A 72089-nucleotide genomic window follows, 5' to 3' on the forward strand; every position below is an offset into this window, starting at 1 on the left:
ACTATTATTATTATGAACATAAGAATTATTATTATTAAAAATTATAATCATTATTATTATCATCATTTTTTTTATTACTAGTATTATCATTATTATTATTTTTACAACAAATAAATATTTTGAATATAAAGTTAAACTTATAATAAACATATGTTTTTATATAAACATTCATATTTAACAAATGATGTATTTTTAAATATAATATTAATCATATATAAATATTAATATAACTATATAAATATTAGTCATTTTTAAAGATACATACAAATTGAATATATATAATATATAATTTAAGATATATTAAATTTGTTCGATTATAAATATATGTGTTAATATATATAAATGATATAGGTTCGTGAATCCGAGGCCAACCCTGCATTGTTCAGTTGTTAATGTCGTTATATGTATTTTTACTACAAAATACATCATGGTGAGTTTCATTTACCTTTTTACCCTTTATATTTTTGGGACTGAGAATACATGCGCTTTTATAAATGTTTGACGAAATAGACACAAGTAATTGAAACTACATTCTATGGTTGAATTATCGAAATCGAATATGCCCCTTTTTATTAAAGTCTGGTAATCTAAGAATTAGGGAACAGACACCCTAATTGACGCGAATCCTAAAGATAGATCTATTGGGCCTAACAAACCCCATCCAAAGTACCGAATGCTTTAGTACTTCGAAATTTATATCATGTCCGAAGGAGGATCCCGGAATGATAGGGGATATTCTTATATGCATATTGTTAATGTCGGTTACCAGGCGTTCACCATATGAATGATTATTTTTGTCTCTATGCATGGGACGTATATTTATGAGAACTGGAAATGAAATTCTTGTGGTCTATTAAAATGATGGAAATAAATGATTATGATAAACTAATGAACTCACCAACCTTTTGGTTGACACTTTAAAGCATGTTTATTCTCAGGTGTTAAAGAAATCTTCCGCTGTGCATTTGCTCATTTTAAAGATATTACTTGGAGTCTTTCATAGCATATTTCGAAGAACGTTGCATTCGAGTCATTGAGTTCATCAAAGATTATTATTAAATCAATTTATAGTTGGATAGTGGATATTATGAAATGGTATGTATGCCTGTCAATTTTCGATGTAAAGAAAGATCGTCTTTTAAAAACGAATGCAATGTTTGTAAAATGTATCATATAGAGGTCAAATACCTCACAATGTAATCAACTATTGTGAATCGTTTATAATGTATATGAACGGGTCCTTTCAGTTGGTATCAGAGCGGTGGTCGTAGCGAACCAGGTCTGCATTAGTGTGTCTAACTGATAAGTCGTTAGGATGCTTTAGTGAGTCTGGACTTCGACCGTGTCTGCATGTCCAAAGTTTTGCTTATCATTTTGTGTCGAAAATCATCTGCTTATCCTCCTTAGGAAATTACCTACTCATTATTCTTAGTCTAGACACGTTTTACTGCATTGACTGCATGAATAGTGTATAGACAAAAAATTCAGATCTAAGCATATCTGACAATTCATATCTTAGCGTATCTGACAATTCATATCTTGGCGTATCTGTTACTGTAGACCTTGCCTGATATCTCTCGTAAATTTCTCCTCAATTTAAGGGATCCTGGTACTATATATATCTATGTAAATTATGCATTGAGAATACCATCCAACTATCAATTACTATCACTAAACTCTTCATATCAAAAATCTTTCCTGAGATCGCGTAAGATGGCCTCTACGAATCGACCAAATTCCTCTGACACCGAAGACAGCGTGACAGGAGCACATCAATCAATCAACTATCGTGATTACTGGAGAAAATGGGGGTGGGTTCGTGACATACTCACCCTATGGAGAAGGGAAGAAGGTACTCCATATCATGAATCGAATCTACCACCTAACCTTGGAGTACTCGACTCGCTCACTGGCGAACCTGTTCGCAACACCGTTTATACCCTTTTTGCCAGAATTTTTCGTCTTGAGACTACCATTAATGGAACTAGAAACGATATCCAATCTCTACCTCACATTGATAACCAACTAGGGTTAGTAGAAGAAGTTAAAGAACTCCGAGCTCGAGTGTTAACTTTAGAGAGCACGGTACAAAGTTTGCAAACACCAGCAGTATCACCAACACCAGTCACGTCACCAACCTTAGCACCAACAACACTAGTACCACCAACAACAACATCCGCATCACCAGCTTCGACATCTCATTCTATACCTCAAGTATAATCATCGTTCTACGTATCGTTCTATCTATTTTATTTTCGTTCGACATGGCGATTATGTAATCTCTAATGTTTTAGAAATTACATATTCTTGTTCTAATGATAAATCAAATGAGATCAATATCACATTAACTCATTAAATTCATGATTACATCTGAAGAAAATATATACGTATATATGTTTTCATAAAGATTGTAATTAAAAATTCTTTTGTACAAACTATTAATGGTGAAAATATTTTAACGGGTAGGTAATACCCGAGGAGTATTTAGATTTCACATTAATAAGTTACACTGTACATTCTTCGGAATTGATTCAACGATCATTTACTATCCTATTTACAACCACCGATTTACGTATCCGTTCACCAAAGAATAACTATTTTCATTCAAATTCAATTTCATATTTGGATTTTGATCTATCAGAATCCAACAAGTGGCATAATGAAGAAATAATGGACACAATAAAAATTGATTAGAAACAGACTAATTGACAATATGAAATTTTGTTAAGAAACCACGCTAACAAAATCCTAGCTAACTGTTCCTAGCTAACTGTTAATTCCATATTACATTTTATTTATCACAATTTATTTTATCGCAATTTTAATTCTCGCAATTTTATTTATCGTTATTTAATTTCTGTTATTTACCTTACGCATTTTATTTATCGTCATTTAATTTCTGTATTTATTTTACGCACTTTAAATATCGGGACACGTATACAAAGTGTTGACATATCATATCGACACATATATATATATATATTATTTGGAATCACCATAGACACTCTATATGCAGTAATGATCGAGTTCTCTATACAGAGTTGAGGTTGATTCTATAATAATATATATACTTTGAGTTGTGATCGAGTCTGAGACATGTACACGGGTCACTATACGTATTAATTAATTCGAATATTATATATTAAATTATATATGAATTATTGGACTGTCAACTATGGACTAATAACATTGGACAATTAAAATGAATTAAAATATTGATTATAATATATGAAACTAAATAATTCTTCAAGTTTGCCACTTGATTTCATCTTAAATTCCATTTGTATCTTAATGATTACAATCTGCGTTCAAACCTTTCGTGATTCTTGAAAACACCTCAATCAAGAGGATGAACCAACCACACTTCATCCATAGAAGAAAAGATTAATGTATATAAGTATGCACCTGAAAAATCACGGAACCTGAGTAAACGTTTAAAACATAGCTGTGCTAATTCCTTCGGCATTGTTATTACCGAAAATAACTTTGCGATCTCTTTTCAAAGTAGCCAATTTTGTCACAGCTCCAGCAAATCAACTTCGACTTTTCATTCGAAGTAGCCTTACTATAAATCCTGATTACCCTTTTGATATCGGAGAATTCTTTTATATTCTACCATATTACCAGCAGACATACCTGTAATCTCATTGCTCCTTGGTTTAAATCCCTCAGGCAAATCACTACATTTATCTATTGAAGTCTCATCACATTCTCATCCACATCTGGTAACGAGAATTGCCATACCAATTACCGAGAATCAGCAAATCTGTATTGTGAGCCTCGCAACGCTTCCACATCAACAGTTATATGTAAACATATAACATTCATCTCTTAGAATTATGACCTTTCATCCGAAATCCTGAAAAGCACTCAGTCTACGAATCGATACTCTGAATGTTGGAAAAGCTCAGAAATGTTGGAAATGGAACACGGATAAAGTTAACCATGAAGGAGACCAATGACAAATACAAGAACCATACCTTATATTCAAAGAATCCAGATAATTCTGAATCCGTTGAAATCTTTAGAGAATATCTTGCTCCAAAGTCATGTTAAAATCTTGTGGAAAATCTTTCTCCATCAACCATCGAACTTAGAAATTTCAAAATATCATCATCAATATCTTCGATATTTCTGAGGATATTTTCATAAATATTCTCGTCCAAAATTATATACCTCTTCGTTCTTCCTGGGTATCATTATATTCAATAGAAAATTTAGTACCGAAAAGCAGATTATGCGAAACTATGAAGAAAGCCGTGGACAAATCACAAAGAATAAGTTTGACTTCAAAGAATCTAAATGATTCAATGTCTGCTAAAGTCTTTAGTGAATATCTTGCTCCTTACTCTAAACCCTTGCAGACAATAGTTTCTATCATTCTCTGATCTTAGATATTCCGAGATATTATCGTATCTTTCATTATAAATATCCCCCAGATTTCTGGAGATATTTTTATAACTATCCTTATCTGAAATCATTAATCTTTTCATGTTATCAGTATTACATCGTATAGAAACTGCTAGTTTCTATATTCTGTAAACTTTTGAGCTTAAAATATGAATGTTATTGAAGTAATGTTGGGAATTGATGCATGAGTTAGTATAATATAATGACACTTGATCAACGTGATTATATTACAGTAAGTCATGCTGAGTTCTAATGGGACATGATGGTTCACAGTAGATCATACCACCATCATGTGTCATGTTACATAACTCTTTCATTCTAATTAACTTCTGAACATATCAAGAAATTATATTCTTGATAACTCTATTCTCAATGATTCTGGTAAATTGACGAATCAAATCGTGCTATTACGTTCTTTCTTGATTATAACATTAAATTCATTCGAAACTCCATACTTACAAATTCTAGACCATTACTCGTTTTACTAGAGATCGAAAGGAGATTAAAAATACGAAGAGCTCTGAAACATAAAGGAAGATATAAAACTCGACAACAACACTGAAATTACAATAATTAAAAATTAAAAACATCACGGCAATTAAAAGATTACAATCAAACTACTCGTCGTCGTCAATTGTCATCTGCAAAGTAGCGTTCACCTGTCATTTCACCATCCGTGAGGTACTCTGGAGACATTGGTATTTCTCTTTATACTTCAACTGCTGCTTCAGCTGATTCATCGAGGTAACGATAACCCAACGTCTCTTCATCTTCAAGAATCGCATAAAAATAAATGCGTTTACCGCGATCTTCAATGGTATCTTTTATAAAGTACCATTGATCATCAGTACACAGAAAACTTGCCCTACAATCCGCATCATAATCGTCTTTATAAAAGAACACAGACGTGAATTCACACGGAACTTTTTCCTTTAGAAAGGAGAGCAAGTCTTGTAAACCAACATCACGAATGTCGATATCATCAAATGAAATACTGTCGCCCCACTTATATTCCTTCATTTGATTACGGAAATCAGCTCCGTAATGAACAATGAATGAAACAATCATTGGGGGAAGTGTTAACATTTTGCAGTTTGGGAGTGTTTGATTTTAATTTTGAGAAAGGTGGAAATATAAAAGAAATATATGTTTGAGTGTATAAAATGAAGTATATGGTTGGTGTTTATATAGTGTAAAGGTGACCGTTGGGATAGCCGTTGGAATTTTTTTTTATGTTACTAACGGCTAAAAATTTGGGCAAGTTTTTGGGCGAAGTTGGACGATGCCCGTTGGGACCTCTCTCATGATAGTTTCATTCGTGCTCTTCGAATAATCGAATTATTTTACCTGTATTAATCTGTAATAATGAAAACTCTATTTACCAGCTCATATTCGTCAAGAAAACATATTTATTGTTAGCCATGACGACCTCACTCAAATTTCGGGACGAAATTTCTTTAACGGGTAGGTACTGTGATGACCCGGGAATTTTTGACCAAATTTAAACTTCAATCTTTATATATTTCCGACACAATAAGCAAAATCTGTAAGGTTGAGTCTCGAAAGTTTACAAATCTATATTCATGTCATCTATTGACCTTCGACTACTCTCGACGAATCACGAACCATTAATTGTAAATAGATACATACATATATATTTAAATATATAAATATATATATATATAATAATTTAAAAATATGGAATTTTTCTATGTACTTTTATCCACCATTAATTAACAAACGGAGAATGAAATTTAATCCGTGAATTAAATATTAGTCACACGTTTTAATTTTAAATTATATTATAATTATTATTATATTAATATTATTAACTTTACAACATATATATCTGTCGTATATGATTTTGGAATATCAATTTACAACACCAGTATCTTTATTACTTTCATCCACCAACTAATAATAGTCACAAGATGTTAAATTATCTTTACCTTTGTTGAAATTCATATTGTACTACTATATCTAATATATATATATATAATTATAGGTATCATGCATCGAATGAAATTCTACTACTGCTCCCTTTGTCTCATTAACATTAACATATCATTTATATTAATATGCTTATTCAATCAACAAACCAATCAACAAACCAACTGGCTTTACTATTACACATTTGGATATTCCTATTTTTGATTACCAATCACCCATCACCTAATATGCATACATATAATTGCATAAGACTTAAACATAAACCATAACTTAACACCTAAACCATTTTCAACTTTAGGAGCTCCATCGGCTATCATCACCACCATCATAAAACCACCAATCGACTCCACTAACAATCACCTACTTCGGCCACCCGTCACCTTTGAATCGCCACGCCTCTAGCACCATAGCTCACCACTTAGCCATCGCCCTACTCTCTCTCCTCCCTCTCTCTTCCAAAATTTCTTTCATCAAGAACCAACACCTTCTATCATTAACTACTGTCTTATTATTCGATATGTAATCACTCGAAACTACTGCTAATTCTCTTTGACATACCACTGTTCGAATTCTTATATAGTAAAAACAAAATCATCACAAGCTGTTACAAATTATTTCTACTAGTGTTATAGTTTAATTGTTGCTGTTATTAGACGAGGCACACAAGCAAGCCAAGGAATTTGTTCTGTTTAAGATCACCTCAAACCACCTAAACCATTACAAGATCATCACCACTTAACAACCAAACAATCGCCATCTTCTTTCTCTTCTTCACGGACGTGAAACCAAACCCAAATGATTTCCAATTTTGTTGTTGTTTGGAGACCGAGAAGCACCACCAAACAAGCAATCACCTTGCTTCATCACCTCACACGCCACCTTGCACCACCGCCGGTTGCCACCATAACAACCGTGAACCACCACGACCCAAAATCATCTCTCTCTCATCCCCTCTCTCTCTCTCTCTTCCATTTTGGCTCACCATAACCGCCACCATGATGATCAAAACAGTCACCTTTCACCACCTTCAATAAGAGAACACCACTGCGAGCCACCACTATAATTCATTTCGGTTATGCTCAATCAAACCGTCACCTTAATACTATCACAAACCCATCACCTCTCTTTCATTTCGTGATTCTTGCTAAAACCCATTTGGCCGACACTTGGATCATTTCAAAATAAGGGATGTTCCACTTTTATATTTGTTAATGATGAATGGTTTCTTGTTGTGGCCGACCAAGAGTAAACAAATGATCCACTTGATGTTATTAATTTATGCATTTCATCGTTTACCATTCCCAGCCGACACTCCCCAACGTTTTTTTTTTTTTTTTTTATATACCGAGCTGGATTAGTATGCATGATTGGGCCGTATACCTATTGCCTTGTTGGGCTTCTACCTGGGCCGGGATCTAACTCATAAATTAGCTGTAAGATAAAGACGTGAAAGAAATTGGTGATATTATGATGATGAAGTTACATGTTTATGATGATCTTAATGATATTACAATTATGATTATGATGTTATACTATGATCATGATAATGACGAAATGTAAGGTGAGATGATCGTGATGAAAATGATTATATGGATACCGAGTGATGATAAGATGATGATAGTATGATAATAGTGGTGTTGGTAACAAAACCGTGAAGAAACGGGTTAAGTTAATTCGGTTTTAAATATATTCAGAAAAACGCAAATGGATGGGTGGTTATGTGATGTTTGTGTTAACGAGAGGTCGCGGGTTCGAGCCCCGTCGTGCGCAATTCTTTTTAGAAAAGTTTTCAAAAGGGTATACACACTTATATTCTCATTTTCAATATTATTATTATTATTACTATTATTATTATGAACATAAGAATTATTATTATTAAAAATTATAATCATTATTATTATCATCATTATTTTTATTACTAGTATTATCATTATTATTATTTTTACAACAAATAAATATTTTGAATATAAAGTTAAACTTATAATAAACATATGTTTTTATATAAACATTCATATTTAACAAATGATGTATTTTTAAATATAATATTAATCATATATAAATATTAATATAACTATATAAATATTAGTCATTTTTAAAGATACATACAAATTGAATATATATAATATATAATTTAAGATATATTAAATTTGTTCGATTATAAATATATGTGTTAATATATATAAATGATATAGGTTCGTGAATCCGAGGCCAACCCTGCATTGTTCAGTTGTTAATGTCGTTATATGTATTTTTACTACAAAATACATCATGGTGAGTTTCATTTACCTTTTTACAATTTATATTTTTAGGACTGAGAATACATGCGCTTTTATAAATGTTTGACGAAATAGACACAAGTAATTGAAACTACATTCTATGGTTGAATTATCGAAATTGAATATGCCCCTTTTTATTAAAGTCTGGTAATCTAAGAATTAGGGAACAGACACCCTAATTGACGCGAATCCTAAAGATAGATCTATTGGGCCTAACAAACCCCATCCAAAGTACCGGATGCTTTAGTACTTCGAAATTTATATCATGTCCGAAGGAGGATCCCGGAATGATAGGGGATATTCTTATATGCATATTGTTAATGTCGGTTACCAGGTGTTCACCATATGAATGATTATTTTTGTCTCTATGCATGGGACGTATATTTATGAGAACTGGAAATGAAATTCTTGTGGTCTATTAAAATGATGGAAATAAATGATTATGATAAACTAATGAACTCACCAACCTTTTGGTTGACACTTTAAAGCATGTTTATTCTCAGGTGTTAAAGAAATCTTCCGTTGTGCATTTGCTCATTTTAAAGATATTACTTGGAGTCTTTCATAGCATATTTCGAAGAACGTTGCATTCGAGTCATTGAGTTCATCAAAGATTATTATTAAATCAATTTATAGTTGGATAGTGGATATTATGAAATGGTATGCATGCCTGTCAATTTTCGATGTAAAGAAAGATTGTCTTTTAAAAACGAATGCAATGTTTGTAAAATGTATCATATAGAGGTCAAATACCTCGCAATGTAATCAACTATTGTGAATCGTTTATAATGTATATGAACGGGTCCTTTCAGATCAGCCACTCGTGGGAGAAGGTATTGTTTTAAATTTATATTTAGCGGGGCCTAAATCTTACTACTCCTTATAAGTAAGGGAAGTATGACCTAGAGTCGTATTTTTGAGATATCATTAGAATCGAACCTATATTTAAGCCTAAGATAGTTAGGGAGTAGTGGTTATTTAATTTGGGATTTTCTAATTTATAAGATAGATAAATTAAATGCGATAAAATTCGTAATTCAGATAAGGTTATAGTAAGTGCATACTATGACTTCATCAGTTATTCTGCCGAGATTATGGAATGCTGGCTCATGAATAGGCAGAGGCCTTGTATTCATTACACTGGTCCTAAACGCTCCTGTCATAAGACATGTCACTGGGTACTGCGTTAGGCTTGAAGATTCTGAATAGACAGCAACGTCCCTTACCCCCAACGCCCGTGCAGTCTGTCTACAGGCATACACGTTCAGACGGCTCATCCAATTGAGCGACTTGGTTGGGTGACGTATTAACATTCCAAAATGGTCTAAACTTTCTTAAGCATAATAGAATACATAGTTTACCATATCCGAGAGATGTGATGTGTTTCAATGCTTTCGTTAATGATTGGTTTTGAAAGATAGTTAGGCCCTTAAAAAGAGTTCAACCATAAAGAATACCATGGCCAAGTCAAGCTGACTTCCATGAACACGTTCGGTTATCCTAACGGTCTACTCCTTTATGTGTCTAAACAAACAGTTCCTTAATTAACTAAGAATCCCTCAAGCGGGGTGCAATGCTTGAGACCGCGTTATGGTGCAGTGTATTGGTCAACACTAACCGGGTTTCATGGCCTTACTTAGCAGAGGTACAGCTTACAACAACCGATGTGCTTCAGCGTGCACGTACGAAGTTTATATGCTTGGTGACTACACTAGTATGGTCTAGGACCGACAATGTACTAAGGGTCTAGTTAGATGTTTCACTACGAAAGAGTCCTTAGTCGGAATCCAAAGCTTGATAGACTTACTACAACCGGTGTGCCTCACTCGATCTTACGTTGTATCCGATAGAGTTCTCTTACCAAGGGTTGACACAAATAGTGTACTCTGAATTGGGGTTCGCGACTTCCCAATAACAGAGCCTATAACTACATTCTATTATTTGGAAAAGCGATTGAGTTTAAAGCATAATCAGAAAGCATTTCGATAGAATACACAAACCATAATATTATTTCGGCATTATAACTGCTTACATCATAGCATACACTAAAGATAACTACTCGCTAATCATGGCAACAATATTATAAAACATTATATAAGATAAAGGATAGAAGTACCAGTAGATTAAACGAGTTCTGAATACAAAAGTGACAACTTCAAGACTCCAGACCGCTCCTAATACAATCTTCAGCGTTCTTCTCTGGGTACTAGGTTTCCCGCACGAAGTCGAAGGCCTTGAGAGTATGACTAATATTGTATAAGAGAGAGAAAGAAGTGAATTGAAGTGTGTGTTGGAATGAATGACAAAGACCCTTTAATTAGCAAAGTTTTTGCCTGCAAACGGCTGGCAAGCCGTATGGTAACCCGTTTGGTGAGCCGTATTTGGCAAGCTGTTTGTTTGGCAGCCCATTTCTTGGGGCCGTTTGCTGGACCGTTTGGCAGGTCGTACCCTATACTGGCAAGCCGTATGGCAGGCCGTTTTTGGTGCTGGTCAGCCTTGATTCACTGGATCGTAACTTGATTTCTTGTCTTTCACCGTTTTTGCTCTAGAATCTTTGTTTTTGCTCCGATTCTCTTGATTCTTTTTGCACCGCCTTCGAAATTACTTGTTCTTCAATTCTAACCGACGAAGTGGGTATTTTGCCGACAAAGTTCAAATCTTTCTTGTTTTTGGGCCTTAATACCGGGGTGAAAATGTGACTTTTTAGCCGATATCATATATACATGTAGTATTTTAATATATATTCATACACTTTTGAAAGACTTCAAGACACTTATCAAAGTACTTCTACTTAACAAAAATGCTTACAATTACATTCTCGTTCATTTTCATCAACAATTCTACTCGTATGAATCCGTATTCGTACTCGTACAATACACAGCTTCTATATGTATTTACTATTGGTATATACACTCCAATGATTAGCTCTTAGCAGCCCTTGTGAGTCACCAAGACATGTGAGAACCATCATTTGGTAACTAGTATGAATGATTACACTAAAAATTAAACTAATGTGAGCATATATTCAACTCAAAGTTCACGTGAACTTACACCTTCACAAAAACATTTCCATCTCAACTTTTATGCATCAAATTACTCTCTCTCAATTACTCTCTTAGTGTTCTAAGTGTTCTTCATCATCTTCATCAAAATCTAGCTCAAAAATCTATACATAGATCAACTTACAAAACAACTACTCAAGAACATATCAAGAACATTTTCAAGGTTACTAGCTTACTTCCAATCTTGCAATTTCATTTCAAGTGATCCAATCTTAAGAAATCTTTGTTATTTACAGTAGGTTATCTTTCTAAATCAAGGTAATACTCATATTCAAACTTTGATTCAATTTCTACAACTATAATAATCTTAATTCAAGTGATAATCTTACTTGAACTTGTTTTCGTGTCATGATTATACTTCAAAAACTTTCAAGCCATCCAAGATCCTTTGAAGCTAGATCAATTTTTGTCACTTCCAGTAGGTTTACCTACTAAAATTGAGGTAGTAATGATGTTCATAACATCATTCAATTCATATATATATAACTATCTTATTCGAAGATTTAAACTTGTAATCACTAGAACATAGTTTAGTTAATTCTAAACTTGTTCGCAAACAAAGTTAATCCTTCTAACTTGACTTTTAAAATCAACTAAACACATGTTCTATATCTATATGATATGCTAACTTAATGATTTAAAACCTGGAAACATGATGAACACCGTAAAACCGGACATACGCCGTCGTAGTAAAACCGCGGGCTGTTTTGGGTTTGATAACTAAAAACTATGATAAACTTTGATTTAAAATTTATTCTTATGGGAAAATGATTTTTCTTATTAACATGAAACTATATCCAAAAATCATGGTTAAACTCAAAGTGGAAGTATGTTTTTCAAAATAGTCATCAAGACGTCGTTCTTTCGACTGAAATGACTACCTCTTACAATATTGACTTGCAACCTATATTTCCGACTATAAACTTGTGATGACCTGGATTTTTTTGACTACTTGATTATATTATTTACATGATTTAATAATTTCGACTTGATAAGCAATGAATTTTAATAAGTCTTGAACCTCCGGAAAGAATTTTACATAAGCAGTTGACCACCCTTTTATTCTTACGATTCACGAACGTCATAACTTGTATTAATTATATATATATGTGTGTGTATGTATATATATATATATATATATATATATATATATATATATATCTAACTTGAAAATATGATAATTAAATATCTCATTAAGTATATTAACAAAGTATTATATATATATATATATATATATATATATATATATATATATATATATATATATATATATATATTTTCATACTACTAACTTAAAGAGTTTTTGAACAATATATATGTTACTATTTAAACGACGTACTTAACTTATGTGAAAATGTATTTACATATAAAGTATTACGAGTGTAAATACATCCTTACAAAGATTAAATACAATTTATAATATACCAATACATATAAAGGATGGCTATACTCGTATTTTCGTTCAATTTCCTCAAGAATTCTACTCGCATTCATACGGTATTTTTACCCGTATTATACACAGCTTCTAGAAGTATTTACTATTGGTATATACCAATAGAAATCTGCAATTATTTGTGTAATATGTCATCCATGACCTAATCAATTTGATATGTCATCCATGACTTAATACATTTTAGCTTATCTTAGATATTTTTACTAAAAACCAAATTTTCAAACCTATAAATAAGCACCATTTCTAACTCATTTTTACACATTCATTTTCCAAATTTTACTTCCAATTTTCACACACACTTGCAAGAACTCTCTCAAATTTTATTCTACTACTTCTTTCCAGAAACTTTACATTCTAAACTTGAGGTAAAAACTCTACTTCTACTCTTGTTTAATTCATATGTTTATAGCTATCTATATAAGAGTTTATAAACTAGAACATAGTTTAGTTGATTCTAAACTTGTTTGAAGAACTAATCTAATCTTTCTAACTCAACTATAATAACACTTATTTATATGTATTATGATGTTATATTAAGTTAATATAAGAACTTATAACTTGTACATATGAAGAACACCTTGAAACTTAACATATATCGTTTAATCTCCATTCGGCAAAAAGCGGGCTGTTTTGGGTTGGGTATTAAAAACCTATCTTAGACTTTGCGTTCGAGGCTAAGACTTTGGAAATATGTTAATATATGTAAATAAGACTTCCATTATTTTTTTCATGATTTTATACAAAGTGGAAGTATTTTATCAAAAATCATATATTGGGTGGGTGCCGGGATTCTTCTAAATCTGTCCACGGGCACAAAAAGAGGGTAAAACTCTAAATATTAATACAAGGGCTGAACTTTTCGAATTGTTTTTGAAAAATTAACTTCTTAAGGAATCCATAGAAATTTGATTCACTTTAAACGGAGTTGTAATGAATATTTGACGAGCAAAACAAAATCTGCTAAAATTAACGTTGTATGGACGAAATTTATATTGTAAAAAATATATTAACCATATCCTTGCTAACTTTTCCTATATCCTATATATATTTGGACATGTTATCATTAGTATAACAAAATATTATAATCTTAGTTAATTCCGAGATTGTATATATATATATAATAATCTTGGTACATTCCATGACAAGAAGTATACAATACGTTTTGATAAATCCTAAGACAATAAGTATACAATACGTTATGATAAATTCTAAGACAATATGTCTCTGGGTTGATGCAAAGACAATACGTATACAATACATCGTGGGGTAATTCTAAGATTATATATATACCGATTATTGGATTGTTGGACATTTCGGACTATTTTGGACTACTAACATAAAAATGTTAAAAATTAATTCTATGAACTTGTTTTATTTTATTCACATGTCGTATTATTATCTGAATCATTATTATTGTTATAGGTTCATGAATCCAAGGACGACGGCCATATTTTTAATAAGCTGAAAACTTATTATTAATATACTTTTACTACCGTGAGTATATAGTCCCATTTTTAAACTCTAAAAATATTTTGGGATGAGAATACATGCATTTTATGTTTTACGTCATTGACACAAGTACTTAAAGTATATTCTACGTTGAGTTGTACCACCTTGCATATCTTCTCTAATAGCTTGGTAACTAATATTTACATGTTGTAAGAACATGTAAGCGCGAATCCTATTGATAGATCTATCGGGTTTGACAACCCCAACTGGGCTAGTCACTCTAGTATCGTAAACGGTTGCATAGTACTTCGTTTTTACTACACTTGGTACAGTGTAGGGAGATTTCATAATAAAGGGAATATGCTACATTAATTGTTAAGTATGGTTACCAAAGCGCTCAACAACTTATAGAATATCTTTATTGAAATGTTTGTAAAGATGAAATCTTGTGGTCTATATTTATATCGATGCTAGCTTTAAACCTATATATCTCACTAACCTTTGTGTTGACTGTTTAAGCATGTTTATTCTCAGATCCTTAAGAAAGTCTTCCGCTGTTGCATTAACTGAGAAAGCTGTGCATGGAGTCTCATGCTTTTGTTTAAATGAACTGTTGCATTCAATAAAACCTTTGTCATGTATTATATTCGACCGTTATGTCACGTGTGTAGTATTTGGAAACCGATGTATCATGGGGATTATTTCTTGAATAATCGCCCACTTGTTTAAAACATGCATTATGTATAATAATGGTGTGCTTTTCATGAAACGAATGCAATATTTTCTAAAATGTATCATATAGAGGTCAAATACCTCGCTATAGGACCAATGAATAACGTACTGCTTTTATAGTAATATGGACGGGTCGTTTCAGTTGGCATCAGAGCAGAGGTCTTAGCGAACTAGAAATTGCATTAGTGTGTCTGACTGGTATTTGTTAGGATGCATTAGTGAGTCTGGACTTTGACCGAACTTGTTTTTGAAAACCATTACTTATCTTTTTTGGTCGGAAATTAAATATTATAACATGTAAATATTATGTGGTATATTACTAACGTGGTAGATAATGTGTGATAGATGTCTACTTTTAGCACCAATCTCATTATCACATTCAGCGACTCCGAAGTTGAATCTCCAGCAAAAGTACCATTCATCGACTTATCTGATAACGAAGATGACTCGAAGAAATATGTATCAATCATCTATATAACAGATGACGATGATTACCTGGAGTCGGATGCATTTTGGGAAGATTCACAATTTCCGAAAGAACCGGAAGTGAAAGAACCTGAAAACAATCCTGCAGAGGAGGAGGAAGTAAAAGAGATTACTGAGAAAGAATTTAAAAAAGGAAAGGAACCCGTAGTCACCAAACCAGAATTTCCAAATCTGAAAATTAATAAAGCAATTGTTGTACAAAGTGCTCATGACATTTCTACCCCTAGTCATCCTTGTCTTACCAACTCTATTGAGGTATCAAGTACCTCAGAACCCCGACCAAGATATAAACGTACCGCTCGAATAAGCGTTATGCCAATACCTGATAACAAGAGGCCCCGCCATTTTTAAAACCATTTTCGCCACGACATCACTTCACGCATCGTATAATATTATTTAGTGCACTTTATTTTATCCTACATATGTATTATGTAAAATAAACCTATGTGAAATACTGGTATTGTATTGCTATATCTTGAATAAGCGTGAAATGATTATGTGATTTTACTTTAAATTTTTCATAATAGAATATTATCCAGATTGTAGTAGTTAATTTTTGTACTAAGCTATTAAGTATGAACTTTAACGGGTAGGTACTACCCTGGATATAATTATAAAGTGCTAATAAGAAGAAAATACTTTTATAATAATTGGTTCATATTATTAATATGCCACGATGTACCATTAATTACTCACTACATCTATAATATTCTATGTAATTAATTATCTTATATGTTTATTGAAGAAACATGGCTCGATTAAATCGAATGACGGAACAAGAAATTGAGGAGCTTATCAACCAACGTGTAAACGACCGTATGCTTTGGGTCGAAGCGGCAAGAGTAGCAGCAAACAATACCAACCCTCATGTTGGATGCTCATATAAAGCATTTCAAGGTTGTAAACCTTCATCATTCAGCAGAACAGAGGGACCAGTCGGTTTAACCCGATGGTTCGAAAAGCTGGAGTCCGTATTTAAAATTAGTGGTTGTGCGGAAGGGGATAGGACGAAGTATGCTTCATGCACATTACAGGATGGTGCACTTACATGGTGGAAAAACTATGTAAAAGCTGTAGGGGGCGATGGAGCATATGATACTCCTTGGGAAGAGTTGAAAAATATGCTAATCAATGAATACTGCCCAAGGAACGAGGTTAGAAAAATGGAAGCCGAGTTACGAAATCTGAAAGTTGTCAGAACGGAACTTACCAACTATAACAGGCGATTCATGGAATTAGCCTTGTTATGTCCTGAATTGGTACCAACGGAAGAGCGAAAGATTGAATTGTATAAAGATGGTCTGCCAAAGAACATCAAGGCCAATGTTACAGCATCCAAACCCAAGACAATTCATGAAGCTATCACTATGGAAAATGAGCTAATGGATCAGATCATCCTGGATAAGAACGCATCAAATACCGATGCCAAGGTATCAGATAACAAAAGAAAGTGAGATGGAAACCGTGATCGAGGTCACCAGCAACAACCTCTCAAGAAACAGGAAACCACGCAAGGTACGTGTAGTGGTTCAAGCTCAGGTTACAAAGGGCGTAATCCCTTATGTAACAGATTCCACAAACATCACACTGGTTTTTGCAATGTGGTGTGCAACAAATGTGATCGAAGGGGTCATCTTGCTAAAGATTGTTGGGTTCCCATTACAAATACAAATGGCACCAAGACTCCTGCCACTAATGCAAATAGAACTGCCTTGGCTACTGTTACTTGTTACAGGTGTGGGAAACAGGGTCATATTAAGAGCCAGTGCCCGAATCCAGAGAAGAATAACGGACCTGCACGTGGAAGAGCATTTGTTATTAATGCTAGAGAGGTGTGTGAAGACCCGGAGCTTGTTACTGGTACGTTTACCATTAATGACTTATCAGCATCTATTATATTTGATACTGGTGCCGATAGAAGTTACATATGTAAGACTTTTAAGCTAAATTGAATTGTTCATCATTACCTCTAGATGCTAAGTACATGATTGAGTTAGCTAATGGTAAACTAATTAAAGCCAATAAAATTTTTCGTGATTGTAAAATAAATTTAGCCGGAGAGACGTTTAAAATTGATTTGATACCCGTAGAATTAGGAAGTTTTGATGTAATAGTCTGCATGGACTGGATGTCCAAAATAGGAGCTGAGGTTGTGTGTGCCAAGAAGGCAATTCGCATTCCTCGTAAGGATAAAATGTCAATAATGATATATGGAGAGAAGGGTAACTCAAAGCTAAAACTCATTAGCTGCTTGAAAGTCCAAAAGTGCTTGAAGAAAGGGTGCTATGCTATCTTAGCACATGTTAATAAAGTCAAAACAAAGGAGGAAGAGAAGAGCATCAACGATGTTCCTGTGGTAAGAGAATATCCCGAAGTGTTTCCGGAAGAATTACCAGGATTACCTCCGCATAGATCTGTAGAATTTCAAATAGATCTAGTACCGGGAGCTGCACCGGTGGCTCGTGCTCTGTATAGACTCGCACCGTCGAAAATGAAAGAACTACAAAGCTAGTTACAAGAATTGCTAGATCGTGGATTTATTCGACCGAGTACTTCACCGTGGGGAGCTCTGATTTTATTCGTCAAGAAGAAAGATGTATCCTTCCGAATGTGTATAGATTACCGCGAATTAAACAAGTTAACTATCAAGAATCGGTACCCATTACCGAGAATTAACGACTTATTTGACCAGTTGCAAGGATCACGTGTTTACTCTAAGATCGATCTAAGATCGAGTTATCATCAGTTGCGAGTCAAAGACGAAGATATTCCGAAAACCGTATTTCGGACACGCTACGGTCATTGTGAATTTTTAGTCATGCCGTTCGGGATAACAAATGCACCAGCTGTATTCATGGACCTCATGAATCGGGTATGCAGTCCGTATTTGGATAAGTTTGTTATCGTCTTTATTGATGATATTCTTATTTGTTCCAAAAATGAACAAGAACATGAGCAACATTTAAGGTTGGTGCTGGAACTGTTAAAGAAAGAACAGTTATACGCAAAGTTTTCCAAGTGTGCCTTTTGGCTGAAGGAAGTACAGTTCCTTGGTCACATTGTCAGCAGTGAAGGAATTCAGGTTGACCCAGCCAAGATTGAAGCCATTGAAAAGTGGGAGACCCCAAAGACTCCAACGCAAATACGCCAATTTTTGGGTCTTGCTGGTTATTACAGAAGGTTTATTCAAGATTTTTCACAGATAGCCAAACCATTGACAGCATTAACACACAAAGGGAAGAAGTACGAATGGACTTCTGAGCAGGAAGCCGCATTTCAATTATTGAAGAAGAAGTTGACTACATCGCCTATTCTATCGTTACCTGAAGGAAACGATGATTTTGTAATTTATTGTGACGCTTCGCGACAAGGTTTTGGTTGTGTCCTGATGCAACGAAAGAAGGTTATTGCATATGCATCCCGACAACTGAAGATTCATGAACAAAATTATACAACTCATGATCTGGAATTGGGAGCATTGGTGTTTGCATTAAAGATTTGGAGACACTACTTGTACGGGGTTAAATGTACTGTGTATACCGACCATAAAAGCCTTCAACATATCTTCAACCAAAAACAACTGAACATGAGGCAACGTTGGTGGGTCGAGCTGATAAGTGACTATGATTGTGAAATTCGCTATCATCCCTGGAAAGCAAATGTAGCAGCAGATGCTTTAAGCAGGAAGGAAAGAGAGCCGATTCGAGTACGAGCAAAGAATATGAAGATTCGTACGAACCTCACTAGCCAAATTAAGGAGGCTCAACAAGGAGCTCTTTCTGAAGAAAACTTTGGAAATGAGATGCTTAAAGGGTTAGATAAACAGCTTGTTACACGAGAAGATGGAACCCGATACTTCGTTGGATGAATTTGGGTACCGAAGTTTAAAGGGTTAAGAAAATTGGTTTTGGATGAGGCACATAAGACGAGATACTCGATACATCCAGGAGCTGAAAAGATGTATCAAGATCTAAAAGCACACTTTTGATGGCCGAATTTGAAGGCTGATATTGCAACATACATTGGAGAATGTTTGACTTGCTCCAAAGTCAAGGCAGAACATCAAAAACCATCAGGTTTGCTTCAACAATCAGAAATCTCAGAATGGAAATGGGAATGTATTACCATGGATTTCATCACGAAGCTACCAAAGACTGCATGGGGTTACGACACCATTTGGGTAATTGTCGATCATCTCACCAAATCTGCACATTTCCTACCTATGAAGGAAATGGATAAGATGGAGAAATTGGTACGATTATACATGAAGGGAGTTGTTTCAAGACATGGAGTGCCTATCTCCATTATATCCTATCGCGACAGTAGGTTTACGTCAAGGTTTAGGCAATCACTATATGAAGCACTAGGGACTCGTCTGGATATGAGCACTGCATATCATCCTCAAACTGATGGGCAAAGCGAAAGGACTATTCAGACTCTTGAAGACATGCTTAGAGCATGTGTGATCGATTTCAGAAACGGATGAGATAAATATTTACCATTGGCAGAATTCTCGTATAACAACAGTTATCATACGAGTATTAATGCTGCACCATTCGAAGCACTTTATGGAAGAAAGTGTAGATCCCCTATCTGTTGGAACGAAGTAGGTGACAGACAACTGACTGGTCCCGAGATCATACAGGAGACTACTGAAAAGATTGTGCAAATCAAGGAGAGATTGAAGACCGCCCAAAGTCGTCAAAAGAGCTATGCTAATGTTCGAAGGAAGCCGTTAGAATTTCATGTTGATGACATGGTTATGTTAAAGGTTTCACCTTGGAAAGGTGTGATACACTTTGGTAAGAGGGGAAAATTGAACCCAAGATACGTAGGACCATTCAAGATCATCGAACGTATTGGACCGGTGGCCTATCAACTTAAGCTACCACAACAACTTGCTGGAGTACACAATACCTTTCACGTCTCGAACCTAAGGAAATGCCTTGCAAAAGAAGACCTCACTGTTCCTCTTGAAGAAATCCAAATCGAAGAGAAACTGCATTTTATAGAAGAGCCTGTCGAAATCATGGATCGTGAAGTCAAACGGCTCAAGCAAAGCAACATACCTATAGTTAGGGTTCATTGGAATGCTCGAAGAGGTCCTGAGTTCACTTGGGAAAGAGAAGACCAGATGAAATAGAAGTATCCGCATCTGTTTACAAACACCGCCCATTGAATAGGTACTACTTCAAATTTCAGGACAAAATTTCTTTAACGGGTAGGTACTGTGATGACCCAGATTTTTCCGACTACTTGATTATACTATTTACATGATTTAATAATTTCGACTTGATAAGCAATGAATTTTAATAAGTCTTGAACCTCCGGAAATAATTTTACATAAGCAGTTGACCACCCTTTTATTCTTACGATTCACGAACGTCATAACTTGTATTAATTATATATATGCGTGTGTGTGTATATATATATATATATATATATATATATATATATATATATATATATATATATATTTAACTTGAAAATATGATAATTAAATATCTCATTAAGTATATTAACAAAGTATTATATATGTATTTACATATAAAGTATTACGAGTGTAAATACATCCTTACAAGTATTAAATACACTTTATAATATATCAATACATATAAAGGATAGCTATACTCGTATTTCGTTCAATTTCCTCAAGAATTCTACTCGCATTCATACGGTATTTTTACCCGTATTATACACAGCTTCTAGAAGTATTTACTATTAGTATATACCAATAGAAATCTGCAATTATTTGTGTAATATGTCATCCATGACCTAATCAATTTAATATGTCATCCATGACTTAATACATTTTAACTTATCTTAGATATTTTCACTAAAAACCAAATTTTCAAACCTATAAATAAGCACCATATCTAACTCATTTTTACACATTCATTTTCCAAATTTTACTTCCAATTTTCACACACACTTGCAAGAACTCTCTCAAGTTTTGTTCTACTACTTCTTTCCAGCAACTTTACATTTTAAACTTGAGGTAAAAACTCTACTTCAACTCTTGTTCAATTCATATGTTTATAGCTATCTATATAAGAGTTTATAAACTAGAACATAGTTTAGTTGATTCTAAACTTATTTGAAGAACTAATCTAATCTTTCTAACTCAACTCTAATAACACTTATTTATATGTATTATGATGTTATATTAAGTTAATATAAGAACTTATAACTTGTACATATGAAGAACACCTTGAAACTTAACATATATCGTTTAATCTCCATTCGGCAAAAAGCGGGCTGTTTTGGGTTGGGTATTAAAAACCTATCTTAGACTTTTCATTCGAGGCTAAGACTTTGGAAATATGTTAATATATGTAAATAAGACTTCCATTATTTTTTTCATGATTTTAGACAAAGTGGAAGTAATTTATCAAAAATCATATATTGGGTGGGTGCCGGGATTATTCCAAATCTGTCCACCGGCACAAAAAGAGGGTAAAACTCTAAATATTAATACATGGGCTAAACTTTTCGAATTGTTTTTGAAAAATTAACTTCTTAAGGAATCCATAGCAATTTGATTCACTTTAAACGGAGTTGTAATGAATATTTGGCGAGCAAAACAAAATCTGCTAAAATTAACGTTGTATGGACGAAATTTATATTGTAAAAACTATATTAACATATCCTTGCTAACTTTTCCTATATCCTATATATATTTAGACATGTTATCATTAGTATAACAAAATATTATAATCTTAGTTAATTCCGAGATATTATATATATATATATATATATATATATATAATAATAATCTTGGTACATTCCATGACAATAAGTATACAATACGTTTTGATAAATCCTAAGACAATAAGTATACAATATGTTTTGATAAATTTTAAGACAATACGTATACAATACGTCTCTGGGTTGATGCAAAGACAATACGTATACAATACGTCGTGGGGTAATTCTAGGATTATATATATACCGATTATTGGACTGTTGGACATTTCGGACTATTTTGGACTACTAACAAAGGACTACTAACATAAAAATGTTAAAAATTAATTCTATGAACTTGTTTTATTTTATTCACATGTCGTATTATTATCTGAATCATTATTATTGTTATAGGTTCATGAATCCAAGGACGAAGTCCATATTTTTAATAAGCTGAAAACTTATTATTAATATACTTTTACTACCGTAAGTATATAGTCCCATTTTTAAACTCTAAAAATATTTTGGGATGAGAATACATGCATTTTATGTTTTACGCCATGGACACAAGTACTTAAAGTATATTCTACGTTGAGTTGTACCACCTTGCATATCTTCTCTAATAGCTTGGTAACTAATATTTACATGTTGTAAGAACATGTAAGCGCGAATCCTATTGATAGATCTATCGGGTTTGACAACCCCAATCGGGCTAGTCGCTCTAGTATCGTAAACGGTTGTATAGTACTTCATTTTTACTACACTTGGTACAGTGTAGGGAGATTTAATAATAAAGGGAATATGCTACATTAATTGTTAAGTATGGTTACCAAAGCGCTCAACAACTTATAGAATATCTTTATTGAAATATTTGTAACGATGAAATCTTGTGGTCTATATTTATATCGATGCTAGATTTAAACCTATATATCTCACCAACCTTTGTGTTGACTGTTTAAGCATGTTTATTCTCAGATCCTTAAGAAAGTCTTCCGCTGTTGCATTATCTAAGCAAGCTGTGCATGGAGTCTCATGCTTTTGTTTAAATGAAGTGTTGCATTCAATAAAACCTTTGTCATGTATTATATTCGACTGTTATGTCACGTGTGTAGTATTTGGAAACCGATGTATCATTAGGATTATTTCTTAAATAATCGCCCACTTGTTTAAAACATGCATTATGTATAATAATGGTGTGCTTTTCATGAAACGAATGCAATATTTTCTAAAACGTATCATATAGAGGTCAAATACCTCGCTATGGGACCAATGAATAACGTACTGTGTTTATAGTAATATGGACGGGTTGTTTCAAAACTTATACTTTTTCTGTTTAGTTTCATAAATTACAGTTTATTATAAAACCATAGCAACTTGAATCACTCAAAACGGATTTAAAACGAAGAAGTTATGGGTAAAACAAGATTGGATAATTTTGCTTGTTGTAGCTACGTGAAATTTGTAACAAATCTATACAAATCATAACTTAACTAACTTATATTGTATTATACATGTATTCTAACATATATTATGTAATATTAGGATACCATAGACACGTATACAATGTTTTGACATATCATATCGACACATCTATATATATTATTTGGGAACAACCATAGACACTCTATATGCAGTAATGCTCGAGTTAGCTATACAGGGTTGAGGTTGATTCCAAAATAATATATATATACGTTGAGTTGTGATCTAGCCTGAGACTTGTATACACTGGGTCGTGGATTGATTCGAGATAATATATATTGATTTATTTCTGTACATCTAACTGTGGACAACTAGTTGTAGATTACTAACGTTGGACTGCTAACTTAACAAACATAAATCATTAAAACGTAATAAAAAAATGTTGTGAATATATTTCGATCGTACTTTGATATATATGTATACATTTGTTATAGGTTCGTGAATCAACCCGTGGCCAAGTCTTACTTCCTGACGAAGTAAAAATCTGTGAAAGTGAGTTATAGTCCCACTTTTAAAAATCTAATACTTTTTTTGGGATGAGAATACATGCAGTTTTATAAATGTTTTACAAAATAGACACAAGTACGTGAAACTACATTCTATGGTTGAATTTATTAAACCGAATATGCCTCTTTGTAGTCTGGTAATCTAAGAATTAGGGAACAGACACCCTAATTGATGTGAATTCTAAAGATAGATCTATGGGCACTAACACGCCACAGTCAGAGAATTTGAACTGCTTTAGTACTTCGATTTTATCATGTCCGAAGGGAGTCCCGGAATGATGGGGATATTCTATATGCATCTTGTTAATGTCGGTTACCAGGTGTTCACCATATGAATGATTTTTATCTCTATGTATGGGATGATGTTTATGAAAAATGCAAATATGAAATCTTGTGGTCTATTATTATGATTTGATAAATATATAGGTTAAATCTATAACTCACCAACATTTTTGTTGACGTTTAAAGCATGCTTATTCTCAGGTGTTTATTAAGAGCTTCCGCTGTTGCATGCTAATTTATGGACAAGAGTTGGAGTCAGCATGCTTGTATAATATTGTTTAAAAACTGCATTCGAAGACATATATTGTTGTGTAATATTATTGTAAACCATTATGTAATGGTCGTGTGAAAACGTTATATTTCAAATTATCATCATTTGATAATCGTCGTAATATTTTAAAAGTTATGGTTTGTTTTAAAATCGAATGCAGTCTTTGAAAAAAAAACGTCTCATATAGAATGGTTATTATATTGTTATTATTAATATCTAATACTGTTTCCTTTTTCTTTGTCTATTACATTATCTAATCTCTATTCTCTTTATATATTATATAGATACATAAAACTTAGAGATTAAGAGATACAACACTTGCATACCCCATCTATCAATTACTCCATCTTTCTATCCCTCTGCTCTGTTACTTATTCTCTTAAACGAACAACTCACCAACCATCGTTAGCACACCTTAACTTATGTATACATATCTATCTATCAACCTTGATTATAATCACCTTTGAATATTTTATTTCATGCAACAAACAACAAATCCAACTCTAGTTCTTGTCTTGAATTACTTGCACATTTTTAAATCAACAATCACAACCATTCTCCACACTCGACTATCAACCACCCACTTTGAACCATCAGAGGACCAACCTAAAACTGCCATCGAATCTTCCATCATAGAAACCCACCATCTCACGGCCATCTTCACCACCAATAACCTCCATGACTATTGATAATGCTAAAAACGAACATATATTTCATAGATTATTCCTCAAGAAAGACAAGCTTTTAGTTGCAATTGTCCTATTTACAAGTGATATTCGTTTAAATAATAAAAGGTGAAGACAAAAGACAGATTCGACGAATTGAAGACGCAAACGACCAAAAAGCTCAAAAGTACAAAATACAATAAAAGAGGTTCCAATTATTGATGAGAAACGTCTCAAAATTACAAGAGTACAAGATTCAAAATGCAAAGTACAAGATATTAAATTGTACGCAAGGACGTTCGAAAATCCGGAACCGGGACCAGAGTCAACTCTCAACGCTCGACGCAACGGACTAAAAATTACAAGTCAACTATGCACATAAATATAATATAATATTTAAATAATTCTTATAATTATTTATATATTATATAATATATTATAAACCGTCGGCAAGCTAGGAGCTAAGGCTGTGTGAGCTGTAAAAACAAACTCCGCGAGTTGCAGAGTTTGAAGAAGAAAAATACCGCGAGTCGCGGAGCCCCAAAATATGAAACTGCCTATAAAAGCTCGCGCATTCTGATCGTAAAAAAATATCCATAAAATCAATCTCTCTCTATATATAAACGTATATATATATATAATTTATATTTTAATTTTAATTTTAATTTTAATTTTAATTTTAATTTTAAAATTCTAATAATAAGGGTATGTTAGCGAATGTTGTAAGGGTGTAAGTCGAAATTCTGTCCGTGTAACGCTGCGCTATTTTTAATCATTGTAAGTTATGTTCAACCTTTTTAATTTAATGTCTCGTAGCTAAGTTATTATTATGCTTATTTAATACCGAAGTAATCATGATGTTGGGCTAAAAATATTAAAATTGGGTAATTGGGCTTTGTACCATAATTGGGGTTTGGATAAAAGAACGACACTTGTGGAAACTAGACTATGGGCTATTAATGGGTTTTATATTAACTAAACAATACCTTGTTAATTTAATATACAAACTTATAATTTGACGTATTTATATATAACCACATACGCTTGACTGGGTACGGTGGGCGGGATATCTATAAATACCAATAATTATTCATTTTACCGGACACGGAACTGGATTAATAGTTAATAGACTTGTTGAAACAGGGGTGAATTACATTCAAGGGTAATTGGTGTAATTGTTAACAAAGTAGTAAAACCTTGGTTTACACGCAGTCGATAACCTGGTGTATTCATTAAACAAAGTATTAAAACCTTGTTACAATTCGAATCCCCAATTAGTTAGAATATTTAACTTCGGGAATAAGAATAATTTGACGAAGGCTTTCGCTCTTTATATTTATGACTGATGGACTATTATGGACAAATCCGTATGGACATATTAAATAATCCAGGACAAAGAACAATTAACCCATGGGAATAAACTAAAATCAACACGTCAAACATCATGAATACGGAAGTTTAAATAAGCATAATTCCTTTATTTTTATATTTAATTGCACTTCTAATTATCGCACTTTTATTTATTGCAATTTCATTATCGTTATTTATTTTACGCTTTAAATTAAGTTGTATTTATTTTTAATATTTTACATTAGGTTTTAACTGCGACTAAAGTTTTTAAAATCGACAGACCGGTCATTAAACGGTAAAAACCCCCTTTTTATAATAATAATATTACTTATATATATATTTGTATTTTTATAAATTAAACTAATATAGCATTAAGCTTTGTTTAAAGATTTTTCCCTGTGGAACGAACCGGACTTACTAAAAACTACACTACTGTACGATTAGGTACACTGCCTATAAGTGTTGTAGCAAGGTTTAAGTATATCCATTCTATAAATAAATAAATATCTTGTGTAAAATTGTATCGTATTTAATAGTATTTTCTTATAAAATTTAATAGTATTTTATACCCCTTAGCTTTAACATCAACTATCAATCACCATAACCGTGATCACCACCATAAGCCATTAAATAACCTCCACCCTACTGCAAACACCCACCATCGAGACACTTACAACCTCTTGCTACAACCCCAAACCTGCTGGTATTCATGTAAATCACTTATACGGTTGTTATATTTTTTTCTGTTAATCGAACAAACACCAACCGTAAACCACTTTTGAACATAGAGACCTTTTGTAAACCGTCACCAAAATGAACCGCCAATTGCCTCCTTTCTTCTTCTTTTTTTTGATAACCCATTTAAACACCACCATATTAAAATCATCACCACCGTCACCTTGCTATCACCACCCTCCTTCCACCATATTTTTTTTATTTCTTCCTTTATTCTTCTCTAACTCGTCAACATATCATCACCTCTTGTTAGTATACGAGCTGTTTTCTTTCTGTTTCTTTTTCGTAGCTAAACCCAATCACCAAGATAATACATCATCTTAAACTACCTAGTGATCCTGTTAACTATTGCCACTAGCTGCGTATATTTTTCTGTTCTTTTTGTTTCAACCATTATCATTTATTTAAACCATCAAGGAACCCCACCAATGATTACCATTGATTATTTATATTTTGTTTATACACCCCACTTGATTGAACAGCAAAGATGAGGGACCAAGTGGATCACTTTCACGTGCCACTGACAATACCTTTTATTAACAAACATCCGGAAATTTTTCAACGGACTTATTAATTTGAATCGAGGCCACAGGCCTTTAAAATCAGTGATGGGCCAGCATGGTAGTGCAGGTGGGCCGATCATGGGCCTATTTTATTTTCCTTGGGCCGATATGTTTAGTTGGATCAAAACTGTATATATATCCATCCATGATATAGATGAAATAAGATGGTGTCACTGCTACTCGATGTTTTATTGTTTCTGTTTCCTTTTTTTGCTAGAAATACGATATTGATGAGATGCTAACGATGATGATATAGTAATTTAGATGATGATGATGATGATGATGGTGGATTTAGGAAAATGAAAACTGACGAATATTGGGTAAAAGGATTTAATCCGTAATTAAAACAGAAAAGTTGAAGTGGAGGGACGGTTAAGAGTGTTATTGGGTTAGCGGTAGGTCGCGGGTTCAAACCCGGACTTGGGCATTTTTTTTAAGGGCTACTTTTTTGAGGTAGTTATTTATTTACTTATTTATTATTATTATTATTATTATTATTATTATTATTATTATTATTATTATTATTATTATTATTATTATTATTATTATTATTATTATTATTGTTATTATTCCTAATATTTAGAAGTATGATTATTATTATCATTAATCTAATTAATAATATTATCATTATTGTTATTACTAGTAATAGCATTAAGTATTATTTTTTATTATTATTATTATTATTATTATTATTATTATTATTATTATTATTATTATTATTATTATTATTATTATTATTATTATTATTAATATTATTATTATTATTAAGAATATTATTAGTAGTATCATTTTTATTAAAATTATCATTTTTATTATTATATTTATTAAAAGTATAACTATTATTAAAATTTTCATTTTTATTAAAACTATCATTTTATATATCATTATTAGTATTATTATTATTTTTATCATTAACATGATTATTATTATTATTATTATTATTATTATTATTATTATTAACATTATTTTATCAAATAAATATTAAATACATAAACACATATTTGATACATAATTATATTAGTATTACATGAAATCTTGGAATAAACATATTAACATTAATTATATAAATATTACATATAACAAATTATTGATTACTTATATACATATATTAATATAACTATATGATTAAATATTAATTTTTATTATATACAAAATAAATATATATAACACATAATTTAAGATATAAATAAAATATATATTGAGATTTAGTAAAAATTCTATGTAAACTACAAACAATAAATATATAAATATTATATAATTAATAGGTGAAATTATTTGATTACAGTTATATGTGTTAATATATATACTTGATATAGGTTCGTGAATTCAAGGCCAACCTTGCATTGTTCAGTACCGTCGTATGCATATTTTTACTACAAAATACAGTATTGTGAGTTTCATTTGCTCCCTTTTTAAATACTTTTGCGATATATATTTTTGGGACTGAGAATACATGCGCTGCTTTTATAAATGTTTGACGAAATAGACACAAGTAATTAAAACTACATTCTATGGTTGAATGATCGAAATCGAATATGCCCCTTTTAGTCTGGTAATCTAAGAATTAGGGAACAGACACCCTAATTGACGCGAATCCTAAAGATAGATCTATTGGGCCCAACAAGCCCCATCCAAAGTACCGGATGCTTTAGTACTTTGAATTTATCATGTCCGAAGGGAGTCCCGGAATGATGGGGATATTCTATATGCATCTTGTTAAGTTCGATTACCAGGTGTTCACCATATGCATGATTTTTATCTCTATGCAGTTTGCAAAATGCCTGATATGAGATGATGTTTATGATAAATTGAAATGAAAATCTTGTGGTCTATTAAAAATTATAGAAATGAATATTGATGATAAACTAATGAACTCACCAACCTTTTAGTTGACACTTTAAAGCATGTTTATTCTCAGGATTGAAGAAATCTTCTGCTGTGCATTTACTCATTTTAAAGATATTATTTGGAGTCATTCATGGCATATTTAAAAAGACGTTGCATTCAAGTCGTTGAGTTCAATAAAGATTATGATTAAGTAAATGACAGATTAGGTCATTTATAATTGGATATTGTGAAATGGTATGCATGCCTGTCAACTTTCGATGAAATGAAAGTTTTTTTTAAAAAAAATGAATGCAATGTTTGTAAAATGTATCATTTAGAGGTCAAATACCTCGCAATGTAATCATATGTTATTGTATTCGTCCTTATGGATTAGGACGGGTCGTCTCATTAGGCTACCAAGCTAAAAGGGTGATATCCAGTATAATAATTCAACCATAGAATGTAGTTTCAAGTACTTGTGTCTATTTCATAAAACAGTTATAAAATGTATTCTCAGTCCCAAAAATATATATAAAAAGGGAGTAATGAAACTCACAATATTGTATTTCGTAGTAATTATGCATATGATGGCATTGAACAAGTGCAAGGTTGGCCTCGGATTCACAAACCTATATTAAGTATATATATTTATATGTTGGTCAATATCTGTCTAACAATTAAGGTCGAGTCATAGTGTATCACAATCCTAATGCTCGAGACCGATATGCAAAAGTTAACAAAATCAGTTTGACCCAAAATGACTTTCAAAATCTATACATGATTTTTATATAACTTAAATATAGTCATTTTATATATTTAAATATATTTAACAGATTTTATTAGAGTAAATAATATAAATCATTTATTAATAAATAAAAATTTATATTAAAATTTATATATAATAAAAATATACTTTTATATATCTTATATAATAAAATTTATAAAGTTCATTTAATATCATAAAAATATAATAGTACGTATTATTAATGTAATTATATTACATGTGGTAAAATATCTTGGTATCACATATTCATTTGATAAAATAATATTGATAATAATAATAATAAATAAAAGTTGTATTATTTTTTGATAATAATAATATTAATTATAATAATAACAATATTTATATTTATTAATGATAATAATAATTTTGATAGTTAATAATAATCTTTTATAATAATACCAATGTCATAATAATAATATTACTAATAATGATAAAAATATTATAATCATGTTAATGATAATAACAATGTTAATAATATTGTTGTTATTAATAATACTAATAATAATAAAAATGATAATTTAAATAAAAATATAGTTTTAAGATTTATAATGATATTTTCTAACAACCACGATAATTATAATAATAACGATACTTTTTAATATTAACTGTAGTAATAATAATATTTTATATAAAAATAATAATTCTAGTCAAAATGATAATTTTTAATAATAGTAATACTAAAATGATTATAATAATGATATTTTATAATAACAATGATACTTCTTAATAAAAATGATAATTTTAATAAAAATGATGGTTTTAATATTAATGATACTTTTAATAATAATAATAACGATAAAAATAATAAAATGATAGTTTTGATAAAAATATTAATTATTTTAATAATAATAATAATAATAATAATAATAATAATAATAATAATAATAATAATAATAATATTGATTATTAGATAATAATAATAACGACGATAACGATAACGATAACGATAACGATAACGATAACGATAATAATAATAATCATTTTTACAATAATATCTAAAATTATAGATAATTCAATTGACGATATCTTTTAATCCGTTCATCGAAATTATACACTTTCTAAATGAAAAGTTATTAATTTTTCAACAGCTTTCCAACGACATGCATATCATATACCTTATCTCAGTAGCATATGTATTAAATTCATGATTTATCATAAACTATTTAACGACGAAATTAAACATACAAGCATGCATAATCATATATACTCGAGCACTAGTCAGTGATATATTACTAATATATAAAAGTTAAGTTATGAGTGCTCACGTATCAATATTGAGATTCAATATTGCATGAAAGTACGTAGATGCAACGGAAATGATAAACACTAGATTGACCTCACGAGCATACCCCCGAACAATACCCATAACCTCCATAGCTATGACCCATAATTTTCTTAGTTATATCCCGCTCGTAAAACCAGTTTTGTAAACATTCGAACATCACTCTGTCGTAGTATTTTATGTGTATTATTAATAATACACCTAACGATAAGATTAATATTAATATTAATCTTAATAATGAGTAGAGAGATCGATGGATAATTGAATGAAACTGCAACCAGAATTCGTCGACTTTATAGCAATGTTTCCTACCTAACCATACCATGCGATCGCATGGGGCTGTGGTGCAAAGGCCATGCGATCGCATGGCTCATGCTACCAGCTCATGATCCCTTGTTTTGTTGTGCCGACGATTTTATTATTATTTATATATAATATATTTAATTTATATAATTATTTATATATTATATAATATTTACATGCATATATAGTTTGTAATTTTTGTTTTAAAGACTCGTACGTCTACGCTCGACTTATGTCATGGTTCCGGTTTTTCAAACGACATCTCGTACACTATAAAATCTTGCATTTTACATTTCGTGACTCGTACCCTTGTCAAAATATAGACTAAAATCATTGATAAATCATATTACACGAAGTGTAACTTATACTTTTGAGTGTTTTGGTTATTTGCTTCTGTAACTCAACTTCTCGTTGTTTATTAAAATATATTTAATAATATTTATATAATGTTACTTAAATCAAAAGGTTTTATAATTATATTAATGTTACCTTGTAAAATATATATATATATATATATATATATATATATATATATATATATATATATATATATATATATATATATATATATATATATATATATATTCATATCTTTATTTAGGAATACAATTTATATATATATATTTGGAGTATTTATTTATTAATATTTAGTTTTTCAAAAACTAGTTATATTTATAATTTAAACTCGTTTAAATAATAGAAGTCATTATATTAAATAATGTTTTGAGTAATATGAAAACTAAATAATTAATTTACCAAGGGTCGCGAGACAATCACTGTAAAGTATGCTTTTGAAATTTAAACTGAAATCTTTACTAACTCTTGACTAACTTTCATTAATGATACTTTTGTAAATCATATTTCCAAATATTCCAAATACTGATAAAAAGGACAGATTTCTTAAATCGGAGTGGACCTCTCAACAGAGACCCGTAATCATAATCACAATGTATCTGATAATTCAATCATTTGATATTATCTTTTAATTTCCGTCGATAAACATATATTGAAACTAATACGTTTATGTAAAGTATTATTCATCTAATACTTTGTTAATGTTTTCAAGTTATAACATATACACATATACATATATAATCATATCCGTTCATATAATGGTTCGTGAATCGTCGGTATTTGGTCGAGGTTAAATGAATGTATAAATACAGTTTACACTTCTTGAGATTCAACTTAACAAACTTTGTTTATCGTGTTGGAATAATATAAATATCAAGTTTAAATTTGGTCAAAAATTTCCGGGTTGTCACATCACGGGTCATTAAAGTAAATAACTTTAACATTTACGTTCATTTAATATCTAAAACAAATCATTAAACTGTTTTGTTTAAACAAACTCGTGATTTCATGGGTCATTTCACTACACTAGTTAATATTTATAGGATTAATTATTAACTATGTGTACGTTTGTTTTTGGTTTTTTTTTTTGTTCTTTTTTTTCGGGGAAAAAAAAAACTATATACGCATGTATTTGGCTACTACTAGCGGTATTTACTTTCTATCAAATAAATTAAAAGTAGTCAGGGTCTTTGGGGTTCAATTTCCCATTTCAATTTCATCGTCCAATTTCAACACAAATAGTCTAAAATCTTTCTTGAACTTAAATTACAACAATGGCGACAACCAAAATATTTAAATCCAAGAAACCCCCAGCAACACCTTCACCACCAGCACCACCATCAGCATCAAGATCTTCATCACTATCATCCCATATCGCCATGATTGAACTCAAACAAAGAATTTTAACATTAATTTCAAAACTTTCCGACCGAGACACCCACCAAATCGCCGTTGAAGATCTTGAAAAGATCATTCAAACCCTTTCACCAGATGGCATCACAATGCTTCTTAATTCACTGTACGATGCAACAAACGACAACAACAACAAACCAGCGGTTAAAAAAGAATCAATTCGTCTTCTTTACTACGTATGTGCAACTCACACTGAATTAGCGTCTACCCATTTGATAAAGATTATAGCCAACATTGTTAAAAGGCTTAAAGACACTGATTCAGGTGTGAAAGACACGTGTCGTGATGCAATTGGACAACTTTCTTGTTTGTACCTGAAAGGGGAAAATGGGGTTGCTGTTGAGAATACTAACAATAATAATTCTGGGTCTGTTGTTACATTGTTTGTTAAGCCATTATTTGAAGCTTTGAATGATCAGAGTAAAGGGGTTCAAGCTGGTTCAGCAATGTGTTTGGCTAAAATGGTGGAAATGGCTTCTGATCCACCTATTTTGGCTTTTCAGAAGCTTTGTGTTAGGATCTGCAAGTATCTTAATAACCCTAATTTCTTGGCTAAAGCTGCACTTTTGCAAGTGGTTTCTAGTCTTTCTCAGGTTGGCTCAGTCTCAAATTTAACTTGATTATAACATGTTGTTTTGTACAATTTACCTAAATGTTGTCTAACTTTAAGAACATTCTTGAAATCATACCATGTGAATTTGCTTTTATTAGGTTATATATATATATATATATATATATATATATATATATATATATATATATATATATATATATATATATATATATATATATATATATATATGTATGTGATTGTAAATGTTGTCTAACTGTAAGAACATAGTTGAAATCATACCATGTTAACTTGCCTTTAGTAGGTTATATGTATATGTATGTGATGTGATTGTAACATGTTGTATTTTGTCAGTTTACTTATATGTTGATTATCTATAAGCATATACCATGTGAATCTCCTCATAGGTTATATTTATTCAAGTGATTGTAACTTGTAAGCTTTTTCTGTTTTTTGAATGTTTACTTATGCGTTATCTATTTGTAAGCATATACTTAAAAATCATACCAGGTGGGTTTGCTTTTTTTTAGGTTATTTATCTTTATGTAATTGTAACATTTCTTTTGCGACAATCTACTTCAACGTTGACTAGTTGTACTCACGTCTCATGTAGTCGAAATCATTCGATGTGATAGAAACCATAACTTAGTTTTGTCGGTTTAACATTACATCTGTTGGTTGTAGGTTGGTGCTATTTCTCCACAAGGGTTGGAGCCACTCCTTCAAAGTATTCACGATTGTCTTACTAATTCTGATTGGGCAACTCGAAAAGCAGCTGCTGATACATTAAACGCTTTAGCTTTGCATTCGAGCAACTTGATCACAGGAAAGACGGGGCCTACTATAACCGCCCTTGAGGCTTGTCGCTTTGATAAGGTTAGTTTGGGAGCTAAAACAAGTCAACTCATCCTCCTTTTTTTAAGTCAACATAACTAAAATGTAGTGTATCACAGATAAAACCTGCAAGAGATAGTGTAATAGAAGCTTTGCAACAATGGCAAGGTCTTTCAGGAGGTTCTGAAGATCAGAAACCATCCGGTGACGGTAAAATTCAGTCACTTTGTTAGTACTTACTGAAGGTGGTAATTTAGTTTGAAATAAAAAACTTTCATAATTGAATATGGGTCAATTGTGTCATACAGGTTGAATGTTGTCCAAAGTGTATTTGAATAGAGGTGACCTCCTAACTTTTTCAACGGGTCGACCCAACAAGAGTTGCCTGCTTTGACACGAACCCTTTTTAACCCGTTACTCTATTTAACTCGGATGTTGACCAAGTTTGACTTTTACTGATTTTGACTGATTTTCGAGTAATCCCGAGTTTTGGCCGAGTATTGACCAATTTTACGAGTAATCCCGAGTTTGGGCCGAGTTTGACCGGTTTTGACTTTGACCAAGTTTGACCGAGTTCTCGCCGACTACTTCCCGAGTTGCAAAAACCGAGTACTCGCTAAATTGTGAATTACTCCTTATACATATAAATTATTAATGTGCAAATGTTTGTTAATCCTTTAGATGGTAAAAATGCTGAACCAGTTAAATTGGATACAAGAATAACAGAGGACCCACCAAAGAACGATGCACCCGCGGGTAGTAACATACCCGAGAAGGCCGTTGGAATTTTAAAAAAGAAAGCACCTGCTTTAAGTGATAAAGAACTAAACCCCGAGTTCTTTCAAAGACTTGAAAAACAGGTTTCTGGTGAAGTTGAAGTGGTTGTACCTCGAAGACTTGCGAAGTCTTTTAATGAGCAAAATGGAGAAGAATCAAGCCTTAATGACACAGATGCCGGTTCACAGTCAAAAGAGAGCTACCAAAAAGTGGATCGAGGAATTGATGGACCTTCTAGAAGGAGAGAATTCGAAGATATGAGTGACCCGAGTCAAAAGGAGGGATTTAAGAATAACAATAAAGGAAATTGGTTGGCTATTCAGAGGCAATTAACACAACTCGAGAGGCAACAGTCTCATCTCATGAACATGTTGCAGGTATTTGTTTGTTTATTTTACTTAACTATTTTCTTATGTTTCGTCTTACATTGGTGGCGAGGAAACGGGCTGGTCGTGCAGATAAGGTAACATGTCAGAAGAGGTTTGGGTCAAAAAGGGCCAGCTTGTTTGGTAGGCTTACCTTTCTACACTTCATAAGTTGGATTATGGAAACTGAACTACTAATACAATAATATATCTTTATTTTGAATAAAAAGGTGTACAAGACTACAAGTATTTGAATATACCATTTCAAAAGGCTTTTACCATTTGGCCTCTTTTGTTTTAAGCAGTTTTATACTTTACGTGTTACAAATAACTTTCAACCTAGATTCACCCATTTTTATACCAATGGGTAAAAATTGCCACATCTAAGGTTTCTTGGTATTGCAGGATTTCATGGGTGGATCTCATGATGGCATGTTGACTTTGGAGAACAGAGTGCGAGGTCTTGAGCGAGTAGTTGAAGACATGGCACGTGATCTGTCACTATCGGGTAATAATCGAAGAGGCGGAAATTATATGATGGGATTCGAGGAATCGGGTAGACCGTTAGGCAAGTACAACGGCTTTTCGGACTATCCGAATACCAAATTAGGTAGAAATGATGACCCGATTTCCTACATGGGCCCAACTATGAGAGGTAGAGGATCTTCATGGCGCGCAGACGGACCCGAAAATTGGGACTACCCTTCATACGTGGGCAGAAATTCACAAATGGGTTTTAGGAGAGGTATGGATGATAGGTCACCTAAATCTAAAGGGTCTGGGCCCGCTAGGTTCGGTGAGGGCCCATCGGCTAGAAGTGTTTGGCAAGCTTCGAAAGATCAAGCTACATTGGAAGCGATTAGGGTGGCGGGTGATGAAAACGGGCCGGCCCGAACTGCCCGCGTGGCGGTTCCCGAAATGACAGCTGAAGCAATGGGTGATGAGAATGTGCAGGATCGGCGGGACCCGGTTTGGACGGCTTGGACTAACGCTATGGATGCACTTCATGTGGATGATGTTGATACGGCTTTTGCTGAAGTTTTGTCGACGGGAGATGATTTGTTACTTGTGAAGCTAATGGACCGAACGGGCCCGGTTATTGATCAGTTGTCGAGTGAAGTCGGGACTGAAGTTTTGCATGCTGTTGCCCAGTTTCTTCCTGACCCAAACGTGTTTGATATCTGCTTGACCTGGCTTCAACACGTATGTATAGGAATTCATCATTTTTATTATTGAAAATTTTAATTTAATAAGAAAAATCCATGAGTCTTTGAAAAAGTTTTAAGCTTTACTTCAATTACCTTGAAATTAGAAAAAAAAAAGAAAAAAAAAAAAAAAAGAGATAGTACCATCCTATCATCAAGTTTTACAATTTTTTTAACAGGTTCTTAGATATTGACTTACATTTCTCTTTTGTTCATTATTGTTTGCAGTTGCTCGATATGATTGTAGAGAACGGAACAGATAATGTGGAAGTCACAATGGAACTGAAAAAGGAGATTTTGGTGAATTTGAATGAGGCGGTGTCAACTATCGAACCACCTGAAGACTGGGAAGGCATGGCACCAGACCAACTTTTGTTGCAGTTGGTATCTGCGTGGGAGTTTGATCTGCATCAGCTACACAAGTGATCACGTGCGTTAATATATGAAGCACTCAGATTTTGATTCTTGAAATCTAGTCTTTGATTAAAGATATTTAATTGTTGGATTTGGTTGTCATCAGCTTTAACATCAGATGTAGATTAAACATGATGAAGGCTTATTATATTTGCGGTTTTCTTTATTCTGCAAACCAAGAGTAGTGAGAGGGTTTTGTATGCGAATTTTTTGTGTCAATGCGGTACTACTATACCCCTATATGGCTGTATGTATATATGACGTCCCTTATTAGCATACTAACATACTTGTCACTTCTTACTACACCTGGCAATGGCGTTTGAGACCCATACTCTCAAATTTAAGTCAAACGGGTCAAGCTTTCGGGTCCATTGGGTCAAATGTGCAATAAGTAATGCACGCCTTCAAGTCTTTACCCATTTCGGTCCAGTGAACGGCCCAAAAATTTAGTAGGTGAGCCTGTAAGAGTTGGAAACCAGATGAAATCTTTGAGAGATTTTCATCTTCAGATCAGCAAATGTCACCGAGGAGGCTGGGACGTAGAAACGCACATCCATGGCAACATCATGCATATGGGATGGAAACAAAAACCAAGGGTGGTTCTCATCATGTGTTATTTTGACCATGAGTTCTACTCTTTCTTCCGTGATGGTTTCTTCCTCCATTGTTGTTGCTTTCAAATATGAAGAATGCAGGTTTGATGATGATGATGATGATGATTTGAGAGAGAAAAAGAGGTGGGAAATTTAAAAGAAAATAATATTTAGATGATTTTGATTTTGAACTTGAAGAGGAAAATGTTGGAAGGAAAGTGGTGACTGGGGAACTCCAAAAGTGTGTGGTAATTGGTAATCAGGGTGTCAATTAACCTAATTGTACAGTGCTTAACCAATATTACTATGGTACAACATTCACAGCCTATAATACAATGAAAAGTAAGTAAGTGTGTGTGCTAAAGTAATACTCCTTAATTTCGCATTTTTGTGTATTAACAACAAAAGTCCTTTGTGGGTTGGTTCCGTACTTTCAGAATATGCAACTTACGCTTTGGTCACGTACACCAAGTTTTTTATATTGACTACTCATAATCACTGGCGGATTCAGAAAATTTTTTCACCGGGGGCGAAATTTTTCCTAAAACGTAGGAATTTTTTTTTTGGGCAAAATATAGAGTTTTTTGAGCAAAATTTGGAGATTTTTGGGCAAAATACGAATGTTTTGGGGCAAAATATGAAGGGTTTGGGGCAAAAAAAAATATTCCACCGGGGGCAAAATCGAAAAACCGAAAAAATTTGCACTAAAATTTCGAAATCCACCGGGGGCGGGCGCCCCCCTCCCTTATACACTGAATCCGCCTCTGCTCATAATTAATTACTCATTACTCCGTAATTAACAGATTATGCATCATTCTGCAGATGGAACGCAATTAATTAATGCTTATTAAATTCGGGTTTAATTTTGTACTTTTGCAAAACAGGAGTAATGAGAATGATTTGTTGGTTTATTTTGGCTAGTAGAAGATATGTTTATCCCACATTGGTGGGAGGAAGATGTGAGGGGTGAGTGACTTGGTTATATAAGAGGGGCTAAGTCTTCATTCCAAATCGCACCAATCAATACACTTTAAGTATTTGATTATTTCTTTCTTTCTTACCCTTGTTTGAGAGTTGTATTAGTTAAATATTTTGGAGAGTGTAGTTGGCTTAAGAGAGTCGTCTATATCATTGTAACAATTTGTGATATAGTGTATTTTCTCTCTTTGGGGGCCGGTGGTTTTTCTCCTGTTTTGGAGTTTCCACGTTAAATCTTGTGTTGTGTATTGTTCTTATTTCTTTACTATTATTGTTGGGCTGGGTGGTGGGAATTAGTGAGACCGTAATTTCCCAACAACTGGTATCAGAGCGTCAGGTTTGACGGGGGTCTCGGTTATAGGAGTCGGAGTATGCTCTGTGGTTGCCACGAGAGTGGATCGTCCACATCAGAAACGAGTTCTATTGATCGTATAGGGTATCTGGTTAGACAATATTTTTTCTGATTCGTAGTAATAGTTGGATTTGTTAGTGGCCTAGTTGTGGATTTTCGATTTAAAGGGTCCTGGCTACCTGCTACATCTTTTGGCTATTCGAAACGTGAGCAAAATCAGAGAAAGTGTTGTTTATAGGATACGGATACGATGTCGAAGTTCAGTCCAATGAGGTTTGATGTAGAGAAATTTGATGGGATGATCAATTTTGGCTTATGGCAGGTTCAAGTCAAGGATGTGTTGATTCAGTCTGGTTTACACAAGGCTTTGAAGGGTAAACCCACCCTTGTTCCCGGCAGTGATTCTAGCAAGAAGTTCGATGAAGAAGAATGGGATGATATGGATTTGAGGGCGGCAAGTGCGATTCGTTTGTGTCTTGCAAAGAACGTGCTTGCAAATGTGCACGGGTTATCAACGGCAAATGAGCTTTGGGTTAAACTTGAGCAGTTGTACCAGGGCAAGGGCATCTCAAATCGGTTGTGTCTTAAAGAACAATTTCATACTCTGCGTATGGATGGGGGTTCAAAGATTTCAGATCATCTAAGTATTCTTAACGGTATTGTTTCAGAACTGGAGGCTATTGGAGTTAAAACGGATGATGAAGATAAAACTTTGAGGTTGATATTATCTTTATCATCGTCTTATGAACACATGAAACCTATTTTGATGTATGGGAAGAAAACTCTGAAGTTTGAAGACGTTACTAGCAAGCTCCAATCCGAGGAGAAAAGACTGGAAGGTAACGGGGTCTCGTCATCAGGAGATACGATAGTGTTGTGTTCGGATAGGCAGAAGAGAAACTCTAGAAAGAATCTGACATGCTGGAAGTGCGGGAAGACTGGGCATGTAAGGGTTAATTGTCCAGGTGGAGCTAATCCGGCAAATGGCTCCAAAGACGCTAACATTGTCTCCGTTGTTACGGAGAGTGACGAATTCCTCTGAAGTCACGTCATCCTCATGGTGTGTCCGCGCCACCGTGGAAAGGGATGTTCGTTAGCGGTTCCACAATTACACATGGGCATTGGTTTGGCATTTATGCAGGTTGTGTGGTGGAAACTGATGTTGTAGCTGATGGGACTTTCGGGAAAGCCAAACAGGGAAGTTTGTAGTGACCCGAACTTTTCCATGTTTATATATATTAATTGAGATTGATATTTACATGATTAAATGTTTCCAACATGTTAAGCAATCAAACTTGTTAAGACTTGATTAATTGAAATATGTTTCATATAGACAATTGACCACCCAAGTTGACCGGTGATTCACGAACGTTAAAACTTGTAAAAACAATACAATGATATATATATGGTTATATATATAGTTAACATGTTTTTATTATAAGTATGTATCTCATTAGGTATTTTAACAATGAGTTATATACATAAAAATGAGACTATTAATTTAAGAAACTCGAAAACGATATATATAACGATTATCGTTATAACAACGTCTTACTAGGTACATATGAATCATATTAAGATATTGATACACTTGGTTAATTATGTTAAATGATAAGTAAATATATTATTAAGTGTATTAACAATGAAATACATATGTAAAAATAAGACTACTAACTTAATGATTTCGAAACGAGACATATATGTAACGATTATCGTTGTAACGACATTTAACTGTATATACATCATACTAAGATATATTATATATCATAATATCATGATAATATAATAATTTAACATCTCATTTGTTATAATAAACAATGGGTTAACAACATTCAACAAGATCGTTAACCTAAAGGTTTCAAAACAACATTTACATGTAACGACTAACGATGACTTAACGACTCAGTTAAAATGTATATACATGTAGTGTTTTAATATGTATTCATACACTTTTGAAAGACTTCAAGACACTTATCAAAATACTTCTACTTAACAAAAATGCTTACAATTACATCCTCGTTCAGTTTCATCAACAATTCTACTCGTATGCACCCGTATTCGTACTCGTACAATACACAGTTTTTAGATGTATGTACTATTGGTATATACACTCCAATGATCAGCTCTTAGCAGCCCATGTGAGTCACCTAACACATGTGGGAACCATCATTTGACAACTAGCATGAAATATCTCATAAAATTACAAAAATATGAGTAATCATTCATGACTTATTTACATGAAAACAAAATAACATATCCTTTATATCTAATCCATACACCAACGACCAAAAACACCTACAAACACTTTCATTCTTCAATTTTCTTCATCTAATTGATCTCTCTCAAGTTCTATCTTCAAGTTCTAAGTGTTCTTCATAAATTCCAAAAGTTCTAGTTACATAAAATCAAGAATACTTTCAAGTTTGCTAGCTCACTTCCAATCTTGTAAGGTGATCATCCAACCTCAAGAAATCTTTGTTTCTTACAGTATGTTATCATTCTAATACAAGATAATAATCATATTCAAACTTTGGTTCAATTTCTATAACTATAACAATCTTATTTCAAGTGATGATCTTACTTGAACTTGTTTTCGTGTCATGATTCTGCTTCAAGAACTTCGAGCCATCCAAGGATCCGTTGAAGCTAGATCCATTTTTCTCTTTTCCAGTAGGTTTATCCAAGGAACTTAAGGTAGTAATGATGTTCATAACATCATTCGATTCATACATATAAAGCTATCTTATTCGAAGGTTTAAACTTGTAATCACTAGAACATAGTTTAGTTAATTCTAAACTTGTTCGCAAACAAAAGTTAATCCTTCTAACTTGACTTTTAAAATCAACTAAACACATGTTCTATATCTATATGATATGCTAACTTAATGATTTAAAACCTGGAAACACGAAAAACACCGTAAAACCGGATTTACGCCGTCGTAGTAACACCGCGGGCTGTTTTGGGTTAGTTAATTAAAAACTATGATAAACTTTGATTTAAAAGTTGTTATTCAGAGAAAATGATTTTTATTATGAACATGAAACTATATCCAAAAATTATGGTTAAACTCAAAGTGGAAGTATGTTTTCTAAAATGGTCATCTAGACGTCGTTCTTTCGACTGAAATGACTACCTTTACAAAAACGACTTGTAACTTATTTTTCCGACTATAAACCTATACTTTTCTGTTTAGATTCATAAAATAGAGTTCAATATGAAACCATAGCAAATTTGATTCACCCAAAACGGATTTAAAATGAAGAAGTTATGGGTAAAACAAGATTGGATAATTTTTCTCATTTTAGCTACGTAAAAATTGGTAACAAATCTATTCCAACCATAACTTAATCAACTTGTATTGTATATTATGTAATCTTGAGATACCATAGACACGTATACAATGTTTCGACCTATCATGTCGACACATCTATATATATTTCGGAACAACCATAGACACTCTATATGTGAATGTTGGAGTTAGCTATACAGGGTTGAGGTTGATTCCAAAATATATATAGTTTGAGTTGTGATCAATACTGAGATACGTATACACTGGGTCGTGGATTGATTCAAGATAATATTTATCGATTTATTTCTGTACATCTAACTGTGGACAACTAGTTGTAGGTTACTAACGAGGACAGCTGACTTAATAAACTTAAAACATCAAAATATATTAAAAGTGTTGTAAATATATTTTGAACATACTTTGATATATATGTATATATTATTATAGGTTCGTGAATTAACCAGTGGCCAAATCTTACTTCCCGACGAAGTAAAAATCTGTGAAAGTGAGTTTCATTTGCCTTTTTACCCTATATATTTTTGGGCTGAGAATACATGCGCAACTTTTATAAATGATTTACAAAATAGACACAAGTACGTGAAACTACATTCTATGGTTGAATTATCGAAATCGAATATGCCCCTTTTTATTAAGTCTGGTAATCTAAGAATTAGGGAACAGACACCCTAATTGACGCGAATCCTAAAGATAGATCTATTGGGCCCAACAAGCCCCATCTAAAGTACCGGATGCTTTAGTACTTCGAAATTTATATCATATCCGAAGGGTGTCCCGGAATGATGGGGATATTCTTATATATGCATCTTGTTAATGTCGGTTACCAGGTGTTCACCATATGAATGATTTTTATCTCTATGTATGGGATGTGTATTGAAATATGAAATCTTGTGGTCTATTATTATGATTTGATATATATAGGTTAAACCTATAACTCACCAACATTTTTGTTGACGTTTTAAGCATGTTTATTCTCAGGTGATTATTAAGAGCTTCTGCTGTCGCATACTTAAATAAGGACGAGATTTGGAGTCCATGCTTGTATGATATTGTGTAAAAACTGCATTCAAGAAACTTATTTTGTTGTAACATATTTGTATTGTAAACCATTATGTAATGGTCGTGTGTAAACAGGATATTTTAGATTATCATTATTTGATAATCAACGTAAAGCTTTTTAAACCTTTATTGATGAAATAAAGGTTATGGTTTGTTTTAAAATGAATGCAGTCTTTGAAAAACGTCTCATATAGAGGTCAAAACCTCGCAACGAAATCAATTAATATGGAACGTTTTTAATCAATAAGAATGGGACATTTCAGAATGGTATCAGAGCCACTCATGTGCCGTTGCGGGTGGTGGGGCAAACCTCATCGAGGACGATGAGTCCCTAAGGGGGGGTGAATGTAACACCCTAGGCAAATCCCACATCGCCCACGAACATGAGTGATCATGGGATTATAAGGTAATACTCACGCTTAAATGACACAACGCATTTTGGGATCACAGGCTGAGCAGATGTGCGAGTACGCTGTGGTTAAGCGTGCTCGGGCGAGAGCGCTACCAGGATGGGTGACCTCCTGGGAAAGTGCTTCTCGTGTGTGGTCGCCAAGAAAAAGCCGTGCGCCTGCGGGCAAAGCGGACAATATTGTGGTCATGTTAAGCTGGGGTGTTACAAAGTTGCACCATAAAGTTTCAGCTGGTTGTTCAACAACATGTGCCGAGGTGAAATGCTTGGAATGTGATATTCTAAGTGCTATACTCTTAATGGTGGAGTATGATAATTCTTGTTAAGAGTTATGATTGTCTGTGATGACAATGATTGTCGGTTTAGACAATGCTCGCTGAAGATGCAAGTTTTGTCTCTTGGGAGATAATGTCAACGGCATGAAGATGAGGATCTTGAAGTTGTCGTCGAGGAAGCGTCTACATCGGTTATCCTTGCAATGTGGAAGCATGGTTATCTTCTTCTATCCAAAAGGTGGAGATTTGTTGGTTTATTTTGGCTAGTAGAAGATATGTTTATCCCACATTGGTGGGAGGAAGATGTGAGGGGTGAGTGACTTGGTTATATAAGAGGGGCTAAGTCTTCATTCCAAATCGCACCAATCAATACACTTTAAGTATTTGATTATTTCTTTCTTTCTTACCCTTGTTTGAGAGTTGTATTAGTTAAATATTTTGGAGAGTGTAGTTGGCTTAAGAGAGTCGTCTATATCATTGTAACAATTTGTGATATAGTGTATTTTCTCTCTTTGGGGGCCGGTGGTTTTTCTCCTGTTTTGGAGTTTCCACGTTAAATCTTGTGTTGTGTATTGTTCTTATTTCTTTACTATTATTGTTGGGCTGGGTGGTGGGAATTAGTGAGACTGTAATTTCCCAACAGGATTTGTATGTGATATTCTTTTGACTACGTTGCTATGCTCTCAATTCCTTTGCCATTTTTTGGCTCATGTTTAACATTAAGTTAACATTTTGAGCTGTGTTCAGAACATATAATATGGCTAACAACTGAGCCAATTTTCACTATTTTCTGTTTCTTCTGTTCACATTTTGCGAATCTTGGGTAATAATTACATCCTGGAATAGGCCTCTGAGTTTCAAATCTCTCCCAAATCCAATTTTGAACAAGTTGTAAAAGAGCCAAACTCTAATACAATCTTTGGTTGCACTTGGAGGCTAGAAGTGGCATAGTGGACCCATATTTTTTGTGTCTAAAGCAGGTCTATATGAGCTGTGTTTTATTTACAATGGGTTGAAATTGTTTCAGATAATGAGATACATACTTATAATAAAAACATGTTAACTATATATATAACCATATATATGTCATTGTATAGTTTTTACATGTTTTAACGTTCGTGAATCACCGGTCAACTTGGGTGGTCAATTGTCTATATGAAACATATTTCAATTAATCAAGTCTTAACAAGTTTGATTGTTTAACATGTTGGAAACATTTAATCATGTAAATATCAATCTCAATTAATATATATAAACATGGAAAAGTTCGGGTCACTACAGGTCGGAAGTCTTATTTATCTCACAATAAGCCGGCCAGATATATCTTATGCAGTTGGAGTGGTTAGTCGATACATGAGCAATCCGAAGAAGCCTCACCTTGATGTTGTACGACGCATCTTAAGGTATGTTAAAGGCACTATTAACTTTGGCATTTTATATAAGAGAACAAAAGAATGTCGGGTGACTGGATATTGTGACGCTGATTATGCTGGAGACTATGATACACGACGATCAACAACTGGATACATGTTTAGTCTTGGATCGGGAGTAATATCATGGTGCAGCAAGAGACAACCAACTGTATCCTTATCAAGCACCGAAGCAGAATATCGATCGGCAGCATCAGCAACACAAGAAATTACTTGGTTGAAGCAACTAATGGAAGATCTTCATCAATCAACAGATTATCAAGTAAAGCTTTTCTGCGATAACTTATCAGCTATACGTCTAGCAGAAAATCCAGTCTTTCATGCGAGAACAAAACATATAGAAGTGCACTATCACTATGTTCGCGAGAAGGTCCTTGAAGGGGAGATCAAGATGGTGCCAACAAAGTCAGATGAACAAGTTGCAGATATATTCACCAAGAGTCTAAGTAAACCGAAGTTTACAAAATTCAGAGAAGCACTTGGAATGGTCTGTAAGACATCGTTGGAAGAAAATTTGCATTGAGGGAGAGTGTTAAAATACAATGCAAATTTGGTATTATAAAATAATATGGAATTAGTAGATGTATATATGTAAAATATCTAGATATTAATATGTATAAGAAAATATCTAGATATTAGAATATGAGAGAAAAATCTAGAAATTGAAATGTAAAAGAAAAATCTAGATATTTGTAGGTTATAGAAATATCTAGATATTTATATATCCATGGAAATATCTAGGTTCTAGAATGTTCCATGGAGTAGTATAAATATGGGAGGAGATTTCATTTAAGTTGTGTTAGGTGTGAGAGTGAAATAAGAAGTGAGTTGTGAAGAAGAGAAGAAGAGTGTGAGTTAGCGAAAGTAGAGAAGAGAAAGCTTGTAAGTAATATTGTAATTGTAATTTAATATAAGTGTTTTTGTTAAGTTTCCCGATCAAGCCTTAGTTTGTGTTTAAGTTCTTAGTGCACTTTTGTTGTTCTTATTATATGGTCGGCTCTGCCGCCTAAGTAATACATGGTCGGTTATACCGCCTAAAGATATATGGTCGACACTGTCGCCTAAGTACATTGTGCACTAAGGATTTATAAAATTAAAGGCTAACCAACGTCAAAGTGTTGGTGTAGTGAGTCTAGTATAGTCTAGATCCTCTATAGTGGTGTGTTGGGCTCGTCGAAGCTTCCAACAATTGGTATCAGAGCGGGTCATTCGGGACCATTTCTAGTGGAGGAAATCGGTAAACATTGGAAGTTTACATCGGCTTGTTTTCACCAAGGCTCTAAGGGAGATTCTGTCGGAGCACAGTTAGGAACTGTGTGTAAAGACCCGTCCTTATCCCCCTGGACGAAATCTTCAACATTTGGTTCCATTGCGATGATCGACTCCAAGTAATGTCTTTAGTATGAGCAAATGCACAGCGGAAGACTTAATTCGTACCTGAGAATAACATGCTTTAAAAAGTCAACATAAAGTTGGTGAGATATATAGGTTTAATGCTAGCAGTGTTATAACTATGGACCACAAGATTTAAAGTTCATAAACATAATACACTCGCAAGTGTATGAAAAGCATTCCAAGCAGTGGGCACCCGGTAACTAGCCTTAACAAGAGTGTGTACCCCTGAGTTATAATAATATGTGCACCGAATCAAGTGCTTTCCGTTAACCTCGAAGTACTAAACACCCGTTCTTCTAGTTCACTAGAACAACATCTGGGTGGGGGTGTAAAACCCGATAGATCTATCTTTAGGATTCGCGCCTACCAGTTCATAAACCAATAGTTAAAGTTACCAAGCTAGGGGATTTTTGATTCAAACCCATGTAGAACGTAATTTTAATCACTTGTGTCCATAACGTAAATCATTTATATAAAAACAGCGCATGTATTCTCAGCCCAAAATATTTAAAGTTTAAAAGGGACTATATACTCACCATACTGTATTTTGTAGTAAAAATACATATAACATCATTGAACACGTAAAAGGTTGGCCTCTGATTCACGAACCTATATTATTTGTATATATATTAAAACGTATCATTGTACTCGAACAAGTTTATTAGAAATACAAATTTATAGTATAGTTGTTACATATTACAAGTATATTTATAAATTAAATGATATGTGTTAATATATATAACTTAGTTAATATCATTTCCATAATAAAAATATAGTAATATGAAATATTAATAATATTGTAAAATATATGCATCTTTTATCGATACCTATTTTATATATATATTCATATTATATGTATTTATATTCAAATCATAATCCTAACTGAATTATTATTCGCTTTCTTATATATAAATGTGTGCTTATATTCATCTTAATATTTTAATAACCTTTAATCATAATATTAATAATAGTAGTAATATTGATAATAATTTTAATAATAATATTACTTAATAATAATTATCAGACTACTAATAACAAAATAATAATAATAATAATAATAATAATAATAATAATAATAATAATAATAATAAAAATTTTAATAATAATAATAATAATAATAATAATAATAATAACAATAATAAAATGGAAAGGAAGACTACCTTAAAAGCCTTTAATAAAAAGAATGCACCGAGTAGGAATCAAACCCGAGACCTCCCATTCAATCTCAACACCCTCTACCACTACACTGTCCAATCCTTTCATGCTATTACTCGCGTTTAAATTTCTTTAACATATATCAAAACTCTCGACCCACTCCAATTTATTTAACCCTCGTTCTTGTGACAGTTTCTCCTTCTTCTTCTATCTAACAAATCGACTAAACCAGTTTCCAATCTCCATGTCAAAGATTTTTTTTTTTAAAACAACAATTTATCATAACTGTTAATATCATTTATCAATTGCTGGCATTATTTTGAAAGGCGAAATAAAAAGAAATCAAGCAGATAACCTGCTTCTGCTGTCGCAACAGTAATAGGGAAAAAAAAAAAAATTCGAATATCGAATTTGATCAAGTTTTGACTTATGATTATAAAATGAATTTGGTTCCAAACACTTTGTATAAGCTTTTCAAAATGTCAATTTAACTTAAACCATAGCAGATAACATGAATTCGATGGAAGAACAAATGGGTTAACTTTTTATTTCGAAACTTTGTCTCCAAAATTTGCATTCGATAATGGAAATTGGAGACTGAAACTTTACAGGAAGTTCAACTTGAATAATCCTAACATAATGGCATTATTAGTTTTTTGGAATTAATTTCGAATTTGAGTTATGTAAAAAAAAAAATCACGAACAGAGGAGACTAGAACAGGTTTCCTTTAATTTCTATTTAATTCGCCAACTCAGGTAATTAAAAAAAAATAAACAGACGAATGTTTTATAGGCCTGATATCGATCCAATTGATGGTTTTGTGAAGACACATATACGACAGGTTCTCACAGGTGAATAGAAATATAAGGAGCTTTACAGCTATCAAGAAAAAGACACAGAATTTAACTCTTTCTGTTTTATTTTATATTTTTTTTTTTTAAAAAAAATTTTATTAAAATATATATACAGTATACGTAATTGAATATATATATATACATAACAGTATTTTGTGTATATATGTATGTACCAGTTTATAATCTGTTTTGTCAAATATATACATGTATTAATATTAGTAATTATTATAACATTAAAATTAATAATAATTTAATAATAATACCAATAATATTAGTAATAATACAACAAATAAATAATAATAATACAAATAATAATAATTTATAAATTACGTAATATTTAATACTTATAACATATGTCACATGATATCATTGATTTAATTACAATATAATAATTATTGATAGACATCATATTTAGATAATAATATCATAATTATTCTAATTATTATTTTACACTCTTTAATTCTAATTGACTAAAGGTGTTTTATGAATTCAAAATGTTATATATATATATATACACCCATTTTTTAGTTATAAAAATATATACATATATATCTACATATTTGTTTACACATAATTGTTCGTGAATCGTCAGGCATGGGCAAGGGTATCTGATTATCTAAATATAGATTTCGAACTTTCTAAACTCAATATTATAGATTTTGCTTATCGTGTTGGAAACATATAAAGATTAAGGTTTAAATTTGGTTGGAAATTTCTGGGTCGTTACAGTACCCACCCGTTAAAAAAAATTTCGTCCCCGAAATTTGATGGAGGTCGTCATGGATAACAATAGGAATGTTTTCATGACGAATATGAGGTGATAATGGAGTTTTATCATTATTATAGATAAAACGATTCGGTCGTGTGAAGCGTATGAGTGAAGCTATCACAAAAGAGTGAAATGAGTAAAGAAGAAATCGTTTTAACCGATGATGTGATTAGGATTAAATTTCCGGAATTTAAGGAATCTAAAGAAAATCTTTCGTAATAGGATTTGGTTCTTCGGCGATTTAGGAAACAGTATCTCCTTCGATTTAATGCGGCAAATCTGTGGTGATTTCTTTGTCGGATATTTCACTTATAAAACTACCTCCTTCGTTTTTCTTATTTCCCTATCCCATATCTTCTACTCTTTCTCCTTATTCCTACCTTAAAATATTTATCAATATGCTTCATCCCATTCTTGTTCTTGATATATTCTAAATTTTCACATCCATCATTCTTCTATTTCATCTACTACCGAAGAATTTTATTTCCTTCTACTATTATCTTGGGATTATAGTGTTTTTAATCTTCCCGTCCTTGTGTCAAACGACTAATGATTCGGAATTCGTAAGCATAAAATTTGGAATGAACATAGCTAATGTTCTTAGAAAGAAATGGTAATAGCACGAGTTTGGTTTGTCAAATTACCAGAATACCTTGGAAAAAGATAGAACTATCAGAATGATATGTTCCTAATATGTTTGAAGATTGAATAGAATATAAGAGCCGTGTAACATGGCACATGATGATGGTACTGTGAATCATCACGTTCCATTAGAAACTTAACATAACTTACTGTAATATAATGAAGTTGATCAAGTTCCATTATATTATACTAATTCATGCATCAGTTTCCCAACATTACTTCAAAACACTCATATTTTAAACTTGAAGGTTTCAGAATTTAGAAACTAACACAGTCTCTTTTATGTTATAACGCAGATATTACGGGGAGATAAATATCTTCAGAAATATTGAGGATATTCATAATGAAAGGCACGATGATATCGTAAATTTTCTATCATTGATGGATAGCGAGGAAAATTTGTATACGAAGGTTTAGAATGAGAGGTAAGGTGTTTTCTAATAATTTCAACAGGTACGGAATCATTTGGATCCTTTGATGTTGGGTTTAGTTTCTCGATTTGTCAACTTTATCGTCAAACTTTTGACTGTTAAAGTCGTTTACAGTTTTTGCTGCTTCATCAGCATTTCAAAAGTTATTTATCGTTCAAGATGTTTTCCAGAACTTCACATTTGGAGTATGAAATTCTTAGGGTTAGACATTGTAGGTATAACTGGAGAAGTTCTGCGAGAATTTCAAAATACAATTTGCGGATTTTGTCGAAGAGATGACGAGCTGTTGGTATATCTGCTGATGATGTCGTGGGATAAAAGGTTCTCCGGTAACGATGGCGAAAGGACAAGACATAAATATCGAGGTTATAATAAGAGTAGTCTCACTGAGAAGTCGAAGTAGAGCTGTGACAAAATTAGCTTCTTGAAAAGGAATCGTATGGTTGTTTTTGGCTAATGAATGATAAAGAACTCAACGCGGATATGTTTTAACTATAACTTCAGTTTCGAAAGTTTTTCAGGTGCATAACTGTATGCATAAATCTTTCTTCCGCAGACGAGGTGCGGCTGGTTCAACTTCTCGATCGAGACGTTTTCAAGAATCATGAAAAGTTGTGAATGCGAATTGTAATTGTCGAGGTACAAAGGAGGTTTAAGATGAAATCAAGTGGCAAGCTTGAAGAATTTATTTAATTTCATATGTTATAATCAATATTTTAATTTAATTCATTTTAATTGTCCAAAGTTAGCAGTCCTATAGTCCGATGGTTCAATGATTCATATATAATTTAATATATAATATTCGAATTAAATAATACGTATCGTGACCCGTGTACCGGTCTCGGTGTCGATCACAACTCAAAGTATATATATATTTTGGAATCAACTCCGACCCTGTATAGCCAACTCCCACCTTCACATATAGAGTGTCTACGGTTGTTCCGAAATATATATATAGATGGGTCGATATGATAAATCGAAACCTTGCATACGTGTCCCGTTATTTAAAGTGCGTAAAAGTAAATAACATAAATTAAATGACGATAAATAAAATTGCGAGAATGTAAATTGCGATAAATTAAATGTTAATCAGTTAGCTGGGAACAGTTAGCCGGAACAGTTAGCGTGAAATCCTATCACAATTCCAATTAATTAATTCGTTTGTTTCTAACACTTTTTATTTTTGTCCAATGTTTTCTTCGTTATGCCACTTGTTGGATTCTGATAGGTCAAAATCCAAATATGAAATTTGAATAAAAATGGTTATTCTGTGGTGAACGGATACGTATATCGGTAGTTGTAAGTAGGATAGTAAATGATCGTTGAGTCAGATTCGAAGAATGTACAGTGTAACTTATTAATGTGAATTCTAAATATTCCTCGGGTACTACCCACCCGTTAAAATATTTTCATCATTAATAGTTTGTACAAAAGAATTTTGTTTTTAATTACAATCTTTATGAAAATAGACTTGCATATATATTTTCATCGGATGTAATCATGGATTTAATGAGTCAAAACTCATCTGATTTACCGTTAATACTAGATTACATAATCTCTAAAACTTTAGAAATTACATATTCACCATGTCGAACGAGGAAAAATGAGGTAAAATGATACGTAAAGCGAAGATAGCCGATGTAGATCGATGTGTAGAACGAAGTTCATACTCGAAGTACAGATGGTGATATTGAGGCGTGTAATGTTGATATTCGAGGTACAGATCGTGACGTTGTGATTTATGACGTAATTGTGGTTGGGGTGATAAGAGTATTGTTGGCGTTGATGATGGTGGTACGGATTATGCTGCTGGTGCTGCTGCTGGTGTCTCCACACCAGATTCTCCAAAGCCATTACTCGGTCACGTAGTTCGTTAACTTCTTATATCATGTCGGGATGATTGACGATTGAAACAAGCGGGTGAGTAAGATTCAAAATATAGGATAATATATAATTGTAACGGGATATTTCTAGAAATGAGAGGTTAAATGGTTTCTCGAACAGGTTCGCCGGTAAGTGCTTTCAGGTTCAATGCCAAAAGAAAGTCGATGAATGGAATAGTTCTTCGATGTGAAATAATTTTCGAATATAGGATGATATTCTATCTACATAGAATATCTATATATATATATAACACTAAGGATTTTGTAGACTACAGAAGAACCTACGGCATTTGTCAGGCAGGTCTACAGATGCGCTAAGATATGAATTATCAGAAACGCTAAAGTATGAATTTCGTCTATACACTGTCGATGCACTGAATGCAGTAGAACGTGTCTAGACTAAAGGATGATAAGCAGACAATTCCCTAAGGATGATAAGCAGATGATTTCCGACTAGAAATGATAAGCAAAACTTTTGACATGTAGACACGGTCGAAGTCCAGACTCACTAATGTATCCTAACAACTACCAGTTAGACACACTAATGGGAGACCTGGTTCACTAAGACCAACGCTCTGATACCACCTGTAAAGACCCGTCCTTATCCCCCTGGACGAAATCTTCAACATTTGGTTCCATTGCGATGATCGACTCCAAGTAATGTCTTTAGTATGAGCAAATGCACAGCGGAAGACTTAATTCGTACCTGAGAATAACATGCTTTAAAAAGTCAACATAAAGTTGGTGAGATATATAGGTTTAATGCTAGCAGTGTTATAACTATGGACCACAAGATTTAAAGTTCATAAACATAATACACTCGCAAGTGTATGAAAAGCATTCCAAGCAGTGGGCACCCGGTAACTAGCCTTAACAAGAGTGTGTACCCCTGAGTTATAATAATATGTGCACCGAATCAAGTGCTTTCCGTTAACCTCGAAGTACTAAACACCCGTTCTTCTAGTTCACTAGAACAACATCTGGGTGGGGGTGTAAAACCCGATAGATCTATCTTTAGGATTCGCGCCTACCAGTTCATAAACCAATAGTTAAAGTTACCAAGCTAGGGGATTTTTGATTCAAACCCATGTAGAACGTAATTTTAATCACTTGTGTCCATAACGTAAATCATTTATATAAAAACAGCGCATGTATTCTCAGCCCAAAATATTTAAAGTTTAAAAGGGACTATATACTCACCATACTGTATTTTGTAGTAAAAATACATATAACATCATTGAACACGTAAAAGGTTGGCCTCTGATTCACGAACCTATATTATTTGTATATATATTAAAACGTATCATTGTACTCGAACAAGTTTATTAGAAATACAAATTTATAGTATAGTTGTTACATATTACAAGTATATTTATAAATTAAATGATATGTGTTAATATATATAACTTAGTTAATATCATTTCCATAATAAAAATATAGTAATATGAAATATTAATAATATTGTAAAATATATGCATCTTTTATCGATACCTATTTTATATATATATTCATATTATATGTATTTATATTCAAATCATAATCCTAACTGAATTATTATTCGCTTTCTTATATATAAATGTGTGCTTATATTCATCTTAATATTTTAATAACCTTTAATCATAATATTAATAATAGTAGTAATATTGATAATAATTTTAATAATAATATTACTTAATAATAATTATCAGACTACTAATAACAAAATAATAATAATAATAATAATAATAATAATAATAATAATAATAATAATAATAATAATAATAAAAATTTTAATAATAATAATAATAATAATAATAATAATAACAATAATAAAATGGAAAGGAAGACTACCTTAAAAGCCTTTAATAAAAAGAATGCACCGAGTAGGAATCAAACCCGAGACCTCCCATTCAATCTCAACACCCTCTACCACTACACTGTCCAATCCTTTCATGCTATTACTCGCGTTTAAATTTCTTTAACATATATCAAAACTCTCGACCCACTCCAATTTATTTAACCCTCGTTCTTGTGACAGTTTCTCCTTCTTCTTCTATCTAACAAATCGACTAAACCAGTTTCCAATCTCCATGTCAAAGATTTTTTTTTTTAAAACAACAATTTATCATAACTGTTAATATCATTTATCAATTGCTGGCATTATTTTGAAAGGCGAAATAAAAAGAAATCAAGCAGATAACCTGCTTCTGCTGTCGCAACAGTAATAGGGAAAAAAAAAAAAATTCGAATATCGAATTTGATCAAGTTTTGACTTATGATTATAAAATGAATTTGGTTCCAAACACTTTGTATAAGCTTTTCAAAATGTCAATTTAACTTAAACCATAGCAGATAACATGAATTCGATGGAAGAACAAATGGGTTAACTTTTTATTTCGAAACTTTGTCTCCAAAATTTGCATTCGATAATGGAAATTGGAGACTGAAACTTTACAGGAAGTTCAACTTGAATAATCCTAACATAATGGCATTATTAGTTTTTTGGAATTAATTTCGAATTTGAGTTATGTAAAAAAAAAAAATCACGAACAGAGGAGACTAGAACAGGTTTCCTTTAATTTCTATTTAATTCGCCAACTCAGGTAATTAAAAAAAAATAAACAGACGAATGTTTTATAGGCCTGATATCGATCCAATTGATGGTTTTGTGAAGACACATATACGACAGGTTCTCACAGGTGAATAGAAATATAAGGAGCTTTACAGCTATCAAGAAAAAGACACAGAATTTAACTCTTTCTGTTTTATTTTATATTTTTTTTTTTTAAAAAAAATTTTATTAAAATATATATACAGTATACGTAATTGAATATATATATATACATAACAGTATTTTGTGTATATATGTATGTACCAGTTTATAATCTGTTTTGTCAAATATATACATGTATTAATATTAGTAATTATTATAACATTAAAATTAATAATAATTTAATAATAATACCAATAATATTAGTAATAATACAACAAATAAATAATAATAATACAAATAATAATAATTTATAAATTACGTAATATTTAATACTTATAACATATGTCACATGATATCATTGATTTAATTACAATATAATAATTATTGATAGACATCATATTTAGATAATAATATCATAATTATTCTAATTATTATTTTACACTCTTTAATTCTAATTGACTAAAGGTGTTTTATGAATTCAAAATGTTATATATATATATATACACCCATTTTTTAGTTATAAAAATATATACATATATATCTACATATTTGTTTACACATAATTGTTCGTGAATCGTCAGGCATGGGCAAGGGTATCTGATTATCTAAATATAGATTTCGAACTTTCTAAACTCAATATTATAGATTTTGCTTATCGTGTTGGAAACATATAAAGATTAAGGTTTAAATTTGGTTGGAAATTTCTGGGTCGTTACACTGTGAAAGCTCATCGGTCAGGGACCAAGCTTATTGGACGTTGGACGTCATGATGGCAGATCTTGCAAGTACGAGCAGTGGAATCAAGAGTCTCAATAACCACAACTATGGTTATTGGCGGACTTGTATAGAATCCTACTTACAAGGACATGATTTATGGGAAATAGTTGCTGGCAGTGACACAACGCCTCCACCGAAAGAAAATGCCGAAGCCTTGAGAAAATGGAACATCAAGGCTGGGAAGGCTTTATTTATACCGAAGACTACAATCGAGGAGGATCTATTGGAGCACATCCGTGACGAGAAAACACCAAAGGCAGCTTGGGAAACTTTTGAAAAATTATTTTCAAAGAAGAATGAAGCACGCCTCCAGCTCTTGGAAAATGAGCTCGCGGGTATCTCACAAGGAAGTCTATCTATTTCTCAGTATTTCACCAAGGTGAAATCTATTTGTCGTGAGATATCTCAACTTGCTCCTGAAGAGAAAGTGAGTGATGCAAGGATGAAGAGAATTATCATCCATGGCTTAAGATCCGAGTATAATGGATTTATAGCCGCTGTGAGAGGATGGCCTACTCAACCATCATTAATAGAGCTGGAGAATTTATTGGCTAATCAAGAGGCATTAGCCAAGCAGATGAATGAAGTAACCATAAAAGACGGAGAAGATGCACTCTTCACTAATAAGAAGAAAGCAACATCTCGAAGACAAGAGGCGATAAAAGAAAGTAAGACATATGGGTGGAAAGGTCACCCAAAATCAAAAGGCAACGCTTCAGGGGGAGCTCAACAAAAAAAGAAGAGATCATTGCCAAAAATACGGAGAAAATGATAAGAGAAAGAATGGTGAATGCTTCAATTGTGGCAAGAAGGGTCATTTTGCTCGAGATTGTAGATTCCCCAGAAGGCGAACTTTCGAAGGAAATGTGTCCGCCGAAAGAGATGAGAAGAAAGAGGTCACATTCGAAGCAACCATTAATGAGGAAACATGGGATGCAGAAGCTGAACTCTCTGTTGAAGCTGACATAAATGATCAAGCTCTTACAACAACTTTAAAGTCAAAAATAAACTACAAAGATGATTGGATCATCGATTCTGGGTGCTCAAATCATATGACCAATGATGAGACGAAGCTGCAAGAAATGGATGATTACAAAGGAAAGAGAGTCGTGTTGACAGCCAACAATTCAAGGTTGTCTATTTCTCACATTGGAAAGACAATAATTCCAAATGAAGGCGGCTCTCATAAGCTCCAACTCGAGAAAGTGTATCTTGTCCCTGGCCTAAAGAATAATTTGCCGTCAGTACCACAATTGACAGCAGAAGGGAATTATGTGTTCTTTGGACCAGAAGATGTGTCCGTATTCAAGAGAGTGAAGGTGGTTGGCAATCTAATTATTCAAGGAAGAAGAATAGAGTCGGTCTATGTACTATCTGCTGAAACAGCTTACGTGGATAAGACTCGAAAGAATGAGACGGCTGATCTGTGGCATGAACGTCTTGGGCATGTGGGCTACAATAAGTTAAAGGAGATGATGGTGAAATGCATAGTAAATGGGCTTCCTCAAATTGATATCCGAACAGATACAATATGTGCTGGATGTCAATTTGGCAAAGCTCACCAATTGCCATTCAAGGAGTCAGCGCATCAGTCCAAGACACCACTAGAGCTCATACACTCAGAGTCTTCGGCCCAGTGAAACAAACATCACTTGGAGGTATGAAGTATATGGTGACATTCATTGATGACTTCTCAAGGTATGTATGGGTTTACTTCATGAAGGAAAAGTCGGAGACTTTTCAGAAGTTTAAAGAGTTCAAGAACAAGGTAGAAAGTGAGCTCAATACTAAGATTCGATGCTTACGCACAGATAATGGGGGAGAATATTTATCAATAGAGTTCAATATCTATCTTGAGAAGCACAAGATCAGAAGGCAATTAACTTGCCCCAATACTCCACAGCAGAATGGAGTGGCGGAACACAAGAATCGCCACCTTACCGAAACTTGTCGAAGTATGCTTCATGGTAAGAATGTACCAGGAAGATTTTGGGCCGAATGTATGAGGACGGCTTCATACGTGATTAACAGACTCCCACAAACAAAGTTGGGATATATTTCACCATATGAAAGATTATGGAAGATCAAGCCAACCGTCAATCATCTCAAGGTTTTTGGATGTGTATGCTATGTCTTCGTGCCAGATCATCTAAGAAGCAAATTTGATAAAAAGGCAATTCGGTGCATTTTTGTCGGTTATGATGAATCAAGAAAAGGATGGAGATGTTGTGATCCAAATACTGGAAAGTGTCATACTTCAAGAAATGTGGTATTTGATGAAGCTTCTTCATGGTGGTCACCTCAAAAGATAGAGCTTCCAGAATCTCATGGATTAGAAGAAGTTCCAAAAGAGAAAGAAGAACACAAAGAGCACATAACGGATCCAATTAAAGAAGGAGATGGATCGTACTCTAAGAAAACGAGTCCATGGAAAACTGGGGTACATCAATCTACATCCGAAGAGGTTCATCCAAGCCAAATGGATGTCGAGGAGCATGTGCAAGAATTAAGGAGATCAACAAGGCTGAGGCAACCTAATCCGAGGTATGCCAATGCTGCTCATGTGGATGAATCAATACCTATCGAGCCTTCCACTTATGAAGAAGCAGCACAAAGTCAAGAATGGCAGAAAGCGATGGAAGAAGAAATTAATGCACTAAAAGAAAACCAGACATGGAGTTTAGTTCCAAAGCCAAAAGATGTAAAACCAATATCTTGTAACTGGGTTTACAAGGTGAAGACTCGATCAGATGGCTCCATTGAAAGGTATAAAGCTCGACTTGTTGCTAGAGGTTTTTCTCAACAATATGGGTTGCATTATGAAGAAACGTTTAGTCCAGTGGCGAAGATCACAACAATTCGAGCTCTACTAGCTTTAGCTGCCAGCAAATCTTGGAAGCTGTGGCAGATGGATGTCAAGAACGCTTTCTTACACGGAGAACTTGACAAAAACATTTATATGGAGCAACCAAGAGGCTTTGAGAACAAGATCCATCCTGAGCATGTCTGCAAATTAAAGAAGGCACTATATGGCTTGAAGCAGGCTCCAAGAGCTTGGTATGGGAAAATTGGTAAGTTCTTGGTACAAAGTGGTTTTACAGTTGCTCCTTCAGATTCTAGTTTATTTGTGAAACAAAATCATGGAAAACTAGCCATAGTGCTAGTATATGTGGATGACTTAATCATCACGGGAGATCACTATGAGGAGATCCAAAGAACAAGAGAGAATCTGTCTATCAGATTTCATATGAAGAAGCTTGGAGAACTCAAACATTTTCTTGGACTCGAAATAGAGCAGAAAAGAGAAGGATTATTTCTGGGACAACAGAAATATACGCGAGATCTTTTACAAAAGTACGTAATGCTTAATTGCAAACCTATCTCAACTCCGATGGATCCGAATACAAAACTACGAGCAGATGAAGGAAAATGTCTTCAAGATGTTACCATGTATCGAAAGATGGTCGTGAAATGTCCCGTTCTTATTGATTAAAAACGTTCCATATTAATTGATTTCGTTGCAAGGTTTTGACCTCTATATGAGACGTTTTTCAAAGACTGCATTCATTTTAAAACAAACCATAACCTTTATTTCATCAATAAAGGTTTAAAAAGCTTTACGTAGATTATCAAATAATGATAATCTAAAATATCCTGTTTACACACGACCATTACATAATGGTTTACAATACAAATATGTTACAACAAAATAAGTTTCTTGAATGCAGTTTTTACACAATATCATACAAACATGGACTCCAAATCTCGTCCTTATTTAAGTATGCGACAGCGGAAGCTCTTAATAATCACCTGAGAATAAACATGCTTAAAACGTCAATAAAAATGTTGGTGAGTTATAGGTTTAACCTATATATATCAAATCATAATAATAGACCACAAGATTTCATATTTCAATACGCATCCCATACATAGAGATAAAAGTCATTCATATGGTGAACACCTGGTAACCGACATTAGCAAGATGCATATATAAGAATATCCCCATCATTCCGGGACACCCTTCGGATATGATATAAATTTCGAAGTACTAAAGCATCCGGTACTTTGGATGGGGCTTGTTGGGCCCGATAGATCTATCTTTAGGATTCGCGTCAATTAGGGTGTCTGTTCCCTAATTTTTAGATTACCAGACTTAATAAAAAGGGGCATATTCGATTTCGATAATTCAACCATAGAATGTAGTTTCATGTACTTGTGTCTATTTTGTAAATCATTTATAAAACCTGCATGTATTCTCATCCCAAAAATATTAGATTTTAAAAGTGGGACTATAACTCACTTTCACAGATTTTTACTTCGTCGGGAAGTAAGACTTGGCCACTGGTTGATTCACGAACCTATAACAATATATACATATATATCAAAGTATGTTCAAAATATATTTACAACACTTTTAATATATTTTGATGTTTTAAGTTTATTAAGTCAGCTGTCCTCGTTAGTAACCTACAACTAGTTGTCCACAATTAGATGTACAGAAATAAATCGATAAATATTATCTTGAATCAATCCACGACCCAGTGTATACGTATCTCAGTATTGATCACAACTCAAACTATATATATTTTGGAATCAACCTCAACCCTGTATAGCTAACTCCAACATTCACATATAGAGTGTCTATGGTTGTTCCGAAATATATATAGATGTGTCGACATGATAGGTCGAAACATTGTATACGTGTCTATGGTATCTCAAGATTACATAATATACAATACAAGTTGATTAAGTTATGGTTGGAATAGATTTGTTACCAATTTTCACGTAGCTAAAATGAGAAAAATTATCCAATCTTGTTTTACCCATAACTTCTTCATTTTAAATCCGTTTTGAGTGAATCAAATTGCTATGGTTTCATATTGAACTCTATTTTATGAATCTGAACAGAAAAAGTATAGGTTTATAGTCAGAAAAATAAGTTACAAGTCATTTTTGTAAAGGTAGTCATTTCAGTCGAAAGAACGACGTCTAGATGACCATTTTAGAAAACATACTTCCACTTTGAGTTTAACCATAATTTTTGGATATAGTTTCATGTTCATAATAAAAATCTTTTTCTCAGAATAACAACTTTTAAATCAAAGTTTATCATAGTTTTTAATTAACTAACCCAAAATAGCCCGCGGTGTTACTACGACGGCGTAAATCCGGTTTTACGGTGTTTTTCGTGTTTCCAGGTTTTAAATCATTAAGTTAGCATATCATATAGATATAGAACATGTGTTTAGTTGATTTTAAAAGTCAATTTAGAAGGATTAACTTTTGTTTGCGAACAAGTTTAGAATTAACTAAACTATGTTCTAGTGATTACAAGTTTAAACCTTCGAATAAGATAGCTTTATATGTATGAATCGAATGATGTTATGAACATAATTACTACCTTAAGTTCCTTGGATAAACCTACTGGAAAAGAGAAAAATGGATCTAGCTTCAACGGATCCTTGGATGGCTCGAAGTTCTTGAAGCAGAATCATGACACGAAAACAAGTTCAAGTAAGATCATCACTTGAAATAAGATTGTTATAGTTATAGAAATTGAACCAAAGTTTGAATATGATTATTACCTTGTATTAGAATGATAACCTACTGTAAGAAACAAAGATTTCTTGAGGTTGGATGATCACCTTACAAGATTGGAAGTGAGCTTGCAAATTTGAAAGTATTCTTGATTTTATGTAACTAGAACTTGTAAAATATATGAAGAACACTTAGAACTTGAAGATAGAACTTGAGAGAGATCAATTAGATGAAGAAAATTGAAGAATGAAAGTGTTTGTAGGTGTTTTTGGTCGTTGGTGTATGGATTAGATATAAAGGATATGTAATTTTGTTTTCATGTAAATAAGTCATGAATGATTACTCATATTTTTGTAATTTTATGAGATATTTCATGCTAGTTGCCAAATGATGGTTCCCACATATGTTAGGTGACTCACATGGGCTACTAAGAGCTGATCATTGGAGTGTATATACCAATAGTACATACATCTAAAAGCTGTGTATTGTACGAGTACGAATACGGGTGCATACGAGTAGAATTGTTGATGAAACTGAACGAGGATGAAATTGTAAGCATTTTTGTTAAGTAGAAGTATTTTGATAAGTGTCTTGAAGTCTTTCAAAAGTGTATGAATACATATTAAAACACTACATGTATATACATTTTAACTGAGTCGTTAAGTCATCGTTAGTCGTTACATGTAAATGTTGTTTTGAAACCTTTAGGTTAACGATCTTGTTGAATGTTGTTAACCCATTGTTTATTATAACAAATGAGATGTTAAATTATTATATTATCATGATATTATGATATATAATATATCTTAGTATGATGTATATACAGTTAAATGTCGTTACAATGATAATCGTTACATATATGTCTCGTTTCGAAATCATTAAGTTAGTAGTCTTATTTTTACATATGTATTTCATTGTTAATACAATTAATAATATATTTACTTATTATTTAACATAATTAACCAAGTGTATCAATATCTTAATATGATTCATATGTACCTAGTAAGACGTTGTTATAACGATAATCGTTATATATATATCGTTTTCGAGTTTCTTAAATTAATAGTCTCATTTTTATGTATATAACTCATTGTTAAAATACCTAATGAGATACATACTTATAATAAAAACATGTTAACTATATATATAACCATATATATGTCATTGTATAGTTTTTACAAGTTTTAACGTTCGTGAATCACCGGTCAACTTGGGTGGTCAATTGTCTATATGAAACATATTTCAATTAATCAAGTCTTAACAAGTTTGATTGCTTAACATGTTGGAAACATTTAATCATGTAAATATCAATCTCAATTAATATATATAAACATGGAAAAGTTCGGGTCACTACAGTACCTACCCGTTAAATAAATTTCGTCCCGAAATTTTAAGCTGTTGAAGGTGTTGACGAATCTTCTGGAAATAGATGCGGGTATTTATTCTTCATCTAATCTTCACGCTCTCAGGTGAACTCGGGTCCTCTACGAGCATTCCATCGAACCTTAACAATTGGTATCTTGTTTTGCTTAAGTCTTTTAACCTCACGATCCATTATTTCGACGGGTTCTTCGATGAATTGAAGTTTTTCGTTGATTTGGATTTCATCTAACGGAATAGTGAGATCTTCTTTAGCAAAACATTTCTTCAAATTCGAGACGTGGAAAGTGTTATGTACAGCCGCGAGTTGTTGAGGTAACTCAAGTCGGTAAGCTACTGGTCCGACACGATCAATAATCTTGAATGGTCCAATATACCTTGGATTTAATTTCCCTCGTTTACCAAATCGAACAACGCCTTTCCAAGGTGCAACTTTGAGCATGACCATCTCTCCAATTTCAAATTCTATATCTTTTCTTTTAATGTCAGCGTAGCTCTTTTGTCGACTTTGGGCGGTTTTCAACCGTTGTTGAATTTGGATGATCTTCTCGGTAGTTTCTTGTATAATCTCCGGACCCGTAATCTGTCTATCCCCCACTTCACTCCAACAAATCGGAGACCTGCACTTTCTACCATAAAGTGCTTCAAACGGCGCCATCTCAATGCTTGAATGGTAGCTGTTGTTGTAGGAAAATTCTGCTAACGGTAGATGTCGATCCCAACTGTTTCCAAAATCAATAACACATGCTCGTAGCATGTCTTCAAGCGTTTGTATCATCCTTTCGCTCTGTCCATCAGTTTGTGGATGATAGGCAGTACTCATGTCTAGACGAGTTCCTAATGCTTGCTGTAATGTCTGCCAGAATCTTGAAATAAATCTGCCATCCCTATCAGAGATAATAGAGATTGGTATTCCATGTCTGGAGACGACTTCCTTCAAATACAGTCGTGCTAACTTCTCCATCTTGTCATCTTCTCTTATTGGCAGGAAGTGTGCTGATTTGGTGAGACGATCAACTATTACCCAAATAGTATCAAAACCACTTGCAGTCCTTGGCAATTTAGTGATGAAATCCATGGTAATGTTTTCCCATTTCCATTCTGGGATTTCGGGTTGTTGAAGTAGACCTGATGGTTTCTGATGCTCAGCTTTGACCTTAGAACACGTCAAACATTCTCCTACGTATTTAGCAACATCGGCTTTCATACCCGGCCACCAAAAATGTTTCTTGAGATCCTTGTACATCTTCCCCGTTCCAGGATGTATTGAGTATCTGGTTTTATGAGCTTCTCTAAGTACCATTTCTCTCATATCTCCAAATTTTGGTACCCAAATCCTTTCAGCCCTATACCGGGTTCCGTCTTCCCGAATATTAAGATGCTTCTCCGATCCTTTGGGTATTTCATCCTTTAAATTTCCCTCTTTTAAAACTCCTTGTTGCGCCTCCTTTATTTGAGTAGTAAGGTTATTATGAATCATTATATTCATAGATTTTACTTGAATGGGTTCTCTGTCCTTCCTGCTCAAGGCATCGGCTACCACATTTGCCTTCCCCGGGTAGTAACGAATCTCAAAGTCGTAATCATTCAACAATTCAATCCACATACGCTGCCTCATATTCAGTTGTTTATGATTAAATATGTGTTGAAGACTTTTGTGGTCGGTATATATAATACTTTTGACCCCATATAAGTAGTGCCTCCAAGTCTTTAATGCAAAAACAACCGCGCCTAATTCCAAATCATGCTTCGTATAATTTTGCTCGTGAATCTTTAATTGTCTAGAGGCATAAGCAATCACCTTCGTTCGTTGCATTAATACACAACCGAGACCTTGCTTTGATGCGTCACAATAAATCACAAAATCATCATTCCCTTCAGGCAATGATAATATAGGTGCCGTAGTTAGCTTTTTCTTTAATAACTGAAACGCTTTCTCTTGTTCATCCTTCCATTCAAATTTCTTCCCTTTATGCGTTAATGCAGTCAAGGGTTTTGCTATTCTGGAAAAGTCTTGGATGAACCTTCTGTAGTAACCAGCTAGTCCTAAAAACTGGCGTATATGTTTCGGAGTTTTCGGGGTTTCCCACTTTTCAACAGTTTCTATCTTTGCCGGATCCACCTTAATACCTGCTTTGTTCACTATGTGACCGAGGAATTGAACTTCTTCCAACCAAAATGCACACTTTGAAAACTTAGCGTACAATTCTTCCTTCCTCAATACTTCTAACACCTTTCTCAAATGTTCACCGTGTTCTTGGTCATTCTTTGAGTAAATAAGTATGTCATCAATGAAAACAATGACAAACTTGTCAAGGTATGGTCCACACACTCGGTTCATAAGGTCCATGAACACAGCTGGTGCATTAGTTAAACCAAACGGCATGACCATAAACTGGTAATGACCGTAACGTGTTCTGAAAGCAGTCTTTGGAATATCATCTTCTTTCACCCGCATTTGATGATACCCGGAACGTAAGTCAATCTTTGAATAAACAGACGAGCCTTGTAGTTGATCAAATAAGTCATCGATTCTCGGTAGTAGGTAGCGGTTCTTGATGGTAAGTTTGTTCAACTCTCGGTAGTCGATACACAACCTGAATGTACCATCTTTCTTCTTGACAAACAAAACAGGAGCTCCCCACGGTGATGTGCTTGGTCGAATGAAACCACGCTCTAAAAGTTCTTGTAATTGGCTTTGCAGTTCTTTCATCTCGCTGGGTGCGAGTCTGTAAGGAGCACGAGCTATTGGTGCAGCTCCTGGTACAAGATCTATTTGAAATTCAACGGATCGATGTGGGGGTAATCCCGGTAATTCTTTCGGAAATACATCGGGAAATTCTTTTGCAATGGGAACATCATTGATGCTCTTTTCTTCAGTTTGTACTTTCTCGACGTGTGCTAGAACAGCATAGCAACCTTTTCTTATTAGTTTTTGTGCCTTCAAATTACTAATAAGATGTAGCTTCGTGTTGCCCTTTTCTCCGCACACCATTAAGGGTTTTCCTTTTTCTCGTATAATGCGAATTGCATTTTTGTAACAAACGATCTCTGCTTTCACTTCTTTCAACCAGTCCATACCGATTATCACATCAAAACTCCCTAACTCTACTGGTATCAAATCAATCTTAAATGTTTCTCTAACCAGTTTAATTTCTCGATTCCGACATATATTATCTGCTGAAATTAATTTACCATTTGCTAATTCGAGTAAAAATTTACTATCCAAAGGCATCAATGGACAACTTAATTTAGCACAAAAATCTCTACTCATATAGCTTCTATCCGCACCCGAATCAAATAAAACGTAAGCATATTTATTGTCAATAAGAAACGTACCCGTAACAAGCTCCGGGTCTTCCTGTGCCTCTGCCGCATTAATATTGAAAACTCTTCCGCGGCCTTGTCCATTCGTGTTCTCCTGGTTCGGGCAATTTCTAATAATGTGGCCCGGTTTTCCACATTTATAACAAACTACATTGGCATAACTTGCTCCGACACTACTTGCTCCGCCATTACTCGTTCCGACACCATTTGTTCCTTTCGTTCTATTAACCCCTGGTCCGTAGACCTCACACTTCATTGCGCTATGACCATTTCTTTTACACTTGTTGCAAAATTTGGTGCAGAACCCCGAGTGATACTTTTCACACCTTTGGCATAGCTGTTTCTGATTGTTGTTGTTGTTGCGGTTATTATTGTTGTTGGGATGATTGTTGTAGTTGCTTTTGTTGTTGTTGTTGTTGTTGTTGTTGTTGTTGTTGTTGTTGTTATTGTTGGGCCGTTTGTTGTAGTTGCGATTGATGTTGCGATTGTTGGGATAATTGTTGCGATTATTGTTGTAATTGCTGTTGTTGTTGTATTGGTGATTCTTATCACCGTTTTCCTCCCACTTTCTTTTGACTTGCTTCACATTGGCCTCTTCAGCAGTCTGTTCTTTAATTCTTTCTTCAATCTGGTTCACTAGTTTGTGAGCCATTCTACATGCCTGTTGTATAGAGGCGGGCTCGTGTGAACTTATATCTTCTTGGATTCTTTCCGGTAATCCTTTCACAAACGCGTCGATCTTCTCTTCCTCATCTTCGAATGCTCCCGGACACAATAGGCACAATTCTGTGAATCATCTTTCGTACGTGGTAATATCAAATCCTTGGGTTCGTAACCCTCTAAGTTCTGTCTTGAGCTTATTGACCTCGGTTCTGGGACGGTACTTCTCGTTCATCAAGTGCTTGAATGCTGACCACGGTAGTGCGTACGCATCGTCTTGTCCCACTTGCTCTAGATAGGTATTCCACCATGTTAACGCAGAACCTGTGAAGGTATGCGTAGCGTACTTCACTTTGTCCTCTTCAGTACACTTACTTATGGCAAACACCGATTCGACCTTCTCGGTCCACCGTTTCAATCCGATCGGTAATTCGGTTCCATCAAATTCCAAAGGTTTGCAGGCAGTGAATTCTTTGTAGGTGCATCCTACACGATTTCCTGTACTGCTAGATCCAAGGTTATTGTTGGTATGTAGCGCAGCCTGTACTGCGGCTATGTTTGAAGCTAGAAAAGTACGGAATTCCTCTTCATTCATATTCACGGTGTGTCGAGTAGTCGGTGCCATTTCCTTCAAAATAGTCAAATGGAACAAGTTAATCATACAGAATATTAAGAGTAGTTAATAGTATTTCGTAGCATAATATGAGCTCATTTATAAAAGCTTTTTCTTCATATTAGCGTTTTATAAGTTTAAATTCGGGTAGTACCTACCCGTTAAGTTCATACTTAGTAGCTAATAAACAATTCAACTACTACAATTCTATATGAAAAACTGATTATAATAATATTTCGCGTTCAAACTTTTATACAATATTTTACAAACTTACAATACCGCTTATTTTACATAAAGCATGAAATATAGCACACAATAACTTTGATACAAGATAGTTTTGAAGATAATTCTAGCTAGTACACAAGTCGTTCAGCAAAGGCAATAAAGACATGTAATTCATACGTCCAGAAACAAGTCATGCATTCTGGTTTTACTAGGATTACTTCCCATCCTTGGTCTTGTGGAACATAACCGTTATGGCCATTAATAAGACAGCGTGTTGTAACGTCGTCAAAAGGACGAGGGTTACGTAATGTCCAACAGTCCCGTAACAATCTAAAAACCTCATTTCTTACCCCAATTACCGACTCCGTCACTTGTGGAAACGTTTTGTTTAATAGTTGTAGCCCGATGTTCTTTTTCTCACTTTGGTGAGAAGCGAACATTACTAATCCGTAAGCATAACATGCTTCTTTATGTTGCATGTTAGCAGCTTTTTCTAAATCACGAAGTCCAATATTCGGATATATTGAGTCAAAATAATTTCTTAACCCGTTGCGTAAAATAGCATTTGGGTTCCCCGCAATATATGCGTCAAAGTAAACACATCGTAACTTATGGATTTCCCAATGTGATATTCCCCATCTTCCGAACGAAAGCCTTTTATAAACCAAGGCATTCTTGGAACGTTCTTCGAATGTCTTACAAACTGATCTCGCCTTAAATAGTTGTGCCGAGGAATTCTGACCGACTCTAGACAAGATTTCATCAATCATGTCTCCTGGTAGGTCTCTTAAAATATTGGGTTGTCTATCCATTTTATGTTTTTATACTGTAAAATAGACAAGAGTTAGATTCATAAAAAATACTTATTAATACAAGCAATTTTTACATATATCATAAAGCATAAGCACACTATATTACATATATTACACCACATGAATATAACTATCTTATTCCGACTCGCTCGTTTCTTCTTGTTCAGTTTTGGTTCGTTTTGCCAAGTTTCTAGGGATATATGATGTTCCCCTAATACGAGCCGTCGTTATCCACATTGGTTTAGAAAAACCTGGTGGTTTAGAGGTTCCCGGGTCATTGTTACAACTTAAGGACTTCGTGGGTTGACGATACATATAAAGTTCATCGGGGTTGGAATTAGATTTCTCTATTTTTATGCCCTTTCCCTTATTATTTTCTTTTGCCTTTTTAAATTCAGTTGGGGTAATTTCTATAACATCATCGGAATTCTCGTCGGAATCCGATTCATCGGAGAATTGGTAATCCTCCCAATATTTTGCTTCCTTGGCGGAAACACCATTGACCATAATTAACCTTGGTCGGTTGGTTGAGGATTCTCTTTTACTTAACCGTTTTATTATTTCCCCTACCGGTTCTATTTCTTCTTCCGGTTCCGATTCTTCTTCCGATTCCGATTCTTCTTCCGGTTCCGACTCTTCTTCCGGTTCCTCTTCGGGAACTTGTGAATCAGTTCACGAATCATTCCAATTTACATTTGACTCTTCATTATTTTTAGGTGAGTCAATGGGACTTGTTCTAGAGGTAGACATCTATCACATAATATCAAACACGATAAGAGATTAATATATCACATAATATTCATATGTTAAAAATATATAGTTTCCAACAAAAATGTTAAGCAATCATTTTTAAAGAAAACACGGTCGAAGTCCAGACTCACTAATGCATCCTAACAAACTCGATGAGACACACTAATGAAAATTTTCTAGTTCTCTAAGACCAACGCTCGGATACCAACTGAAATGTCCCGTTCTTATTGATTAAAAACGTTCCATATTAATTGATTTCGTTGCGAGGTTTTGACCTCTATATGAGACGTTTTTCAAAGACTGCATTCATTTTAAAACAAACCATAACCTTTATTTCATCAATAAAGGTTTAAAAAGCTTTACGTAGATTATCAAATAATGATAATCTAAAATATCTTGTTTACACACGACCATTACATAATGGTTTACAATACAAATATGTTACAACAAAATAAGTTTCTTGAATGCAGTTTTTACACAATATCATACAAACATGGACTCCAAATCTCGTCCTTATTTAAGTATGCGACAGCGGAAGCTCTTAATAATCACCTGAGAATAAACATGCTTAAAACGTCAACAAAAATGTTGGTGAGTTATAGGTTTAACCTATATATATCAAATCATAATAATAGACCACAAGATTTCATATTTCAATACACATCCCATACATAGAGATAAAAGTCATTCATATGGTGAACACCTGGTAACCGACATTAGTAAGATGCATATATAAGAATATCCCCATCATTCCGGGACACCCTTCGGATATGATATAAATTTCGAAGTACTAAAGCATCCGGTACTTTGGATGGGGCTTGTTGGGCCCGATAGATCTATCTTTAGGATTCGCGTCAATTAGGGTGTCTGTTCCCTAATTCTTAGATTACCAGACTTAATAAAAAGGGGCATATTCGATTTCGATAATTCAACCATAGAATGTAGTTTCATGTACTTGTGTCTATTTTGTAAATCATTTATAAAACCTGCATGTATTCTCATCCCAAAAATATTAGATTTTAAAAGTGGGACTATAACTCACTTTCACATATTTTTACTTCGTCGGGAAGTAAGACTTGGCCACTGGTTAATTCACGAACCTATAACAATATATACATATATATCAAAGTATGTTCAAAATATATTTACAACACTTTTAATATATTTTGATGTTTTAAGTTTATTAAGTCAGCTGTCCTCGTTAGTAACCTACAACTAGTTGTCCACAATTAGATGTACAGAAATAAATCGATAAATATTATCTTGAATCAATCCACGACCCAGTGTATACGTATCTCA

At 33.3% G+C, this 72089-nt stretch overlaps 1 protein-coding gene across 1 annotated transcript; it reads left to right on the forward strand.

The window, feature by feature from the left end:
- The first annotated feature begins 34140 nt into the window (after positions 1 to 34140).
- LOC139885966 (microtubule-associated protein TORTIFOLIA1-like) lies at positions 34141 to 38617 on the forward strand. The gene is made up of 6 exons (XM_071869712.1): positions 34141 to 34909; positions 35572 to 35763; positions 35841 to 35931; positions 36403 to 36875; positions 37269 to 38066; positions 38297 to 38617. Exons 1-6 carry the CDS (start codon positions 34178 to 34180, stop codon positions 38492 to 38494), a joined length of 2484 nt encoding a protein of 827 aa, XP_071725813.1. The 5' UTR covers positions 34141 to 34177; the 3' UTR covers positions 38495 to 38617.
- The last annotated feature ends 33472 nt before the right edge of the window (positions 38618 to 72089 follow it).

Source organism: Rutidosis leptorrhynchoides, chromosome 1 (assembly GCF_046630445.1).
Source record: "Rutidosis leptorrhynchoides isolate AG116_Rl617_1_P2 chromosome 1, CSIRO_AGI_Rlap_v1, whole genome shotgun sequence".
Taxonomy (NCBI): domain Eukaryota; kingdom Viridiplantae; phylum Streptophyta; class Magnoliopsida; order Asterales; family Asteraceae; genus Rutidosis; species Rutidosis leptorrhynchoides.

Excerpts from the sequence above, each read along its gene's own strand:
- LOC139885966 (XM_071869712.1), top strand. The coding sequence starts at position 34,178 with ATGGCGACAACCAAAATATTTAAATCCAAGAAACCCCCAGCAACACCT. Across the intron at positions 34,910-35,571 it reads TGGTTTCTAGTCTTTCTCAG|GTTGGTGCTATTTCTCCACA; the intron begins GTTGGCTCAGTC and ends TGTTGGTTGTAG. Across the intron at positions 35,932-36,402 it reads TCAGAAACCATCCGGTGACG|ATGGTAAAAATGCTGAACCA; the intron begins GTAAAATTCAGT and ends TTAATCCTTTAG.